Source organism: Ptychodera flava, chromosome 5 (assembly GCF_041260155.1).
Source record: "Ptychodera flava strain L36383 chromosome 5, AS_Pfla_20210202, whole genome shotgun sequence".
Taxonomy (NCBI): Eukaryota; Metazoa; Hemichordata; class Enteropneusta; family Ptychoderidae; genus Ptychodera; species Ptychodera flava.
Window position 1 is genome coordinate 3725049 of NC_091932.1, and position 72089 is coordinate 3797137.

The window sequence follows — 72089 nt, forward strand, 5'->3', positions numbered from 1 at the left end:
GTAGTCTGATCCAAGATGATCGATGAAGTTTCAAGTGCCTCGATACCGTAGTCACGGAGTTCATTGTCAATCTCTGGGTATTTACTTGCATTTATGACTTTGTCAAGACACAATAGGATATTAGTACATGTAGTACAGTTGGCAGGAAATCGCTCCTCCGTTCGCTGTATCAAATGTTCGGCGCGATGAAGCGTCGACGCGAGTTTGCACAGGCAAAGCGGATGACGCAGCTCTCATTAGCATATATCAGGTCGTGTGGTTGGCTTCGATTTCTTCTCTGAACTCGCGTTCATGATTCCTTTACATCTAACACTGTCCGTAATTCTGCGATGGTCGACTGTATCATTGGTTGTATTATCGAAAGGTTGCGTTCATGATTCCTTTACATCTAACACTGTCCGTAATTCTGCGATGGTCGACTGTATCATTGGTTGTATTATCGAAAGGTTGCGTTCATGATTCCTTTACATCTAACACTGTCCGTAATTCTGCGATGGTCGACTGTATCATTGGTTGTATTATCGAAAGGTTTGCATCCTGACTATGAAAGACAAAATTACATTGGTCAATGATCGGCATCATCAACATGCATGTCATGGCTATACGAACGAATATTGTTTGCTTCAGCAAGCCGTCTGCAACGTTGTTATTTGCGGCATTCATCACCAAACTCCAAAAACAGCGCGGGCCTTCGCACCGTTACGCTCCACCAAGGGATAGCCATCGGGCAGAGCATGGCTCCTTCAGACTTTGAAAGTCGACGTTCTTTCTCGAGTATTTTATTTCGATCCCGTACTAGCCGTTCTTTCAACTTCCGAGTAGCGAAAAAAGTTGAATATTAATGACGGTTTTTCGGTACTGCATTACTTTGCGGACGGCATCACTCGTGGCCAATGCAGTCGACGTCGAACGCCGCCTTCATTTTTTCGTCCCGTCATGACTTTGTCAAACAGCCACATTTCACAGCACGTGTTCACTGTGACGCGTGATCGACGGATTAGTATATCGGTTCTTGCTGCTGACACAATATTGTTACATTTTATCAGAAGCTGGTCGCGTAGTTTAGAGTGATTCAGTCTTATTCAAAATACACGGAGAACAGAAGGTGCCTATCAGTGCCCCTTTTGAAGCGGGCTTTTGTATATTTTTGCAAGATAAAGCAGCCAATTTAGTAACGTATGCCGTACGCAATGACCGGCTCAATATGCATTCAAAATTATTTCGTTGCGTGTAATTACGCAAGTACGCAAAATTTTCCGCAAACGGAAACTGCATCGAGTAGTACATGACACGTATGCTGACAAATCACGGGATGAAATACTGGTAAATATCTCTGCATGTGTACTGATCCAATTTCATCAAACAATCACAAATTTCAATCAATCAAAACCAACAGTCATTGACATGTCAAGCACGCTGTTTCTCACGCAGAGTCAGCCTAAAACGTTCCCATCCACGGCACACTACGTGCCTACTACGGGCAGGAGACATACCAAACCAGACAATTAAACTTGAACGAAACTCCTGCTGCTACCACCATGAAATGACTCACAATTCGTAAAGGAATATCGGGAAAAGGCGATTACATTACAAAAAATAGTGCACTCTAGAAAATAAATCATACCGATAAAATCTTCGTATGAGCAAACTTGGTCTCGTTTATACCTCCATGTGAAAACAATGCCATGGATTTGTTTCCGAGTCGAGTATGCATTAAACGTCAAATTGATTGTTTTGTTTGCTCGTTTCTTTTTTTTTGCACGTTAACAAATGAATTAGATCAGGAAATTTGAAGACGACATAACACTAAACGAAATGGTTTTCGGAACATGTAGTTACACTCTAGAGGTAGCTACCTCCATGCACTCACCCATCACACGCGTTTGTGGAGGGACCGTGGTTGGGCACAATCAATAGTAGGGCGACATAAAGCTGATCAGCTGTGAGGCATGTGATCACCAGCGATTCAAATCGTCTGAACATACCATTATTTTACGGGAGCCCGCATAAACAACCGTAGTGCTTGTCAACGATGACGTTTAAAACTGACGAGATGACATTTTTTGCAAATTACTAAAGCTTTCTGTGGCTCTCGTTCATCACGACAGACAACGCTTGACGCCTAAAACTCCTAAAACTGACCAACCGAAACCGTCACCAGTCCTGCGAAATACCTTTTGGAATCGACTACAACCTTTGCTAGCGTCTCCCCCATAAATAATCGTACAGTCCGGTGATTTACGTCATCAGTGTATTTACATGATCCAAACATTGGCTTCAGATTCGGATTCAGAGAAAAAAAGTCTGAATAAAAGACATCAAGAGTAATTTTGGTGACTAAATTGAATTATTTTGAGATAATAAGGACTGTGCATCAAGAGACCATATGGTACTACATTTATGCCCAGTTACAAAACGATCGCTTCACAGATGCCACAGAAATCGTTGATGACAGGTGCACGGACGGAAGGACGCCGGACGGACATGACCTAACCCATTGAGTCCCCGCTTGCGGGGACTTAAAAAACAGGTACATAATAACTAAAAAAGATTGAGATACAGAGTTTGTCAAAATCACACATTTTCATGAATCTTTCACCGTCACTGTCGACAATTGTTTTCCATAGAATGTGCAGTCCCACTCTACCATCAGACAATGGAACGTTCCAATTGCTTTCAAAAGGATGTGTGACCCTAATGTTCATGTAGGCAGGGAACATGATTTAAAAGGGAGCTTACTTGACTAAGCACGTAAAATGTTTTTCATGAATCTCAAAGATTAACCCCAGATTCTAGCGGTACAATCTGATGACAAAATTCTGCTTCAGGTGCCAGTAGTAGCCACATAACCTATGACAACTGACGTGCTTTCACGAGCACTGCCCCCTCACATGAAATTATGTCCCATTAGAAGTGCACCAGTCATCAACTCTTGACACTTTTAGAAGACCATCAAAACTTTTCCTGAAAAACTTCAAAGCACTATTCAACATGACTGCGTTTTGGAGTTTGGCGCTATAGAAATCCACATGTTGGGAACATTATCTCAGATGACACAGGATCTTTATAACATGAAAAAGGAACACTAGAGTCTGATCAGACAAATTAAAAAAGAACATTCATTTATGACTTTTCATTTATGTTAATTTTCATGAACTTTAAGGATGAAAAAAGGATGAAAATAACAATTTGCTAATGATTATCTCAGTGAATTATGGTTGGACAGCTGGTCTACAATGTCTATCGGTATATGGTGAACCTGAATTCTTCCACATCAAATCACTTCACAGTAACGTCATGAGCTGTAATGTTCCAAGTTTGATTTTGGGAGAAGCTTGGGGTTCTGATTGTTAATATTCAAGTTTTTATGTACGAGTTACAAATTTGGACTGAAAAATCAATTTCATAAATGCAACCCTCTTTGTGAAGAAAAGGAAGAAGGGTGATTTTATAACTGCACCTACAATACTTGTTGCACATACCGGTACAACGCCTGGCAAATTGAGACATATGAATTGTTAAAAATCTGACAAGACTGTGTAGGGAACATGAATTTTCAATTATACCCAGTCATGACATGCCACATACCAAAGCAAAGTTTTTGGTTCAAATGCACCGGTGGAGATATAGAGTTGAAATAGTTTGACTGAAAGTTTCCAAAAATACATATTTGTCAGAGTGCACACTGATGTGTTGAAGCAAAAATGAACCAGTTGAAACAAAACTTACCAAACTAACTCTTCTTTTCAAGAAATAATCGTCAGACCTGCATCTTCTGTGGTTCTTAATCTAAAACTGTATGTTACAATTTTTGTTGATGTTGACAGGATTCAGTGCTATATAGCTATCTTTTCCCTGCCCTGTCAGTGTTCTGACCAAAGTGAAAAATTAAATCAATTAAAATGTTATATTATACAGTGTTTCCACATGAATATTTGCTTAAAGTGGTGGAACATAATCAAATACAAAGCATCACCAGTTCTTCTAGCCTGTTCTATGGATAGAAGTCCCTAAATAAAACAATTGAAGTTCGTGCCTTCTTTTTTGTGATACATTGCACAGAAAGACATAAATTTGTGAATACTCTGGCAATTAATTTGTCGTATAATAAGCAAGGTGATATCTGAGATCAGTGATGTGCCATTGCAGATGCTGTCAATGAGGCACTGTTACAGATTTCTGACATATTTTCCTCCAAAATGACTCCAAATTTGTATAAAACACAAATTGTGTACTCCTGAAACCGTAAGGTACAGAACAACGTCTCATCAAGAAGTGTTAGATGAATGGGGAAACATTAAATTGAAATCAAAAATCAAGCAAAACAGTCGAACGGTATCTTTACATTTATGCAAAAAGCAAGACAACAGAGCCTTACAAAATCTTTGCAGTCTGTATAAAGTCCCATGGAACCACTGTTTTCATTCAAGTTGTCTTTGAAAACAAGTCCAAGCTGAAGACCCCTGAAACAACCTCTGTATGACTTGGAATTCACAGAACTGCAACAGAGTTAACACAAACTCATTAATAAATGCAAAGAACAACAAAAAGGAACATGCAACCTAACCTACAAAACACATATTCTCAGACAATTGCCTTTCATATAAATAGGGGTGAGCAAATCCATTTTGAATCCAGTGGTCCCCGGACCAGTAGCAAAATCAATTCAGTAGTCCTGCAAGTTGGTCTGGTGGTCCTGCTTTCCCCCCCTCCCCCCCCCCCCATTTTTTTGCAAATTGTAATAAATTAAATCATGACCATAATCAACATTCCTTTGCAGTGTTTTAATTTTCATAAAATTCGAACATAGTGATATCTGGGTGATCACAAAAGGGGCTCACAAAACGTCTCTGTTTCAGCATCATATTCTAATCATGGCCATGTGACTTTCTAGTATTCTAGAAATGTCCTTTGTCATCTAATTCTGTTATATTTCTGATCTTTAGTTAGATTTCTAGAGAAAAATGCATCACCAGATTTTTTACATTTTGTACATAGGCCTTTGGCAGTACTTACTGTACAATACTTTGCCACTTGCTTTTGCACACTGACTGTCTGTCACTCTCTCACAGACGGGTGATTGAGTTTTATCAGCGCCTTTACTTTCCACATTGTCGCTGGACTCTTTTGCCAGCTGTTTTCTGGCAAACTCATACCTCATATGATTAGCCATAATCATTCAAATTTATGCAGAACAAAGTTTACTCAATGCAGCAGCAATCGACCACTGCTGTGTGAGCTCTATTCAATTACTGCACTGTCTATAAAACAGCATGATCAGCAATTACAAGTTAATTGTAATGAGTAATACCAGGTACCCCTATAGACTCTTTAGTGTGCATGATGACGTATTAAAGGTATACTGTCAACTGTTCCAATTTTGCCACAATTACCATGGAAAGAGAAAATCTAACCAATCACAGATTTTACGCGGGTGGTTGCTTTTTAATAACAGTGCCCTCACATGGGCATTCATTTTGAATACCAACGAAGGCTCCCTTTGACCATATATGGGCATATTTAGATTACAGGTGACTGTATACCTTTAAGTGGCAGTGGCAGTGGCAGTCACCTGATACCAAATATGACCCGAGAATGAGGGTAGTGTATGCTTGGCAATGTTGTGTACAGGTACATGCTAGTGAGTATCTATTTGCATACTTCGTTATTCTTTTGTTTCTGTTATTTTTTGATTATCTACTGGTCCATTGGACCAGACAATTGAAAAGCTAATGGTCCGCGGCAAATAATCTATGGTCCTGGACCTTGGATCACTGGATTTGCTCACCCCTGACCATCCCCATGTGATTCATGTCAAAACCAGCGATCTGAAAGTATTACTACTCTTAAATTCAATGGGTCTCAAAATTTATCAAGATTATTCATCTAAAGTCTGAGAATATGGTGATAATAAAATCACATGTTGCACTAAGATAGAGAGTCTAGTGTCTTTGCATGTGTAAGAAAGAAATGTTGGTCTCAATCAATTGGGTAGGGCTTACTTTTCTGTTGTTGTTTCAATGTTTGTTGGTGTAGAATTGCAATAAATCATTGTGGAAAACAATAATCAGCATCACTGGCTTTTCTTTGATCCACATCTTTTCCTTAGAAATATAATTCCAATAATATACACAATCTTTTCCTTAAACTCTCCTAACTTTGAACAATTCTCTTCAAAATTCATTGAACAAATCTGTGATCACCATGCCAATATTATACCAAGGAAACAAATTGTCTAAAAGGTATTGATAAATTGGCTGCTATCATTATTTACCTCCATGGGGTAGATTTTTCATTTTTCACCGAAAACAAGACAGTAAAAAATTCTTTACTCCATGAGCTTCAAAATGAGCCCATTCAAGCAAGAGAGTGTTGTAAAAATTTGGTAATCAAAACATATAAGTCCCATAGGAACATTCTACCTGAATTCATATCAAATGATATGTGCAATCTAGCTGTAGCCAACCACTTGATTTTCAATGATGCACCTTCACAAATATGATGATTTTTTGAGATGCATTTTGCTTGTAGCTATAGCTGGTCAATTTGCATATATTCATTGTCAATGTTTATGGAGGAAATCCACAATACTTCTCTATCTACTGAATACTCTATTTAGTTAAGGCTGTATGCCATGCAACATCCAATTCTTCTCGAAGACTTTGCATGCCAAGAAATACCAAATATAGATTCTATACTGGCATTTCTAACAAATGACAGATAGGCATTCACTGAATATAAGTATTCTATTTGCATAACTTTACAGAGTGTAAGAACATAGTGATGCCGCTAAGTTGTTCTCATATCCAAGCATACTACAAATGTCACACAAAGGACCAAGGAAACTAAAAACTATATTGTATACAGGTATGGAGATGACTTAAAGCTTCTGTAGACGGTGGGTGTGACATTTATTTTGGAGAAGGTTGTGTGCTACGTGGTGAATTTAGGAAATGATAATAGTAATCACTCAGTTCAATATCATAAATCTTTTGAAAATCATGATGCTTTAAGTTAATTTCTGAAAGAATTGTGATGCAGATAAAAAATCAGAGTCAAAATAGACTCATTTCTTGCTTTCCAGACTAAGAATTTTTTTGACAGAAGTCACTCAAAGTCAGAAATGTTCACCATTATAAACAGGTTTTGTGTTACATAGGAGCAATTAGATATGTCAGAAATGAGACAATATGAGAGAGATGACTGTTCTGAAGAGGGCCTTTAATTTGTAAACTATTTAGGGACTGCTACAAGGTGCCCACTACACAGAGGTGACCATTCTGAATAGGTGACTTTTAATACAGGTTTGACTGAGTATGCCCTCCTAACAGGAAAGCTTTTCATGTTACTCACCTTGGGATATTTTCAGCCCTATAGTGACACCATCAATGTACATTTTTTCACCAGCATCAAGATACCGGTACTTATGGGAGGGCAGGCTTTCTTCTTCTTTTGAGTTCTTCAGAATCACCTCTGCCAAAATAAAAGAAAGCACATTATGTAAGAATTGTGCATACCAGTATAAACACCTCATTCAGTAAAACTATTTACACTTTATGACAAAGTGTGAAACAATCAGACTTGTCTGTTGTACAATACTAGATATGTACATTATTTTTATGATGTATTTTAACGAATCCAATAAAAATCTGCCATTTAATGAAAAAAATAAAAGACAGAATATGCACTGCAGTTGTTGAGTCATATTGATATAACGGTAGTATGATTAATTCTATTCTATCTATACTGTAGAGATTTATCCTGAATCAAGTCAGTCACTCTCTTTTGTTGAAATATCTATGAAAATGGTATTAAAATGTCATGATCTAACGGACTTGACCTACTGTACAATGTCCAGTAACCCCTTATTATCTTGTCTCCTTGATATAACTTTCACCCAATCTCCATCGTTGTATTTGTCATCTGAGAGGATCTGAGATGGTCCACCACAAAGCTCAAAATGGTAAAGCACTTGTCTGTTGCTCAGCTTAGTAGCCAATAGTTCCCCTACAATATAATGTATCAGAGAGCAAATAATTCATCAATAGTGATCATGAATAACTCAAGTAAATAGGTGTAGATAAACTTTGATAGCAATGCAGCCCACTCTTACTGACAGTGACATACATCTTTGATAATGTTTGTGTGTGATGCGTGATAGTGAGTGTACGAGCTTGAGTGTGAGTGCTTCTGACCTCTCCAATGTGTGGAGGGGTCGCAGTCAGGAAAATGTTAACAGTTGGGATTTGGCTGAGCAGCTCGGTCTGTTGCTTCTCCCCTAGGTGACTGGATACCGTAGGTTTCTGTGAGTTCAACACCCATTGAAAACACCGTATTTTCTACCCTGGATTGATAGCTCTGTTGGTGGGCAGAATTGTCCCTGAGGCTGTCTTTCTCCCAGTTTAAGTGATGTCCTGGTATTCGCTGCTTTAACAAAGTTTGTATGCAATGTGTGATAGTAAGCGTATGAGCATGAGTGCTTCTGAACTCTACAACGTGTGGAGGGGTCAAAGTTAGAAAAATGTAACACTTTAGCTCGCTCATTGAACCACTCTTTTTGAGATTGGGATTTGCCTGAGTGGTTCTGTCTATTTCTTCTCAACTAGGTGACTGGATACCACAGGTTGTGAGTTTGAACCAGACTGAAAACACTGTATTATCACAACGTATGGTGTATCTGCATTCTCACAATAGTTGTGCAAATGTCCAGATGTCCAGGTTAACTGTACTGATATCACCTAAACACACATTTGACATCTTTATCTAATGGATCACAAATCGTTGACCATTTCCCTTTTTTATACACTCTATCATTATGTCTAAAATGTACATTATTACAAATGTACCACAGTTTACTTGCATCGAAGCGCGCGCGTACTACCGGTCTTTGCACTGCAGTGCAATACCAAAAACATTATTCCATACCTGCATGCAAATGAATACAAGAGCGCGTGATCCTTGTCTTTCAATGTGTGTCGCGTAAACTATTTAAAATGTGTTCGCTTGTGTTTTTAGTTCCTTTGTTTTCTCGATAAAATAAACAGGGGGAAACATATGTAATAACAACAGAACCCCATGGCGAGCGAGCAAGCTTGCCGTACCTGGGGTATTTGCACTCATGTTTGCGTTGAATCCAGCTGTCCTTTCACTCGCTGCGCTCGTGAAAGCACGACCGCTGGATCCCCCACAAACACTCGTGCAAATACCGCTGGTACGGCACGCTTGCACTCTCTCGCCATGGGGTTCTGTCATAGTATTTAACTTCCGATTACTATTCCAGTGCAAACATTTTAGATAGCAATCTCCACTCTGAATAACAGTCAGAAAGTTTACTCATCAAGCTCTGGAAACATTGCTTTGTGCAACAAATAAAATCTCAAAATCTCTGAGTGCATGCATGTATACTTACATTGCTTAAATCTATTATTCTTTTCCAAAATGATATAACTTTTATCTCCCAGTAGCACTCTGAAGATATTTTCTGTTGCAGTCTCCCTGTATGAACTCTGAAGGAAAAATATTTGTTTTCAAAATGTTTACTGACTTAAATAACAAAATCCTTCAACTGAGTCCATGCCATATTTAAAGAGTGTTAAAACCATCGCAGAATTTGAGGACAGGGATTGGTGCTCAAGCAAACAATAAATAAACAACAATAAACAGGTCGAATTTTTCTACTATGCAGTCAAAGGTAGACATTTTACCATGTACTGGAGAAATGAGCATTACAACCAGTTGTAGCAGTGTTGGGAAAACATTGGTTAACTTGTTGTGCAGGATATGCCTGGTGATTTTGACTTCTTTTAGGTTTTCAAAATGTTGTGTATATAGTTAAATTAGTAAAGCTCAAACTGAAAAGATTCTGAAGATTTAAATATCTTCAATCTTCTAACCTTAATTTGTATTAAAAAGCACAGAACTTGGCCCTCATCAAAGCACAATCAATTTCAAAACTTCATGGGTACGGTGTAATATAATCAACTATCCAGTCGTTACTGTTGAAAATCATAATATGTTCATAGGTGTGATACAATCAGGTCATGCTATCTGATTCACACTGAAAGTGACATTAGAAGTGTACAGAAAATCAAGGAAAAAACTTGAAAAGTTAAGTGAAAGAAATCACTGCTCTTTGTTGAGACAGCCAGTGGCTTTTAGATTCTTTTGTACATTGCTACTTAATGTGCATATATTTCAATCCAGAACACACGATGTTCTGGAAGTGCTTTATAAAAAGCAATTTAATCTATATTCAACATATTTCAAATACAGATTTCCTTTTATTGTAGAAGGAAACAATTGACTCTCTAATAGCTTCTTGTTTGCCATACAGCTGCAACTAAATTACCTACACAAAGTGCCCTCACACGTCCAGTCAGACAGCCAAGCCCTCATTTTCATAGACATTATCAACTGAGCCACATCCGTTAACTTTGAATACACTGTAAACCAGGTGATTCGGAGTACTTTTGTCATCAAGAAATAATGTACAAGATGAGCTCAAAAATGAATGGAAATTACCACATACATAAATTACATGTTGAACTATGCCATTCGATGATTTTATTCCACAATCTTTCGTTAGTTATTTTGCAAAATGATGTTAACTGAGCCCTTGCTGTGACACAAATCAACAGGCCACTTCTGAGCAATTTACTGCAAAACCAGAAAGATATAGTAAACTCAGAATTGACAGGAGGTAGTTCCATATAAGTTCTATCAAAATGGGTACTTTCTAAATTATTAAATGCTTGCATTACGGTTGGTGCCGATTTCGCTACAAACTGAGAGGCTGAGCTGGTTGCCATGCTGATCTGACCCAACTGGCGACCTTGGCAGGAAGGCCATGACCTCTGCTGATTGTTATTATAATGTCAAACATGTTGCACCCACTGTGCACGCTGAATTTCTTACGCCGAGCTCAAGAATTAGTTATGTGAAATTTGTTGACACGAGTATGCTTTTTTTTAATTTTTACACCACAAAGAACTTGTGATCACAAAATAAAAGTGCGAAAGTTCACTAATTGAATGGACATCAAACCCCTCCCCCCATAAATGAATGAATTTTGCTTTTTGGACTTATGCGACAATCTCAGACTGTCCCTAAGGTACCGAGAATTAAAGTTTACATGAAAACAATTCACAACTGATACAAATGAAATTCCTATGTACTTCTGAGTTCACTGACCTCGTTTTTGCAAAGCTGCATGAGGCCTAAAAGTTGATGACTCATTGCAAAGGGTACCATTGCAGACTGTCACTTGTACAAAACTCCAAAATTTAAAACAGTAAAGAATTCTACTTTTGTACATTTTTGAAGCTGGCTATGAAACTTACACCTTTTCAAAGTCCACCCTGTACTGAGGAAGGAAGAGATTTCTCTGCGTAGTGTTGAAGAATACAGACACAGTAGCGTACGTGGAGTTCTCCCGGGTGTAATGAAAAGACCACAAACAAAATAGTGGTGGGTCTGATGTCATTGCAACTTCAATCTGGAATCAAATGTGAAAAATTCTTCAACATATATGCATAGACGTATTGTGTACCCTGTCCTATATTAGTATATATCTTTAAAACCCCATAAGCTGTAGCTTATGATGTTTTTTTTTTCTGATATTTCTAATGTTTGTGAACAATTTCTTGTTCAACTCAAAAAATCATTTTGAAATGCTCTGAGTTAAACTTTTCAAGTAGCCTGTACAGTTGTGTGTGTGAAGTATTCAATGATATCACTGCCTGCTGAATTTGAACTCTGGCCTAGAGTTCACTTGTAAATGATAGTATGGTAACTTACACGGAGAAAAATAATCAAATATATCCAAAACTGCTAGCTTTGTTGCTAAATGTAATCTCAAACATGGTAAAATGGCTACTGCTGACAGAGTTTCAAACAAACTTCATTTTGTGTCAGTGCTTATTGCTGCAGCTTATGGCAACTAACTGTTGACATACGAATTTTAATGGTTGGAATCAAAACATTCATACAATGTAATTACTGTATGTACATATACCAGTATATAATCTTTTAAAAGTTTTGCCAAAAGCTGCCCATAAAAAATTTATTTTTGCTTATGAATGCAACATCTCTGATATCATTTGGAATTAATACCCGCTTTGTTACCATGTAAGTATCATTTCATATAGCACATCTGTTACACAAATGATATCACTATAACATAAATCTTTTGACTTAAAATCCTATCATTCACAATGCCAATGAACCTGTCCATAGATGATAAATACATACCAAGTTATCATACTTAAACTGTTGACTTGATTACAAGCTCTATCGTTCATGTCTTTCAGTTCTGTTAAATTTCCCATTGCTGTCATTCCTGTGTCCACGATCCTTCTTTCCGTCCACTCATGACATGACATCAACCTCTGACAATTTGGTAATGTTTCCTTCAATTTGTTCACTGTAAAGACAGCATGGCAAGGTCAAGGTAGTCATAGGATAATATAATTATCATGATAATTCTCACTCTTCCTGTCTTTGTGACAGTAAAAGTACAAATGAAAAGTTAATTGCTTGTTTTTTTACTCAAATGATCATACCTGTAGTATTATATGTGAAGATTGCATGTCATTTGCACATGTGCAAACAGATTTACCCACAGGTTTTACACTGGACATTGGCTTGCTAGCAGTTTCATCACCAAGAGAGATGGCAAAGTCTTCATTTTTTGCAAAACTGAAACACCCTACTTACATTTGATGAAAATATTGGACAGGCTACGATAGCTTTTGAAGAGTAGCGGAGTTGTGTGCAAATTAAAACAAAGACAGGATTCACATCAATGTGATGTGTAAGTAGTATTCTCTTGCTCTGACTGATCAGTTACATACACCCATGGTTGAGTTATTTGTTGTTAATAGGTGAATCAAATGAAAATACCTAAAAAGCAGTTTACTCGATGTTAGCCATTATATAAACATATAGTAAATTAGAATAATATACTAAGTATTGCTATGCAAAAGGTTGGAACATACATCTCACACATACTCCAATGATAACATATGAAATTCCAATACATGGATCGGCTCATGAGTCACATAAATATTTGGCTTCATGTGTTTTTGTATATTTGTCAGAAAACAGTGTAAAGTGTAGTATATAATTACAGACAAGTGTTTAAAATTACTGCTGCCTGTACATCCATGATGGGTACCTTTGGTACCAGGCTTGGAAAAATTCAATCCAACCGGACCATTTGCAGAAGCTTTAATACTTGAAAATGAACTCATAATATGAAACAGTTCAAGCATCAGTATTTCTGGATGTCAGTAATTTCAGATGGATGGATAAAGCAGCAGGAAATTCATATGAAATACTAAATTAGAATTCTGCCCTGTAGATGAGGAAAAACTACAGTGTGCAGATGAGTAATTCCATGGAGCACAAACAGCTGCAAGTGACTCAGACTGGGATTGTATTGTGGTTGATGCTGTTGAACCTAATTGTTGAAATTATCAGTGTCAAATGATGTCAATTATACTGAAATCACTATATCACATCCACCTTGCAATGTGATAGAATATAATCCTTAGTGTCAAACTTTCAAAGTACTTTTGTAGTTTAGGAGGGGTCTGACTTGAGAATAGTTGTAAAAAATCATCATGACTAGCAACTTTCTTGAAGAGGAGCTACCATTTTGGATTACTAGTGCCTGTGTCTGGTGCATGATTAAGGTAAAATTTCAAACAATGTTCAGACAAGAAATGGTATGACTTGAGAAAGTAACTTTTTTAATTTCATAGCTATGTGTATGTAATACCATTTTAAAACCTTTAAGGTTTTATACAACCAAGATTTTAAATTCACTGAGACAGTTGTCTTTTTAACAGACAAGAGACTCAGTTTTCTGGTTGGAATAAGTTTCTGATAGAAAACATATCTATAAGCACCAAAGAGGTCAATAAGGTCAAAAAAGATAAACTTAATTTTACCTCACCAATGACCATATGGTTATGGTATACATAAATACTGCCACACTCATAATATTTTTGAAACAATAGCCCAACAGCAAAAATTATATTAAGCAACTTTGTGTCCTTACTCTCCATAGCTCTGACATTAGCATCGATAATGTCCAGTATTTGTGCTACTTGGGTCTTCTTATCAGGCAGTTCATCTCTAATATTGCTGATCTCATCTTATAGGCTGACTGAACATTGTCTTTGGTATTCTCTGCATCTTTCATGGCTTTTCCGGGCATAGCAGCCAAATCATCTGTCAAAATACAACACAGTACATTAAATCTATGGACTGGTATCATTACACTGTTCAACTTTAGTTTCCAGTAAACAGGTCCACAATCACCATTGATAACAACACATTTGAGCCAAGCCATAGCATAGGGAATTCAGGCTCCGATGATGATGATCAGATGGTGACGATGATGATGATTAAACATTAAAAATGAAGGAAAATAAAAATATAATCGAAGTCAGTAAAGTTGTTGTTGTTGTTGTTATTGTTGTTGTTGTTGATAGTATTTGATGAAAAGAACAAAGTGTGGGTTGCAAATTCAATACAGCCAAACTATACACATGCACTGCAAAAATCAATACAGCCTTTATAGTATACTATACACATGCGCTGCAAAATTCAATACAGCCTAACTATACTATGCGTTGCAAATTCAATACAGCCTAACTATACATGTGCGTTGTAGCCTAACTATACATGTGCGTTGCAAATTCAATACAGCCTAACGTTAGGCTGTATTGAATTTGCAACGCACATGTATAGTTAGGCTACAACGCACATGTATAGTTAGGCTGTATTGAATTTGCAACGCATAGTATAGTTAGGCTGCAACGCACATGTGGGGATATGTATAGTTAGGCTGTATTGAATTTTGCAGCGCATAGTATAGTAAAGCTGTATTGAATTTCGCAGCGCATACTTTGTTCTTTTCTGCAAATACTATCAACAACAACAACAATAATAATAACAACAATAACAAGGCAGTACAGGGCTCGACGCAAGGTCAAATCATCCACTAGCCCAAAGGACTAGTAGCAGTTCATTTTTAGTAGTCCTAAATGAAATCTACTAGTCCTGCTCAAGCAAAGCCAAATGTTGCTCTCATGTTGTAAAGGTGTATATGACCATTCTCATACTTTTTGTCGCAAAGGTTTTTAAACCCAATATCTAACTTTCATGCAAGACTAGCACATTTGCTTACTGCAAAATGTTTAACTTTGAATCATATATAACCACAAATATAACCTGAATGAAATGTCCTGTGTAGGAGGAGAGGTCATGAAAATAGCCTATTGCCGTCAAGAATAAAATCAGACGTAGGAATGAATTTGTTGGAAAATTCTTCATAGCTCAGGTAGTGCACCATTAATTTGCAAAGAACATGTTTGTTCATAATGGGGACAGATTTGTTTCTCCAGAACTGAAATTCATACAACCATTCACAAATGTTCCTGTGGAGTGCCTTCATATTTTTGACATACGGTATATCACATTTTAAAATTGACCAGCTTGTGGGGAGAACCTCTCATTTGTAATAAAGGTTTGTGAAAAATTTAGTTTTTAATAGTAAAAATGTTGCATTTTACCATTTCATGTGCTTGTGTCTTTTATGAGTTTTTGCCAGTAATACTGGTAACAAAATGTGATTAGCACAAAAAATAACCAATGACTCAAAGAAGTGATTGGATACAACAGTCTGATACACCCATTTCATACGTTGTTTTTTCACTACTGTTTTAAGGTTCACTTCACTATTATTGCCCCAATAATTTAAACTTTTCCGCTAAAATGGCAAAACAATAAGTTGCTAGCACCAAGTTATTATCTGTGAGGAATTTCCTCACCTGTGCAAGCAGTAGCAACTTGCCATAGCACTGTTTTGGCAAGCTAGATGGCTCTTTTTAAGATCAGCTTCAATCAAGCTAGGGGGCCTTGACTATATATGGAGGTCAGCATGTGGAGGCATTCTAAAGCAGGGTCAAGCTGGCTACGAACGATCGGAGGTGTTGTTCGGGAATGCCCCTGAAGAAATCTTGAGAAAAATCTTCTTTGAAAGGCAAGGATACAGTGTTTGAACGAAATTGTGGGGGTTGCTCATGTTTTTAGGCGAAGTGATGAGCTTCAAGCAAACCAAAATACACGACGTGCAGACAATTCTGTTTGATGCTCAGCGTTGAGCCAATCCCGGGCCATGTTTAATACTGGCATGTACAGTACAATTTGATTCTCCGTAGCAGGTAAACTGTTTCATTTTAAGTTGGTGATCAATAAAGTTTGCTTCACTGTTTCACTGTCCAATTTGTTTGGGTAAAAGTTAGTTTATTTTTATATAAAATGATCGAGGCTTGGTTCATTCTTATCGAATGAGTGGCCGGTGTCCCATTAGTTTTGTAGCGATAAACTTTCCTGGACAACTACGGAACTTGAAAATTGCACTAGTCCGCAGGACTACCTCCGAAGACATTTTAACTAGTCCTCTTGAAAATTTACTAGCCTCGGCTAGTGGGCTAGCGCTTATGTCGAGCCCTGCAGTATTGCTGAAGGCAATGAGTACTTGGGCCGTGATAGAGTAATTTTGAGGACAATATATACTACTATTCAAATATGTCTTGAATTTCCTCCTGTCAATTAGGCATTTGATTGACTGGTTATTAAACGAAGCAATGGCATGACAACGGCAAAATATGTCTAGCAACTTTTGTGGAGTTTGAGGCAGGGGTTCTTTATTTATAGTGGAAATTGCTTAAACTCCTTAAATATTCAAATTACAGCAAATTTCTTTTGTTCTCGATGGTAGATGTCTAATATTTAGATGGGCATATTTAGATTTCTACCCTATAGTTATCCCTATACACCAAAAATCGGACATCCAGCTCTATTGGCTTGCTCAGAATGAGATATGCGCATAATTAATGAGGTACAATATGTGGTGTCATAAGGTGTCTTATCATACCAAATATGGAGGATGTAGCACTTGTGGTTACTGAGTTGTGGACAAATATATATATTTGAGGTCAAAGGTCATTGAGGTCACGTCACATTTTGTCATAATAATTGTATTGCTAAGTTATTCCTATATACCAAAAATCAGACCTCTAGCTCTATTGGCTCGCTCAAAATAAGATATGCGCATAATTAATGAGGTACAATATGTGGCGTCATAAGGTGTCCCATCATACCAAATATGAAAGGTTTAGCACTTGTGGTTACTGAGTTATGGACAATAATGTATATTTTAGGTCAAAGGTCACCAAGGTCACATGATATTTTGTCAAAATGTCTGAGATATCTGCGTGAACCGATGGACTCACTGATGGACTCACGGACGGATATGACCCAATCTATAAGCCCCCTGGACTTTATCCGTGGGGACAAAAAACTGTGTCACTGCATCCTTTAGGCAATATGAATACGATGAGAAACTAAATTTTTATTTTTCTTGGCCTTATACATGGGAGTCTATGGAGAACTGCCTTATACATGGGAGTCTATGGAGGTGTAAACTAAAAAGTCCTCTAACACGGCCAAATTCGATCGCATTATGAAACAAATCGACGTGCATCTGTATGGGGTTGGGTACTATTCTTGTGCAAAGTTTGAAAGAAATTGACCAGGGCATGTCTGAGATATCTGCGTGAACGGACGGACGGACGGACTGACATGACCAAACCTATAACTCCCCCAGGACTTCGTCCGTGGGCACTAAAAACACGCAACAGTTATTACAGCTACACCGGCGGTGGTTCATATCCAGAGCCCCGTACGGTCTGCCGCCGTCGCTTGAAAACCTTACTAGATGAAATTTTGTCTATAGGCTGAAATTTCGCCGAAGTTTGACAAAATTGCATCGATTTTTCAGGTTCATATCCGACACTTTTGAGTTTTGAGTGCAGACAGAAATAAGTTTTGAGGCAACATGGCTGCGACCCCATGTTGACCCCTAGCCCTGCGTACGATGCTATGTGCTACAGCTAACACACAGCATCGTACGCAGGGCTAAAGTAGCGCGAGTTGCCGACATCGACGGTTATTTACGAGAAGTGAATAAAAGACTGTCATTTTTGGAAGCGATCGAGTAGCTGAGGTAGGCTGGGATGCGACTTGGGCCCAAGAACGCTGAATTTCGGCAGTAATTTGGCTTTTTACGTCAAGTCCCAAAATGGATTTGAAGTCACCGAACCTACGTACGGGTCTTTGCAGGGCTGTGGTGAGCGGGGCGATTAGCTGTAGCGGAACACACAGCATCGTACGCAGGGCTAGTTGACCCCAAGTGAAAATGTGTTCGCGATCAAATCTTCCTATATTTTTTCAGAATTTTCGACAAAATCATTGCTTCTTAAATCTTTTGTAAAATATAAAATACTAAAAAAAAATGCGATGTGCCATGTCTCCAGATTTCTAAAATATCGTTCGTTGACCGTTCGACGGAATACTCATTTCACAAACTTGTGACGCAGTTGAAATTCAATACTGACCGCCAAATAATCTTAATGAGACGAGATCATTCTATACATCCTCCAAATTATCCAACCATTCGCGTTAGAGTTCAGCTCGCTTAGAGTATCATAACATTCTTCGGCCTTCGTTTAGATCGACCCTAATCTCTCCCATTCAGGAAATAAATACACAAGCTACCTTGACAAAACTTCGTGCACCATCGAGGACCAAACGCACTACAAATCTGTCTTGACGTCATCATCTCCTTACATGGTAATCGGCATACCGTATTTTTTAGCAAAGGGGACACAGAATACGTCGGAGTATCAGTTTCAAAACGTATTACATTGTGTGATGTTGTCAAAAAAGGTAATGTTACTGCAGTGGTATAAATTACAAAACACAAAAGTTCAAATCAGTTTATATTGACTGGCTTTACCCAACATTTCATATTGTTTCTTATGCCAGATTTGACCACGTGCTTACTGGCGACCCTTTACATGCAAATTTGTGTCAAATGGTGTGTTCTGCTGGAAAAACAAACGTACGATTTCTATATGAAGGAGGCGAAATTTGCCCTCAAAACTCGAAACCACCCCTTTACGGGGTGTACCTAGCTATTTTGAACGAGCTTCTCGAATCTGCAGCTCTATTTCGAAATGATGGTGTGGTTTTCTCAGCTCAAGGATAAGTGTTCTCCATCGCTGTGGGCATTACTATTCTCAACTGGGGGTACAGTTTCCAGTCGTAATGTTTTTCATTGTGTCCGGGATATAAAACCTTTCTTTTTCACACTTAATACTTTGATTAACACTAGTCCACATCTTGTCAGCGATTAAACATGTTTCAAGTTTAAATGTTAAATTCTGGTCTCGAGCCCTCTTGTTCGACCAAACTGAAATTACCCCTCCCACTTTGGCTCGTCCAGTGGGTGTAGCAAGGGTCGTGCCATCGCCTAGGAAACGGAGGGTGCATTAATTGTTGCATTTCGATGCACATTTTGATTATATTCAGAAGATTTTGTGGCAAAAACTCAGATAGAGAAGCATTAATATTCACATCTCACTTATTCAAGACTGGCTGAGAGCAGCACTTCCATTCAGTTAACATCATTACGCCATTTATTATGCCAAGAAAGATGAAGCCAAGACATTTTGCCCTCCCTGGTCTCAGCCAGAAATGGTTATACCTTACAGAGTTTTTTCCCACGGAATGAAACAAATGTACTTGGGCTGAGCCCAAGTACAACAACAAATTTACAGAGTCCTATATTTTATATTTTTCTCTCATTTTCAAATATTTAATTATCATCATCATCATCAATATCGCTGTATTGAATTTTGCAGCGCATGTGTATAGCATGGAGGTAGCTTACCTCCATGTGTACAGTGAGGCTGTATTGAATTTTGCAGCGCATAATTTGTCCTTTTCTGCAAATACTATCAACTACAACAACAACAACAATAACAACAACACAAACAACTTTACTGAGTCCAAATATATTTTTATTTTTCTTCATTTTTAAATGTTTAATCATCATCATCATCGGAGCTCGAGGACCCTATGGCCATAGTGGGGAAAGCCCTCAGCCCTTTCATCATTTTCTGTGTCAAAGTTGGATTTCTTTATACGTAAATGGGAATGAAAGCTTTGAAACCAACTGGTTATCTTGCAAACATATGTCAACCTGTTGAAGACATTTAGAACAACCAAGGCTTGAAAAGTTGTTTATAAATAAATATCCATCTTTCAGAATTAGACAGATTTTGCTAACTAATCATTGATCTTCACAATTATATGCTCATCTTCCAGGATTTCTTTCATTATAATTACTGAATTATGTTTCATGCAAAACACTCCCTATTGTCATGCAAGATACTGCCTATTGTCATGCAAAACACTACCTATTGTCATGCAAAATACTGCCTATTATCATGCCATATGATAGCATTGTAAAGAACCAACATAAATAACTGTTAGTCTTTGACTATGTATCAGTGTACCAATGAGACATACATTCAACTTTATAATCTGTATAAAAAAATAAAATCAATTCATCAGACAGCCCGTAATATATGTTACAAACATCTACGAAATGATGTTACTGCACATAAAAAAACAACAGAAAATTTACATGTCCTTTAAAGTAGATCATTAGTATCTGAAAATACTGCAAGGTAAACTTTAACTTCAATAATGTTGACTCACCTGAGGGTACAGTTCCAGTGCCATCTTTTACCCCTCATTATTATCTGTTTTTGGTCTATCAACTTCTCCCACACTGGCTTTCACATTTCCAGTCCATTGGTCAGCTCTGCAATGAACATACAGTCATTATTTGTATTTGGTACTTTAGATAGGATTAATTGCAAGGAAAATATAACAGTTATCCGTATCAGCAATTTTAGACAGCAGGATAAATTAATTCAACAATATTTAAATGTTGTTAATTGATACCAAAGACTAATTCCACACATCTGTGATTTTCCAAGTAAAATTTTGTACACATTTTGTGATGCCTTCCATAAATTGTGGTATCAGTGACTCTCCAAGTAAATTTCTGTACACAACCTGTAATGGAATTTCTATAAATTGCTGTCTCGTGATTTGCCCTTTAACAAGCTGTGTAATGCCATTCATGGATTGTGGTATCTGTGACTCTCCCAGTAAATTTCTGTACACAAGCTTTAATGGCATTTATAATTATAATTGTGGTGTCTGTGACTTACCCTTCAAAATTCTGTACACAAGCTGTATACCATTGACGATTTGCGGTATCTGTATTTTCCTGGTAAAGTTCTGTACACAAGGTGCAACACCATTCATAAAATGTTGGTATCTATGATACCGCCTTTCATAAACTGCGGATACATTGCATTGCATGGCAACTGGAAAACAACTCACACGTACACTGCGGAGATGCAAACTTTAACGATGTCATCTACGTTCGATTTCGCTGTGGGTTTTACTCTGGTTGTCTGCGATGAAACTGCTAGGAAAGCGTTGTGATTCCATCCCAGGTCGTGGCAGACGCTAGACGACAGATCCATCCGAGTCCACGAAGCTGCAAACTGGTATTGAACTTGTAGCCTTCTGTGAGGCGGCCCCACAGGCGCTCCTTACCTGGGTAGTCTGCTAGGTAGATCGATTTTCGGCTCGATTTATCGATCCCGTAGTCGATATGCCCGCCACTGCAACCTAAGTATCGACTACGGGATCGATAAATCGAGCCGAAAATCGATCTACCTAGCAGACTACCCAGGTAAGGAGCCCTTCTGTGAGGCGGTCCATGTATTTGAGACCTCTCTCACCACCATGGACCGCCTCACCGTAAGGCTACAAGTTTGCAGCTACGGACAAACCATATCATTACCGGTTCATTTGTTTTACACAACCAGACGGCTACCTTTGAACTACGAAGTACGATAATGGTCCACTTCAAGTACTCATTCAGTACAGTGTTACTGCAGCTACAACTTCGTTTGCACGATTCCACGATTCTTGCCCATGGCCCTCTACAGTGATAGCTGGCTCGTCCGATAGAAAGACTTGGAAGGCATCCGTAACGTAACTATATGCGTATATTGCCAGATTCCTTGTACCTCAGGTATATAAGAATTCATTTCGGACTCTCTATGTCTGAAAGCCTTTTGATCATATTTACATATGAACGACTGCGAAAAAAACTTCATTCCAATCGGATCGTTCATCTCAATCACGTGATCGCTGTCAATATGGCGGATGTGAGTACGTGATTGAGTACGTGTATCGTGATTATCGATGCAGCTACTCTGAACAGAGAAGTCAGAGCCTCGGATCAGATTGAGGATACTGATGCGCAGTGATCGGGTGATGAGAATCAATATAGCCATGGATACTTGTAGTATGGTGGTAGGCTGTTTTGAGATATAGCATAGATTGCTTTTCTCTTCGCTTGCCTCCGTACCTCCGTCTTCACTACAGTAGTAGTAGTGAAGACGGAGGTACGGAGGCAAGCGAAGGGAAAAGCAATCTAGGCTATTTGAGATATGACCGTCCTGCAATGCAGCACGGCTACCGTTACCCCACCGGTTATAGTGTAAAGTAACCATGGACACAGCAACTATGCCGGACCGGACTCGGATGACCATAGGCCAGCAAGCTTGGGCGTGACAGTTGGCAACACTGGAGGTGCTGCGAATCCGTAGCCTCTGCCACTCGGGTAGCTTGGTCATTGGAGTTGCTGCGAATCCGTAGCCTCTGCCACTCGGGTAGCTTGGTCATTGGAGTGGCAGGGCTCGTTTTCGCAGCAACACTGGAGGTGCGTGTATTCTCAGCCAGGCAAAGAAAATCGGCAAGCAGGTCAAGCGCTTTCAGATAACTTTAATTACTAGTTCTCTACTGAGATGTTAGTGTTAGAGTGGGGATCGAGTAAAAGCTAGCCAATGACTCCAAGGGAACCTCTTTTAGTTCGTATCCACATTTTGTGTCCAATATCTTGACACTAGCTGCCGTTCCAAAAATGATTTGTTTCTTTTAATAATATCCTCTTCAAAAATAGAATCGGTAGAATCGGTGGGTCGGATCTTTTTTCAGCTCTTATTTTTTTATTTTAACAAGACCAAAAGAAATTTTGGCAATATGCATTACTACAATGTCAAGAAAATGCGTAAGCTTACCTTTTTCATTTCATGGTCAAAAGTTCCTGAAAATGAAAGATTCTGCAAACATTGTAAGTTTTTAGTTTAGGATGAATTTCACCTCGTTATAGAATGTCCAAAATACAGCACTTATCCAGGCATTCTACTTTCATCCACTAGTTTGTATAATCCTACAGCCTTTGATTTGAATGACAGAGAAAAGTTCATGCCTCTTGCAAAATTTATATCTTGTACTTTATTTCCTCCCCAGCAGCAGCTTCATCCAGTGTTTGTTGAAGTTTGAATCTTTCAGTTTCATAATTTTTGCCTTATCACACTCCCTGAGTGTGTTGTTGTGCAATAAAGTAAAGTATTATCATTACCCAACACAGAACTTACTGGTTGAATGTCAATGTTGTAAACAGCTTTGTTTACATGTAAAATATATTGATTTCAGGTGCAAGCTCAACCACACACACACTGTCACATATTTTAGATGGTTAAGTTATCCAAATAAGTCACATCACAGTATCTGTATAGTGGACAACATGACTTGGAATGTCTACCAGTTCTACACATTTGCTCCAAAAATAAGTTATTTTATGCAATCATGTGAATTTAAATCAGTTGGAACTGTTGACTCATTCTGGAAATTCAACCACCCTGGAAACTTTCAAACCAAAAATTAAATCCTATCTGTTCCCAGAGCTGACAGTGTGGCCTTACCATAAATTATTGACTCACAGAGCAAAACACTTTTTTTGATTTTGACGCTGTATAACTTTTTACTGATTAATGGATTGATTGACTAATTTATCCTTTTGGCTATATCAATACGTGGGGTATTTTGGGCGATGATGACAAATTATATTCTGTGACAGGATCAATGAAAATATCAAAATGTTGTTAAGGAAATCAAATGAATTTTTAAAAAGGTTCCATTTAGAATTGAATAACATGACATAAATGACATCAATTGTTTTATCTTTCTATGATTTTCTATTATCATTATATGCCACTTTATATGAACATCAATACAATGATGGAAGAAAGTGCAAAAAAAATTATGAATTAGTTTTTGGATACCAGATGTTCCATGTATGTGATTAATGAGCTTACTAATGTATAAGGCAGTAAAGTGATGTGACCTCATTACACATGGAATGGTACAGAATATAATATATTCTATAACTGAAAATGTTAATGTGAGTCTGTTTGCACTTTATATAGGAAAAAAAAAAACCAAAGTCTGATCACACTATCGAGTCCAGTAACTGTCTGGCTATGACTGATTGTGAGCTGGTGTTAAGACTTTGCCATCATAAATCCCTAAAATTGCTACTTTTGGTCTGTTAATGTCCCAAGGTAACCAAATGCTTACTGATTGATGAATATACCTTCAAGCTGGCATTTCCAACCGTCATGAAGACTACACCAGTGACAATTTATTTGTGCTGTATGTACTATGTACCAATGGTATGTGATGGAAATGAACTACCAGTAGTCAACTGAAGGTAAGTTGATAGCTGACTCAATTTATTGGAATATTTTTTCATTCCTAAGGTAGAGTACTCATGTGAGTGATAGCGTCAACAGGCTCCATTAGTTTACATGTAGAAATGCAAGAAAACGTCTACGTAATGGTGTCATTTTCTTGTAACTATCACAAGAGACTTGGAAAGAAAAGTCATTTTGACAAATGTATTATAGTATATGGTGACATTATGTTAGGCCATGAGATAAAATTTCCATTCTAGAGATCTATATGAATCTACAAAAAAGTGCTGACTCCGCAGTTTTTCCCAGTATTTCTCATTAATATATCTTAATTTAATTCTTTAATTCTTAACAAACGCACTACACATACGCCTCAGTGCATTGTACATACCATAAAGGACAAAAATAAACAAAGTTATCAAATAGTAAAACAACTCGGAATTGACTTAAAAATTGAAATGATGAATTAAAAATTAAAAAATGAGATAAAATACAGTGTCCAGTTAAAACCGATTCCAATAGAATAAAATATAGAATTGAGTAGTCCCTGTAAAAACATAAATGGACCTATGAATAGTACTTAGTAAAAAGGTGTGTCTTTAAACCACGTTTAAAACAGTCAATAGTTTGAGCAGTACGAATTTCAAGCAGCAAAGAATTCCATAAATATATCATAATGTACAGTACATCCAAGGTCAGCAACACACACTTTTTGATACAATCTAAAAGTCACATGAATAGGAATGTTTTAAAACTTTATACTGAAGGAACTTAGAGCAATGCCTCTGTTTGTGAGCTCTTTACATGTTTGAAGGCTTAAAGTTATCATCAAGTACCGTAGTGTGAACAGTACTTAAACTCAAAAGGTATGCTCATTTCCATACTATGTACATGAAAGTAAGACAGCGACATTACTTTTTCTTATCATAATTCCCATTGACTCACCGATCCTACAACCAGTGTTAATTCTACAGTGTGCCATTGTGCAATTTGTGCAATAAAATCATGATTGGCCCTCATTTCACCCACTGAAGGGGCGACATTTCTTGAATGGTTCACGCACAGTTCACTCATTTCATGCATTTACGCAGTGAATTTGGGGTCCAAAGGTCATCACCCTCAGTCATAATGTGACATCCAAAATGATTCAGGTACCCATAGACCTTTGTAATTTCAGTACCCAGTACAGCATATAGGGTTGCATGAAGGAAACTTGGTATAATGGATTGACAGGGCCAACGGTGCATTGGAGCTATGTGCGTAACTGTGTGGTCAATGACTGTAAACAATGGCACTAGCCGTCGTAATGGCAAAACAACGCCATCAGCTAATATCGGATTTTTAATGCCAGTTATTAGTGAAACCCCTGTTGTAGATGAGGATGATGGGGTAGGCCATTCAATTGAAACGTCTCTAACATCATCTGCGGATACAAACGTTGAACAAAGCAAGGAAAGCATCCATGCTGGACAAGATGATCATTTATAAGAGCAACATTTTAGACCGGAAACACAAGTAAATCAGATCAATGCCGTACCCGGCCTTGCTATGTACAGGAGTAGCCAACCAAATGCATAAAACACAGCTGGGCAAAACTCATTGGTCACAACTGATCATAAATTTCCTTCCATACATGTATAAGTTATGTTTAAAAGTTTATGTATTGGTCACTACTTTTAGGTCACAATAGCTGATGGAGGTAAAACTCTTTCTTTGACCTCCGTAGTTACACAAACAACTCTCATTGTGCTCTATGTATAATTGTCCATTCAAATTGGGGCTTTTGTTGAGAAAGCCTGGCAGTGCGCTAAGTGCAGATTGTCTTTACAGCCAACATCATAGTCCTCAGCAAACTACGGTATACCAGACTGAGTACACAGTGTTCTCACCAGGCCACGATTCCGCAACATTCTCATGTATTTCAGTTTTGTCATGGATTTTGGGCCGTGTGTGCCAAAAGTAGCACGTATTTGAAATCATAAACTTCCATGGAGATAGCTGTATGGGTGGCCGTCCCTATATTCAGTCAGTACTTCTCATGTATGACAATTTGATTTTGACTCGTGGTGACATGGTCACTACGTCACTCGTATTTTCCTTCGCCGAATGAAGAAAAATATTACGAAATGATATACTTATCACATGCACAAGCCAAGTATTGATTTTTTTGCAAAATAACAGGAGTTTTCCTCAGTAATTCTGCATTCAAACTTCTGAACTACTTTTGGCATAATAAACAGTAGGCAAGTTGTCAATCATTCCTAGTTGTCAACCACATTAGCGAGGAACAATGCACTGTTTGTCTATGGAACAAATGCCTAATGATCTCACACAAAATGTATGAATTACGTTTAACACAATTTCAAACATAGTAAAGACCTTGAAATTTATCTCAGACAAAGTTACGTTTGTTTTGACACAGTCCCTCTATCATAGAGCAACCGTACGTGTTTTTGAGAACAAAAATTGACTGAATCTGCACAGTGCGAACACAGTAACATCGCGCCTGACCATACATACCCTGGTTGCAATGCTTACGGTATGGAACCCACAGTATAATGCGACCAGCTTCGAGTTTGTTGTTTCTGAAAATTATTCAAGTAATTCGTTAAGGATATACAAGCGTTACATTCTTGTGTTTCATAGTTCGGATTATTATTGTCTAGTCTATGAAAACATTGATCGTGCCCATGACGCTTCCAGCCGGCTTCCATGGATATGTGCAACACGAACACGTCCGATGGGTCAGTACCACAGTCACTTGTGGTTAATACACAACGATCACTGTGTGGTATACATAATGCATACCACACAGTGGCCATCATGTATGGAACCACTAGTGACTGTGGTTAGTATGCCCTCTGATGGGAATTTCAGATACCTCTGTTTCAACCAGGAAGTGCTACTTGCTTCGATCAATTGGCAAAACTTGTGGCCACACCAAAATTTCACATTAAAATTGGGGTCTATTATTTACACACATCACAGGGAAATGTTTCCCAACCTAAGATAGCTGCCATAGCACGGACTTTGCCAGTTCATTCTGCTGACTGTGAAAGGGGACTCAGTGTGCAAAACAACATCAACTGAAAGGCACTGATATGCAATATCAGTGTATGTTCACCGAGTGTTAATAAAACAGTTGCTAAGATGGATGATTTTTTTATGTTTTTAGCTACTATAGACTATAGTTTATAGAAGCTATTGGGATGGGTATCCGTCCGGCGTCCGTCGTCAGTCTGTATGTATGTATGTATGTATGTATGTATGTATGTATGTATGTATGTATGTATGTATGTATGTCCGTTTGTGAGGCGTCCGTCCACTCAAATATCTTGAGAACCGCAGTACTTACTGATTTGATATTTGTTGTGTAGATGAAAAATATGATTTTGAGAAACTGTTTTTTTTTAATTTTTTGATATTGTTGAAAATATGCAAATTAATGCCAAAAAAGGTGTTTTTGGTAAAAAATCTTCTCCTTCATAACCGCTGGTCAGACAGCTTTGTTATTTGGTATACAGGTCCCTAGGGATAACCCAACTTAGATTTGTTCAAATTGTGATGAAATATGCAAATGTGTAATTTTAAGGAATTTTTTTGTCATTTTTGGTCAAAATTTGACTTACATTGTATGTAATTCTAGTACTGTATAAACCCTATCAATTCACCCAGAAAAAAATAATTAATATGATTTTAAATAATTGAATTTATTAGGAAATCATCAAAGCCAAAATAATTTTAGTGTAGAATTATCAGAAAGTTCAACTTTTTTTGACAGTTCATAGTGAATGCTTACCATCTTGGAGGATTAAAACATGTAAAGGCAACTTTCCTGAATCCCAACTTTGACATATTCTGAACCGTCATTTATTGTGCCCTGTATTTATCTAAAAGAAATTGCTCAAAATAGTCAATAGAGATAAAGATAGAGATAGAGAAAGTTCTAATTTCCATTTATGGTTGACTTGGTAAGGATAAAATAAAATTACTTTTTGAGGAAAAAAATAGAGTGGTCAAGTAAATGATGTGGTCAAAGTGATAGGGTTTTTACGGTAAAGCTGGGCTGAAGATTCCTCATGTGCTATTTATAGCAATTATGCAATCTGTGTAAACAGTGCAATGAAAGTTACATGATCCTTATAATGCTTTTGATGACCTTGAACTTCTTAAGTTTCAAACATTTGTCTCTCAGTGTGCTTTCTCTGAGTATGTACAGTCTCAACTTATTCAACAGAACTCACTTACAATGTTAATCAAAGATATCCACCTTCTTCATCAATACATGTGTCACAAAAGGTTATTCTCTACAAAACACAGCAGAGCTCTGTCAACTGTTGAGTTGCTTGTTTTTTCAAACCGCTGGTCAGACAGCTTTAAATTTGGTTTACACGTCCCAAGGGAGGACTTAGGGATGGACCAATTAGACCTTGGGAGGGGGGGGTGGTCACAATGAAATTGTGAAAATTTTTTTTTACTATTGTAAATTTCTGAATTTTTTTTTTCCAATGAGATTAGCTGTGCAAATTTTTTTTTTCAGAGTAAATTTTCAGATTTATAATTTTTTTTTAGTTCGTCGCTGTCTGAAGATAAAGAGGGCAAAGATGTGGTGCCAAGCACCACAAGCGGCCACGAAGCGGTCACGGGGGGGGGGGGGGGGGGGGGGGGGGGGTCAGGAGAGGGGTGTCCCCCTGCTGCTGTTGGAGCTTTTGAAAAATAGAGATTAAAATGGTGTTATTTGTGGCACTTGGGGAGTATTTTGCGGGGGGGGAGGTCAGGAGGGGGTGTCCCCCTCCTGCCGTTGGAGCTTTTGAAAAATAGAGATTAAAATGGTGTTATTTGGTGGCACTTGGGGAGTATTTTTGCGGGGGGTGGTCAGGAGGGGGTTCCCCCTCCTGCCGTTGGAGCTTTGAAAAATAGAGATTAAAATGGTGTTATTTGGTGGCACTTGGGGAGTATTTTTGCGGGGGGTGGTCAGGAGGGGGTGTCCCCCTCCTGCCGTGGAGCTTTTGAAAAATAGAGATTAAAATGGTGTTATTTGGTGGCACTGGTGTTATTTGGTGGCACTTGGGGAGTATTTTTGCGGGGGGGAGGTCAGGAGGGGGGTGTCCCCCTCCTGCTGTTGGAGCTTTTGAAAAATAGAGATAAAAATGGTGTTATTTGGTGGCACTTTGGGAGCATTTTTTCGGATTACACATCTTCCTCTGAAACATGGTCTTCTTGCTCCTCAGTAGCTTCCTATAGTTTGAAAATTGACTATTTGGTTTCCTGGCTTCCCTTTCTACTGCGTGGTGAAATGCCTACATTCACCCCACCAAACATCATGATATCTCATGATTTACAATTGATTTTGACAAGCTGAGAAGCTAAAATAAGCTAAATAATATAGTTAAATTTGCATATTTGTGTTTTTAGAGCAATTGTTGCCCTTTTTTGATCAAAACATCTATTTCTCTGTAGCAGCATGTCCAAATTGATTGGATGTGTATAGATGTGTTGAAATTTCAATATTTGTCTTTTTAGGGCAATTTATGCCATTCATGGTAAAAAATCTGTATTCTCTGAAAGGGCTTGTCCAATTTCTTTGAAATTTGCTACACAAAAAACGATTATTCATGCAGATTTATTCAGTATTTGCTATCGAGAAACTTTCAAAGTTCAACCCTTTTGTGTGTTTTGTGTTGGGATTTGTTGGATAGATGGCATTCTACGTAGTGTATTGTTGAATGTTAAAACATGTGTTGCTGTTGTTTTTTGAGGCTGTTTTTTGAGAAAAAAGAATTGAAAATGCCTTTTAAAAGCAAAATAATACATAATGACTTGATATGTTGTTTTATCATTATTGACGTGTTTCTACTTGTTCACCCATTCTTGCATTCATCATTGCAATAAAATGCTGTGAAAAAAATGAAACTGATGTGCCTGCATCTGTTTACCTGATCTTAAAAGGCAAATACAACTTTCTGTCTTGACAACCATACCATAGTTTCAATGTTTTACCTAGTGTACCTGCTTGGTTTGTACGCAGGAAACAAGTAGAAAACAGGCTCTATAATTTCATAATTTTCAAGTGATCAGAATACAAAAGTCCTGAAAAGATAAGATAATCACAACTTCCAGTATAAGGGATACAGTCACTCTAAATGTATAAATTAAATTAAAAATGTGCCTGGAGGATGTACTAAAAATACAGAAAGTTGCTTTCTGTCGGTAAAATCTAAAAAAATTCAAAATTTTAAAGACTTTTGCAGATTTTTTTTTTACGCCTTTGTCTTCTTATTTATTTTTTTTTATTTTGCAAACTAGTTTGAAGATTTTTTTTTCCTAACTTTCTGCTCTGAAAATTTTTTTTTTCTGTTTTCGACCACCCCCCCCTCCCAAGATCTAATGCGTCCGTTCCTTAGTGAGATAATTTCATACAGACATGAGAATACTTAATTTTGTATCCATGTCTATAGTAGCTTCAGGGACTTTGGCCCTATGTTTAGTCCTTTATTTTCCCATGCGTAGAATAAGCTTGTATTTGCAGTTTGATTGTTTTAACATATTTATCTTATCTCACAAAAATTATGTTTTCCCACTTTTTGGGGGTCAGCACGGCAATATGTTCCACAATATTTTATTTAGGTGAGAGGACTGTATATTGTTCAAGTCTGAAATATGTATCATCAATTCATCAGAAAAATTTACATGAACAACAGAATTAAACCAAAAAGGTTAGTTTGCTGCTGGGCCCGGTGTGTATAGGGAACGGCTTTGCAGTGGGGCCGGGATCTCTTGTAGTCTCCTTTTGTTGACTTGACAGAGTGCTTTCCACAAAAATTCAAGAGTTTTGCATTTGTGCTGATGGTGGCCCATTTTCCTAAAATGGTCCTTTTTGACAGGAGTAGGGGTCCACAGTGGCCCCCTGTTTTGATACCCAGATTGAACACTGTACAACATATGCAATCACTGTATAACACAACTGAGAATGCTTTCATTTTTGCGTAGTAACCCACTTTAAATATAGAAATAACGGGCGACGCATTGACCATTAACGTTTATTATGGGCAAGGGCAAGAGGAAAGCCAAAAATTAACGGACGTGGCTTGCCGAGCCTGTTAATTTGGCTTTCCTTGAGCCCGCGCCCATAAATAAAAGTTAATGGTCAGCGCGGAGTCTGTTATTTCCATTATATTATCAACCAATCCAAAAAAATGTCAAAACTTACGAACATTTCCTATGCAAATGACAATTGGACCCCAGAACCTGTCAGTGAGTAGTACGCGCTGTAAAATTTTTGCAAATTCGGAGATTTTTTCAAACAAGTGTCTAAACTTTTTGCCCAAAAGTCTTCCATTTTATTTCGTGACTGATTATCTTTGTACAAATTAAAATTTACGTTATAGCTGAAAAGTTATGATGTTTACGATATTATCCATATTCACGGGCACATAAACAAACCATTATTGAGTATTTGTGGCCGGTCACATGGTTCAGCTCGACCAATAAAAATGCAAGGGACAGGGCATGGTGATATAATATGTTTTATTACTCAGTTGAGTTTGCAAAGCTACAGACACTTTCAACCTCTTTCACGAATTTATAGTGTCCTTTAGTGGTAACAATCAGTTTATTTGGTGATTGCAAACTTTCATTCAAATGCAAGATAGGGTGAATTTATTACAACAATGATATGTTTATATAAATTAGATTTACCAGATTGAAGTTTCATAACTTTTTATGGAGATGTTGATTGCAGATGTTTTCATAATTTATTTTCATAGAAGACAGATCACCCCTAATGCTGAGCATTTCATCCATCCATTTGCAGTTACTGTGTGGCTTGGGAATACTGTCCTTGTACCAACACTGTATGACTCTGGATGGTGCTTTGTGACTGACACACTGCTGGCACTGCTGAATACGGCCAAGGTAAGTTTGAATTCACATACAAAGCTATCTCCATGGGAGTGCCAAGCTTCTAACAGGGATGGTTACATTGCCCACAGTGATAAGTGTTAGCTGCAAGGGTCTTTAGTATCTTCCATCTCAAAATGATAAATTTAAGCAGATTAGCCCAGACTGTCAGGGTTTGAATATTAGAGTTTGGACAAAACTTTGAAGTTTTAGTGTCTATTTTACAAATGTAAAATGAAAGAAACCAGTGGATAAAGAAACATAGTTTGTTTCCGTTTCTAAAACTTTTTCTTTCAGCAAGGACTCTCAGAAGACATGCCAACAAATATAATCAATCCTAGCATTTCCATCAAGCATTGTTGGTCTACATAAATGATAGATATTTACATCCACTGTGAACACAACCTGTATCATATTTTAAGTCATATCTAAAGTTTAATATCTAGAAGGAAAGCCGAAACATATTCCTGTCTGTTCACAGGATACAGTCAGTCTGTAAATCATCTGAGTGAACTTCAAATATTCCTTTCAAACTTCATCCATTCTGATAATATAATTTAAATGTACAGTTTGATCATCTGCTACCAATCAACAAACAGTGTTATCACCAATAAAATATACCCTGTTGAATCAAATATCATCCCTTGCATGTATTTTCTGTTGTCAATATTGCATGGCACAGCTTATATGTGTTGACAGACATAAAAAAATCTCCGTAGCCCCATAAAATAGCCATTCACATGTTGATTGAAACCCACTTTAAAGAGTTTTCACACTCCTTTAACATCAAGAGAAATTTGATATTTTTCTGTGAAAATCAAGTAACAGTAAGCATAGTATATTACATTACTCTCATTACTTTCAATAGGTTAGTAGTGTCCCAACAGTGCTGATATTGTCAACAGCTGGTAAACATTGCTTCCAGGGTAGTGCCACACCACAGGACTCTCTGCATGGGACATGTTCTAACTGAGTAATTACATTGTCATTAAGCAATAATTTACATGAAGATAGCTTTGTATTTGTATTGAATGCTTGTGTTTATTGGATAGGCCAAAGTAGTTTCAGTTGACAATTACATGTCATGACAGTTTGGTGGTAGATAGACTGAAACATGGACTGTTGGTAAGGGACAAGCTTCAGCCGTTCAGGTGGTGACTCCTCTATGATCTAGATACTGTAGCGGCTATTGGAGGTAATGCCCACCTTCACAATGGTTTGATCCAACCCTAGTCAATGATTCTATTGACTATTTTCCTTTTGATTACTCCTTCTATAACATCATCATACTTTCAAATCCTCAGAAATTCCCAAATATTAGGTTGTTTGTAAACGTGACAATATTCTGTGAAAATTGTAATCTCACATTAATAATGGTACGGGGAGAACAGTCAATGACATACCAGGAAAATGTAACCTGTATGACTCCGAATTGGTACGGTGAAATAAATAAATCTTGCTACAAATATTTTCATATATGCAAAATGTTGAAATTTATGTAGGGTTGATTCAGGTATGTTCTGCTTTTATATCAAATACAGTGTTTAAATGCTACAAGTAATCATGTAAAAATGTGTCCTGATAATATTACCAGCTGCAGAACACATGAAATATATCCCTAGCTGTGTCATTGCTAATTTGAATGAAGCACTCACGACAGCAGGTGTTGATGAAAACAAACATGATTTCCAGAAATTTTGCATCAATGTGAGCTATGATACTTTACAGCAAACCTTGATATGTTAGAGTGCAATGTAGTTCTCTGCTGAACTACCCCCTACTAGCAAACATAATTGATAAAAGTCACGCTAGACATTTCATAACAATTATCAGTTAGTGCATAATTTGCTTTCCTGACTACTGATTATTGTTTACTCTCTTTTATTCCACAGGAAGTGTTATATTTAAATGCGATATCCTTACGTCATTTCCCAAGATGATGTAAAGTGACAACAACACAACACTTGAAGGATATGGCCTTGTTCCAAATGCCATGTTACATCGTATAGTTGGATGCTTTGAATTTATGACAAATTTACTTTCTATTTTGGTTTGTTTGAAAACAAAGAGATATCATGGTGGATGAACACTTCACTTGTTAACAAATTTAAAAAACTTACCACATGTGCACTGAGAGAAGCACAGTATAGATTTTAGTTTTCAATACAAGTCATCCAAGTGCAAAGATGTAAACTGTATAGTATATATTTTACTCACATTAGCAAATTATGACAAGATTTTGATTCAGAATGGCAAAGAGTTTGTTGCAGCTTTCAAAGGCAGTTGATGAAAAAAACTATCTGTTAGCCTTTTGTGATTCATTTGATCTTCAAATACCATTTAATTCCGAATAGATTGAAATGTTAGTAACTTGATTTTATCTGATTTTTTACAAACACAACTTTTCTCCTACACTGTGTGTTCACAATGTCAACACCAATTTCCACATTTGACTCTTTTCAAAGAACTTGGTCATCCATGTTATGAAGGTCAAGAGGGACTGCTATTGTTGTAATTTAGGCTCTGCAACAGGTTGCTATTGAAGTGTGGATTTTGTATTGAATTTGATGGCAAGTACAAGACAGCTTGTCAGACATTTTGCAGGTGATCATGAGTTTTTCCGGCGTGGTCTCTCATTAGTAACTTTGTTTCCGTAGTGAACATGATGGTTGAAAAGACAACATTCTTCTGAATGGCTTTTCACACTCTGGTTGGATTTTCACATCACGTTAACATTCACTGCAGTGCCCCTGTGCTATCAGTTAATGTAAAAACTACAAGAGTTTACAAGCCATCATTTATGAGATGACTGTGCAGATACAGAGTCCAATTCAAGCAAAGCTATTCCCTTAGTCTCAACATCAACTACATTTGCGGTAGGATCAGTGTAAAGATTCAGATGATCTGGATCTATGCATTCCATATATTAATTGTTTGCAGTCAGATAAATGTGTAGTGCAATTCAGTGCCAGTTATCTGAGATTCTACTGTGATTTTTTACAATGAGATTTTTTACATTCCTCATGTATCCTGATGCTTGTCAATATCAGGACAGCAATTTCATGAAATGCAAGATGTAAAGTTTGTATTGTAAGTTCAAGCCACACTTCAATAAAGATTGGCAAGCATGTTGAAAATATGTAGACTTGTCAAGTAGCGTGTTTTCATCAAAAACAAACTTTCTGCTGCTATGGAAAAGTTATCTCACTCCAGAGTACAAGTATTTGTTTCTGTAACTACTTTTTTATGTCAGTGAATTTCCTTACCCTACTCCTCAAAGCATGTTGAAACACCAGCTATTTAGCTTGTCAATACAGCATCTACACATGTTGAAACACCAGCTATTTAGCTTGTCAATACAGCATCTACATATGTTGAAACACCAGCTATTTAGCTTGTCAATACAGCATCTACACATGTTGAAACACCAGCTATTTAGCTTGTCAATACAGCATCTACACATGTTGAAACACCAGCTATTTAGCTTGTCAATACAGCATCTACATATGTTGAAACACCAGCTATTTAGCTTGTCAATACAGCATCTACACATGTTGAAACACCAGCTATTTAGCTTGTCAATACAGCATCTACACATGTTGAAACACCAGCTATTTAGCTTGTCAATACAGCATCTACACATGTTGAAACACCAGCTATTTAGCTTGTCAATACAGCATCTACATATGTTGAAACACCAGCTATTTAGCTTGTCAATACAGCATCTACACATGTTGAAACACCAGCTATTTAGCTTGTCAATACAGCACTGCACGTTTTGAAACACCAGCTATTTAGCTTGTCAATACAGCATCTACATATGTTGAAACACCAGCTATTTAGCTTGTCAATACAGCATCTGCACGTATTGAAACACCAGCTATTTAGCTTGTCAATACAGCATCTGCACGTATTGAAACACCAGCTATTTAGCTTGTCAATACAGCATCTACACATGTTGAATGCACTGCTTTAATAATTGTTTATATTTGAAGAATAAACTGTTGTTGACATTAAAAATAACAAAGCGGGAAAAAATCTTCAAACATGACAGCTAATGGCTCATTAAAATGACAAACATAATAATTATAGGGTACAAATATAAGTCTACACTGTGGATTGATTCATGCACTAGGAGGAATTACAAAAATGCAGAAATAGTTATATCTGCATATCTATATTTATACATTGCCAAATCTTGAAAAGTGTTTTGTGGCATGGATTCCAACCAGAAAACGTTTCAGCAGCAAAATTGAATGTACTTACAGCAAATGTTCAATGGAAAAATACTCAAACATTGTGTTCCAGCCTTTCACTTCTTTCCATCAGACAACAGATACTAGAATCTTGATTTGCTGATAAATATAGCCATAATTTGATCGACTTCTTCCTAATATTACAATGAATTAGGCTTTGGTGTAGTATGAGATGTGTCATAGCTAATGATTTTAACTTATGTTGGAACTGAAAAAGCCCCCAATTCAAACATCCATCTGATGATATTTGTGATATTTCTAATAAGGGGTGGACCATTTGATATCACGGTGGGGAGTCTGGAAGATTGATGAGGTGGCATTATTTTTCTTCACCTGGTCCATTGTACATAATTTTTTTCACTCTCTGATTTCTGGCAAGTGTTTTTGCACTCCTTATTTTGGTAGTTTTTTTCCAACAACAAAGGAACAGAGCCTTTAAACTGCACTTGGATTAAAATGTTGCACATTAGATAATCATAATCAGTTGGGACATAATACTTAGTACATATGTTCAAATCAAATTTGTATGCCTTTGAAACTAAATGCACATGATCTGAGGAAAGTGACATATTTTGGGTTTAAGTTATTAACCTTCAGTCAATCGTTAAGTTAAGTTCATTCAGTTCAAATTAAATATTTGCAATCATCTGTTGCTGTAAACTATACATTTGAGCAACGATATGACAAACAATCACTTTTTCTTTGTCATGCATGCATGCTAGCTGAGTATTCCCATTTTACGTACCAATGCAAACTACCTAAATTATAGAATTCTTTATTATTCATAATGTGAAGGACTACAATATAGTTGTCAACAATCACAGATGTGATATGCTTATATTGTCTTACCTTTACATCCCAAATTACTTTGAAATGTCAAACTTCAGAAACAAGGTAACAAACTGAACAAAAAATTGTAACAGCAAAACGTTACCACATTTACTGGCTACAATTATACCCTTCAGATCCAGCTATATAGGAAGGACACATTGTACTCTAAATATTATCTCCTCCCCCATTTGGCCAAAGAACCATAGCATATCTGATGCAGCCTAAAATTTTCACGCAAAGAAAATGAAAAATGTGTTCCAGAAAGTAACTCATGATGGATTTTTTCCTTTAACCTAAAGTGCATCTTACTTTGGTCATGCCTTCACTGGGTGATTTTTTTTGACATTTGCCGGGAACTTTTTTCCGTAAAATCCTCCAGACTCCCAGGATATTAAATGGTCCACCCCTAAAGAACTATTTTCTGTGACCATTCTTGTCTCATGACGGCCCTGATCACTTGACCACACAATGCTGTATCATTGTTACCCCACCCCACTGTGCTGTAGGTAACACTCCCTAATAGCATACCATGCATCAATTAGAATTATTAATTTGCGCTACTGTGCTGCTCTCATCAGGGGATTGTTTTAAGTCAGCCAATCAACTTGATATACATCAGTAGTATATCACACAGGAGTAACAAAAAGCGGACACCTGAGGGACCAAGTGCAGGGCTAGAAGACTAATCACAGGGGGCCAGGAAACAAATAAATAAATACACAAACAAACAAACAAAAATAAACATACAGACAAGCATATAAATACATAAATAAATAATAAACAGACAAAGAAATAGAGAAACAAAAAATAGAACGTTGAATAAATAACAGACATACAAACAAATATATATATATATATATATATATATATATATATATATATATATATATATATATATATATATATATATATATATATAAAGTAATATATTTGTGTGTGTGAGTGTAAGAGACAACAGCATATTGAAAAAAGATTGAAATGATTGACTGAACAGCTCATGTAACATATTCAACATGCAACGGCAGTACTACTACACCCTATACTTGCCAAAGGGGCGTGACTTAATGGCATGTTGAATGACAAGGTGTTACTGCCCTGGCAGGTTGAATATGTTACCTGAGCTGTTCAGTCAATCATTTCAATCTTTTTTTCAATATGCTGTTGTCTCACACACACACACACACACACATATATATATATACATATATATATATATATATATATATATATATATATATATATATATATATATATATATATATATATATATGCATGTATGTATACATTTATGTTTGTATGTTTTTATTCAATGTTCTATGATATTGTTTTTTTGTTTATATATTTGTTTATGTTTTTCCGTGTGTTTATTATTTATTTATGTATTTGTATGCTTGTTTATGTTTTTTTAATATTTTTGTTTGTTTGTTTGTGTATTTGTTTGTTTGTTTTCTGAAATACTGGTATTAATGGGAAGAGCACAAAATCATATTTGACTTTGAGTACGATCGGTCGTCAGGGGTCAGGCTAATAACAAATTTATACAAATTACTGGTGTTGATCACTGCAATTATAGGCACTGAGTAAAAATTGATCGAAAGTTGTTGTGAACGGTACTTAAAGAGAAGTAGCGCGTTTTTTTCGACTTGAACGGACAGTTTTATTTGCAGGTCGGATAGGCCCCCTACGTCTATTTCATACCTTTGAGGATAGCCTGCGTATGGGTACTTCGGAACGTAGAGTAAACTACTAACAGCATAAACTCTACGCTATTAAAACTACCCAGCTCACAGCACGCCTGTGGCACAGTTGCTCAAACAGCGTTTCCAGATTGAGCCTGTTGTGCTGATGTATAGTGCTGTGGTACAACTAAATTCTTTATTCTGTATAATATTTTTATTGCCCCGACTCATAAATTTTGGCCGTAATCGAGTCTATGACATGAACTAGTCACACTAGAAGACGGTGGCTGATGAATAACAATTCTAGTGTGAGCATTGCTCGTATTGATCATGCAAGTACTGAGAAAACAGACTAGACACAAAATCCCATTTCCTATCCCTTACTTTGATTTCAATGCACAGTAGTAAACACATCGCTCAGATTCCGGGAAATTAAGTAATTCAAAATGCAATATGCCCCTTCTACTTTCTCATAAATTAAAAAACAACAGATATTTACTTTACCGTCATGGGTCAATAGTTGCATGCAAAAGATAGGCATAATTTCGATTTCGGCCAACGATATCTGTATATGATACGGCCAAAGCTTTAAGCCGACTTAACATATAGAGCAACATCCTCCACAACTCAGTAAAACATCGCAGTGTTTGTAGAGCACAAACATCTGTCGTGTACGTTTATTACTTGACCGCTTGATTTAACACCATTGACCAATTGTTTTAACTTGCGCAACCGTGCTATTCAATAATAGTGATAAATCCCCTAAATCCCACCCTGCAAATGTGCATGCTGTTACGGCCATCCGATTTTGTCCCTACAACTTGCTTCTACAACCGTCAATTGATTCTTTCTGGCGAGACTTCATGCCAAGTAGTACTTTTTTAAAAGGGGAATTCCTCAATCCCTGGTTCTCGCATTAGTTGCGGTGGACGTAGAGGATTTACATGGTGGTAATTGCTCTTTCTCTTCTATTGAAATTATTATCAAGTTGGCTAATTTGCTTCAAGATAAAATTGATAAACAGCCTGCTCCATTAAAAATGTGCCCATTTTTACTGCCACAAACGTATGATTGGTAGTACAGGCTTGAACAGAGTCGGACACAGCAGGTTAGATCTACATGCGAAGGGCTGGAATACCGTCGAGTAAAACTTGAAACTTTTTTGTTGTTTTAACGACTGACAGGCAAAACATATGCGAGGTATATCTCGAGAGCGGAAATTCGGTTGGTACTGCAAGGTATAGGTAGTTGCGTACCGTTTACCTGGTGAACCAGTTTTGCCCCTTTTGTTTTGACTTACATTGTAATACTGTGCCAGTGAATTGTTCCGACTGTTTAAATCTCACTTGCCACCAAGTCACTATGTTCTTCTATCATTTCTGTCATCAGCGGGAGTCCACGTTACTTTACTGTCGGACGTGAAGTCCACGTTACTTTACTGTCGGACGTGAAGTAATATGCTTCAAGTTCAGTGTATCGGTTCTACATACGGTCGCTCGGAACATACACCTGTGGCCACTTTGTCAAGCCCATTTGATTCAGTCAGAAAGTTTATTTGTACATAGGCAAAACCAGCTCCATCTGGAGTTGTAGTTTGGGGACTGTGGTTACAGTTTGTGTATTATTACTGTGGATTTTAGTGGACGCTCAAAAAAGTTCCGATCAGGTGAGCTTGTAACCACGAGCTAAAAGTCCTATTTGCAAGAAGCAGCGTGCCCTTATGCTACGAGAACAATTAGCTGTCAGAACTTGTATGTTGGTGTCTATTATTGGTGGACCGTCGGAAGTCGCACGTCGGTTGAAGTCGACCATATCCAAGGTTAAAAGACACTGAACACTTTATTTTGCCATTATATTGGTGTCAGTCACCTGGTCACTTTTATTGTAACGTTTTGTTAATAGACAATTATTAGAATACTTGGAGCACTGTCTTTTGTTTTGATCAGTTTTTTGCCAGTTAAAATAAATGCGATTAGCTCAGGGTCGTATCAGTACGGAACACAGTTCCGTACACATGCATGAGATACCCACAAAATTGACCCACTAAGTGACTGTTACGGCAACCTTTGACTAAAATTATTTATACCCAAAAAGTACAAATTTCTGTAAAGATTCTCTTCGCTGATATCACGATTGACCAGAAAAAAATAGCGCCAATGGCACTTGATCACAACTGGCACATTGTGAAACTACTCGATCTCTGGGTACACCTGTACATGAAATACTGAATGGGTAGGTGCTGCGGGTTTGGAGTTTGTCAGTAAATGCACACACAAAACAAAGTCCCGAAGTAGCGAATTCCAGCCATTTTCAAACCACACTGTTTGTCAGTGGGGTAAGCAATATTCGCAAAAATCACATTTCCAGGCTAATAGACTATGTTTTACGAAATCACACGTCCTTATCACAAAATAAAACGATCTTTGTCTTTAAATCAATGCGCCAGTAAACAGGTCCAGCAGCTAGTTATGTCATCAAGTCTGTAATGTTAAGGGTCCTAACAAATGTGAGAAATCTGAAACATTAAATTTGTTGTTTTTTATCAATTTTATTACCAAAAGCGCATGACATCTCTGATACTTTGAATCAGCCATCCTGCATATTTCTAACATTCATCAAAACCTCATTTCTGTTCCACAACTCATTAAATAGTCCATAATGCAGGATTGGTGTACATTCCAAAACTACATATATGAAAGACTCCTAAAATCAATTAGTTAAAAAGGGGGTTAGAAATTTCCCAAAACTATCTAAACGCTGCTCCGTTTGGCTCCATTTTTCAGAATCGGAACCTTGGAACCAGTCTGAATATCTGTACCAAATATCAATGCAGTCTGTTCAGCGGTTTTTGACTTTTTGTCGTTTACGGAAAATGGACACTGTCCACCACCGGTTGAAGCTAACCCTATATCACAACTTCAAGATGTGATAGTGACCTATGGTCATTATGTTAAAAAATACTGCCAATGGCGCTTGGACATAATGACCGCCTAGTATTATCGGCATTTATCAACAACCACACTCACTGTGAATTAGACAGACCACGAAGTCAATGAGCAACATATAGCTGAAAGACTATTTTTCACATTGCGATTTTAAGCTCATTTTTATGAGAAAAGAGACATGTATATGTATATGGAGAAAAAGCAGAAGACATATTTGTAAATTGTTTGTTAAGTGACAATCATATATGCATCTCATTTGTGGTTATAAGGTATAACACTAGTGTAAGAATAATGAGGTAAGAATAAGTTAGTAAAGCTAAGTTGACAGTAATTAAGATTACAAAATTATACACTAAACTGGGGAAATCTGATTGAAATAAATGTTGAAAAGTAGCAAAGTCATGGTCATCTTTTGTCTAATACCTTGTGTAAGTTCATGAACTTTACATAAATCTTGCTGTAGATTTGTTGCTAATGGGCAATAACTGTGTTTCAGATCATTTGAGAGCAATCCATCCATGACAGGTTTAAATTGTAATATACTTCTATTTAAAGGAGAGAAACTTCTCAAATAATTTTTTCCCTGTAATTTGCTGTGAGAACACATGGACAGATGCTCAGGACTCTATGCTGGTGCTACCTTGATAACTAACCTACAACTTGTAACGTCATTGTCTAACCTGTTCACCCCAATTTCCTGTAGACAGGTCCACCCTCTCCATTGATAACAATGGGTTTGGGCCATACCATTGTAGTGAAAGACTGTAACATGTGAGGTTGTGGATACTTAATCTCTGGAATGTCAAAGTCTGCATATTGACTCAAGGATGTTTACTTAACAAATGCCTAGGGTCATCTCAAAAGTGAGAATCTAAACTATGAAATATGTTTTTTTTAATGCTTTTGATGCCCAAAAGAGCATAGAAATCTCTTATACTTCGAATCAGTCATCCTGCATATTTCTAACATTCATCAAAACCTCATTTCTGTTCCACAACTCATAAAACAGTCCACAATGCAGGATTGGTGTACATTCCAAAACTACATATATGAAAGACCCCTAAAATCAATTAGTTAAAAAGGGGGGTTAGAAATTTCCCAAAACTATCTAACCGCCGCTCCGTTTGGTTCAATTTTTCCGAATTGGAACCTTGGAACCAGTCTATGTATCAGTATCAAATATCAACGCAGTCTGTTCAGCGGTTTTTGACTTTTTGTCGTTTACGGAAATGGACGACATCAAACACCGGTTGAAACCACCTCTATATCACAACTTCCAGTTGTGATAACAAAAAAATCGGGACGGTATAGTAAAAGGGGGCCATACTACGTCTCTAACAAGTACGTTCACGAGATTGAGCTGGCCTCGAATGGGTTACATTTTAGGTACGGTTGGTCGTTCACAGTTGAAATGACGAATTGGTGGACAGTGTTGAAATGAATATGAAAGGAATACAGAAATATTTCAGCGAAATGCATAGTAAATGAAGTAAAAATAGCATACGGACAGATAATCTCCGAAAATTGACCATTATAGTTTACTGAACATATAAATGCATGTACGGGAAGTGCCGTCTTGAAACCACGTGCCGCTATCAAGAGAAACATAAAGATGCAACGAATCTAGGGGGTGTTTTCATGGTCAGGCTATACATGTAGGTTTTTATTCGTGTACTACATGCCGATAATGATGGATGTGTAGCCCTAATTTACGTGGAAATATTTTACCAAAACTTGTACTTTCGACCATTGCCCGACTACCAGCATAGGCACCGCCGTGGTTGACAGCGCCTGTAGTGTAGTGTAGTACTAGTTACTGTAGTAAGTACTTCACTAAAAGCGCTGTCAACTACGGCTGTGCCTGTGACTGTCAGTTGTTCGCACGATACCCTCGGACCGATCGATGCGGCAAATTGTCAATTTTATCACTTAAAAAATTTTTGCTCTACCTGTAGGGGAGACTCGGAAATTTTTTGGTTGCGTTTAATGTTACCAATTCCAAGTTTTTGTTGGTAATTCAATGAAAAATGAATACCATTCTTTGTCATCCATTTGTTGTAATGTTAACAATAATTTAATTTCATCTAGAAAAAATTTAAACGTGTGGTTCGTTGTAAAAAAACAAACTTGAGCCTAGTAACAGGGCAGAAGCTGCAACTGTTGATAATTTTTGCAATATTTCTTTGCAATAAGCTTATATCAACTACCTGCTGTCTCCTTACAACAAGCTCAAACACACAAGATTCAGTTTGTCGACAAAGCGTATATATAAATATGTTAGGTGATAATTTAATTAGAGTCCAGACTGACAATCAGTTATCAGTGATACAAATGCAAACTGGATACTACATGCTGTAGGGAGTAGAACAAGAACGCAGTTGTATAAAGTGAACAAAAATATTGTCAAAATTATCAAAGTTAATATACAGCTACTGCCTACGGGCAGTGTCACTGTCAGATACTGCCCTGCTACTGTAGTGTCACTGTCACTGCATACCTGAGCAGTGATAGAGATAGCTCTGACTCTGATGTACATGGTAGTTGAAGAAGAGTTTGGGTCAAATGACAATCATGACAGTGAAACATACTGTACACAAGATAAGGCCAGCGAGTAACACATGGAAGACCAGGAGACTTGAAAAGTTATCGAAAATTTTTGAATTCTGGCATATGAGAATAATCAAATATTATAATAATCAAATTATTATGTTTGATTTTCTAAATTTTCACATTCTTGTCATAAAATAATAAAAAAGTGAAACTTTAAACAGTAAAGACTAAATGAAAAAATGTGTGACTAAATGGAATTATTTATTTTTTAACCAAAGTTGCCATTATTACACCCAACATTTCAGAGATTAAAACATTTATTTGATGGAATATTTTAACCTTCCAGTATTGTCAATTTTGAGTAGCATCTAATTCATATATGTCTACTTTTGAAACAAATTTTTGGTAGGTCACTGTGCTTAGTTTTTCACAATATAGCAATTAGCCAGAATTCACAATTTGCCTACTCTCTCATGATCGTTATTTGGTGTACTCTTCGGCATGAGCAATTGACCTGGCCAGGGTTGGATTAACTCACGTTGATTCAGATCCATAAATCCACAAGGTCCATTGATGCGTTTAAAAATGAATCAATTTAAGAACTTGCCGTAGGAATAGGACTTCACAAAGTGCTAATAACAGGTAGTGTTGAACTCCTGCGAGCGGAACGGCACAAAACGTGTATATTTTTTCCGTGCGCATGTCCTTTACAAATATATCCGTTACAAATATGCGGGTTTGTGATAGTGGGGGGGGGGGGGGGGGCTTGAAAAATTTTGATCGTATGGGGAGGCATTTGAAAATTTTTTAGGGTATTACGGGGAATCTGAAAAAAATAAGATTTCAATCGCTATTCCTCCACCCCCCCCCCCCCCCCACGATTCATTATTTGTGAACGCAGCCTAAACATCGACAGTAGAGAAACTGTCCATTGTCTAACCCGCCTGAGTATGCCGTGAATAAATTACTTCATTAAGATCCATTTGCTATGCAGCCGGTAATTCTGAGTACAACTGGTATAATGCGTAGAAATCGATGTTATGACGTAATCGTTCCCATACATACTCGTATATCTCGCTTTACAGACCTCTCTCACTTCTCTGACGCAATTTACACAATCAAAGTAAAGTGTGCCGCCAGCGGTACAAACAAGCAAGTCGAGCACCCGCTCTCGTCGCTTCGCGATTCCATTGCCGACGTGATTGCGACCACAGGCGCTCCTTGGCTGGGTAGTCTGCTAAGTAGATCGATTTTCGGATCGATCTATTGATCCCGTAGTAGATATGCCCGCCACTGCAACCGTTGTAGTGGCGGGCATATCGATCACGGGATCAATAGATCGATCCGAAAATCGATCTACTTAGCAGACTACCCAGCCAAGGAGCGCCTGTGATTACGACACACACTTTTCCGTGATTTTTTTGCTAGATTTAGAGAGCGATCGCGAACGAAGAGACCGTGAACTGAAAGAAGAGACTGTGTTACCTTTGGGCATCAAAAAGCTTTGTTTGCCATTTTTTTCCTATAAACCACCGAAACATTCTAACATCTCGGTATAGGCCTACAACCGCTCACGGTCAGACCGTGAGCTACTCTATAAGCTTAACAATAACCAGCAGTGTAAGCCTAACTAAATTGGCTATAATTCTGCCTGATGCGAATCGATCCTTTCGTATTACAAGTACGTGATCTCAATTTTACCCTGGGGCATTCGAGGAATTGGTAGTCTGGTCGATAAATCGATCGCCTGCTCAGAGCTCTGCCCAGACTAGCCCTGTGTACGATGCTGTGAGTTTCCTGCGTTTTATGGCCTTCCACAGCAGGTGGAAGGTCGACAGGTAGTAAAACGCCGAGAACACACATCTTTAATACGCAGGGCTATGCCCCGGGGCTATGCCCAGACCACTGAGCTGGTGATCGAATGATCGAGCTGACTAGCTAGCCAGCCCAGAATGCCTGTGCTTTTACCCTGCGGTGACACTCCGTCTACTCACTGGGAGAATGGATAGACCCAACTTAATTACGTCACGGCGTGTTTCCCAAATCACGGAAAAGGACACAGTTGTTCGTGGTTCGATACACGACGAAAAGTCGCTGTATACATTATAAAGATATTTTCAATAATACCAGTTAGTACATGATAAGTAACCAGACACTTGCAATAACTTATAAGTGTTCTCACTACTCCGTAACATAGAGAAAACGTGTCACTGCACGTTTTATCCTTTTATTGTTCGGGAAGTCATGATCGTCGTATTGATCGATTATTGACAACGTCCGTCAACGCATGTAAGTAATTTCAGGTAACCAAGTGTATCAAATGTATGACTTCTGGTTTCCTTCACGAATAGTCTCGTCGTTATCTACAACGCGAGGTAAGGAGTTAAGGTCAATTCTACACCAATACCATTCTAATGATGTAGGGCGACTGCCAACATAGCAACTAGAACTTTATATTTCGGGAGCTGACTTCATTACCGAACCTGCAATGTCACAACGAGAGACTGAAATCGATGATATTATGTTACGAATGTAGGAATAAGCCAGAGATTGATAAGTCAGTGTTCTAAAATGGAAAAGCCACCATCATTTGATCATTGTTTTGACTTTCAATATTGTATGGAAACACCAAATGGTTTGAACATAAATACCGGAGTTATTCTTCTGCCAAAAGTAATATTTTAATGGTCGGCAGTCACGGTATGATCATCAGCATTATTGTGTGACCTAGAATGTTGTATGTTTGCGTATACGGACTCTCAAATATCATCCCATGACAGACATAGAAAACTCATCATTCATGAGAGTGCAGATGAAATATTTATGTTTGCTAGGCTCTCTAATGCTACATTATGGTCAAACAAGTGGTACTGATAAGGACATAGAACAGAAAGCCAAGTATAAGTATAATGTTACAAGAACTTTTGGTATGACGAAGACAAATGTGTTCTGATGCAGTCTTCTGTCTCACGACTATTTTTATGCACTTTAAAATATCAACATCTATTTTTTAATACGCCTTATCATATTTTAACGGTCTTATCATCTTAGGCCAGAACGAAAAATTACATTGTTCATCGGAATCGCCGCTTCTACTTTGCCCGATTTCGATTTTTTCTTATTTCGGCAAATTCACACTTTTGCATTATTTTATATGTAATTCCGATGTTATTGTTGAGAAATATAGTTATAAAAACTATAAGCTTATATAAGGCCAACGTAATTAAATTATTTGTTTTACGTCCCAACCCGCCTAGGTTTTTAAGGTTTTCATGAAAAACACACACAGTGTTTTTGAATAGGAAATTTTACGACAAACTCAAGCAAGTTAATGCATGGGTGTTTGTACCCATCAAGCCCAAAAGTAAGAAAATGATCAATTATCTTTAAAAACCACCAGATTTGATTGATATTTGGCCTAATTATTGGAATTATTAAATCTTTAAAAAAATGTCTGCCTAAATCTTGACGAGTTGAGTCACGTGACCAAATCTGATATTTTCCCGCCAAAATTTACTTTTTTATTAATTTTAATATTCCAACCGTAAGCCGTTAAATTTTCTTGATTTTCTTTGCACTTTTGGAAACAGCATCTATCATATTCTTTCAAAAATACATGGCACTCATGAAACTCTATCTATACTTCTTCTGATATTCAAAATATTCATGTAAAACGTCAAAAATATTGTATTTGTTGTTTTTTGTGAAGAAATGTTATTCAAAATTCAATAATTTTGCATCTGCCACTAGTTCTAACACAAGTTTCCATCCCATTTTACATTAATTGGTCATAATATTTTAAATATTTTGATGTTTAGCGGTTGGAATATTCAGTTATTTGCAATATACAATTTTGGCGGGAAAATAACAGATTATGGTCACGTGACCTGACTTAGGTAATATATTATGATAAATTTCAACTTATTCAAATGCGAAACATATTTTTGGCAATTTTCACAATTTTCTGACCAGGTCTGATTAAAAAGTATGTTCAAACTGATTTTACATGTATGTAAGCCTATGCCCATGCATTACGACATAACCGCTTAGCTTTTCTGAACTAAAATAATTATCAGACTGTTGTAACGGCATCGTCTTGGTGACTTTTAACCCTATAAAAGGTTGATCGTTACCATGGTTGTTTGCGCCAAAGCGGGTGGTAGCACGTCTTTAAGACCGCTAAGAGACTGAATGCAGAGGTTGATTAATCAAAGCCAGCGGTGAACTTCAAGATCGAAGGTCAAGGCATGCATAGAAATACATTGTGGCATTTTCCACCAACCAACATGATCGGCAGAAAGACCTTTCTGGAGATATGTTTAAAATTGCAATAGCGCTTCCAATAGCAGTTCACTAATTGGCTAATTATTATTATTATATCTTTATTTCGGACTTGAGCGTCCATATAAAAGTCAAATAAGGCAATAGTATGAAAATTCAGTTACAAAATTAAATTATGGTTGAAAAGATAGAAAAATTGATTATATCTACATACATAATCCAATGGGTTTCTTTTTAAACAGACATTTAAACAAAGAGTAACTTATTCCAGTGTTTTACTATCTCTGAGTTGAAATACAATGATTTACATACATTTCGTACAATGGTATTGCTACTTTTTAAAAGTCTTTGTCTCAGGCTGTTAATCTGATTTCTCAGAAGAGCATCAAAGTTGCTTATTCTGTTAGATACAAACATTAGACTCGCGCTGCTCCGTTTCTCATAACCCAATAACAGTCGTGCAGCATTATTGTAAGCAACTTTCAATTTTTCAAGACATTTGCAGAATAGTTATTCCATATTGGTCCCCCATACAACTGATAACAATAGGCTTTAAATAGAATGCATTTAACATGAAAAGTACACATGTGGAATTTTCTCATTAGCATATTCGCTACTACGTAAAAATATCTCGTCTGCCGCTCAATGTCATCATCATCTCTGAAATGGTCAGTTAACACGAACCCTACATGTTTTTTCTTAACAACAAATGTTAATTTAACCCCGTTCAGATACACACGTGGAATGCGCCGAATCCTACTGTGATTCGCAAAAACGCACATACAGTTAGTCTTTTTACTGTTGAAAATGATGTCGTGAATATCACTATAATGAGCACAGAGATCTATTAATAATAAGTAATAATGACTTCTTTTTATGGCGTTATCGTAGACTGATAAATAAACAGGTTTCTGACTGGCTATGTTGATCACTGCGTGACTCAGTGTTAGATAAATTGTATTTTTGAGAAAATAAAATTGTGAATGGCTTTTTTTTCCCATTGTTTGATACAGAAACCGTTGCAAGGCCAGTATTTAATACACAAAATTTCAGAGGTCAAAGTTCGAATATCACCCCCTAACAGAACTAATATTATTGTCCTCGCCCCCTTACAGACGCAGATGTTTGTAATTAATGTAGTTTGCCGTATAGGACCCACAAAAGTCCTGTCATATTGCTCCTCACCAATCAATGTAGGTATTTATTTTAAAAATCCCCCAAGATGCGCATTCTATTATCGAGTAAGAATGACAATATATATCTCTCCAGTGGCTTTAATTTGCAGAGACCGGCGAAGAGACATACCATTCAGATTCTCCTTCATCATGTGACGAGATTCGCGCCAAAAGTCCGTTCTGTGATTGGCGTTGCTGTAATACCACCTTTAATAGTTATTATTCATGGCATTATTATTCATGGCATAGTGCTGCCTTCTGACAGCATGAACAGTAACTTGTCTTTCTAACCGAGGAACACCGTATCTAAGTATTGTGCCGTGTTTTATTGACAGTTTTCCGAGAAACCATGGCGTGTGGATTGCTTGGTCTGCTTTCTGGAAATTAACGACCGAAGGACGACGGTTGATGGAGGATACAGGGTCTCTGCACGTATCTGACCGAAGGTGATGTACATCTATGCTGGAGTTGGGATATCTGCTGTCACGATCTGTTGCTGAATCTCTACAAGTTTCCGGGCTACCGACGGTGTTCTACGCTGGAATTCGATGTCTGCTTGTCACGGATAAGTTATTGCAAGTTTCTGATGATGGACGCACCTGTTCCCCTCGAACTGTTCCTGGAACTGAAGCCTGTGCTGGAGTCCGATGTCTGTTACTCGCGCACCTGTACCGGTATGGCCTGGAGTGTGGATGTCGTACGAGAAGGGTAAGTCGAACTCGTCATTTTGCACGTACATTTCCAAAGTTGAGAGATAGTGACGTTCCCGTTCGATATTGTCAGCACACAGGGAAAAATAAGCGTTAGGAGGTCATCATTAGTTTGCCTATATCTGTCATATCTGTTTCTCTCAATGTCAACCAAATATCGAAATCAACCTTTTCGTTTGAACTAGCTGGGCAAATAACTTGGAGACGAAATTCTTGACTTGCAAAGATTCGCTTCTTGGTAAATCAACTGGACAGAAAGATAAAGTGAAGAGTATAAAATGGAGTAGGTGGAACGACACAAAAAAATTTATAGCACTTTTGTATTTGATAACTCCCGATGCTGCTAAATCAAACGACTTCACACTATCTTTAATGTACAGGTAAGTTTTAATTAAGGTAGCTTTCCACATTTACTGGGGTATTTTATGTCGAAAACACGGAAATTTATTTTTTTCCCTTAAAAGTATTTCTGTAATATTGATCTTCATGTGTGAAGAACATCTTGGTCAGAAAGTTTCTGTTTCTGGCTGAAATTTTGTGATAAAAATTTACAAGAGGAACAGATGCACGTTTTTGCGTTTTGAGACTACCGCTAAGTCTTGATTGGCAAGGGATTAAGCTAAACGGCAGCGCCACTGTATTGTCACATGCACTTGGACAACATCTGCTGTGAAAATCCCAATGACAGCTACCGTAACTGCGTGTGTGTGCGTAGCTATCAGGCACAGAACGGTGGATCGTATGTTTTCCTCATAGCAGGGCTCCCGCTACCCGATTGCCAATTAGCCAAATGCGAAAGAAAGTTAAAAATGGCTACAAAAATTCCAGTTTGGCGAACATAGTGGCTAATGAATTTTTCCTGCCCTGGCCCTGGAGTCACCTCAACAAAAAACTACAGCTAACAATAAAAAAGTTTTAAGATGTTGAAACAGTTTACCCTCCTTCATACAAAGTTGCAACGTATTGAAACACTTCACTCGCCTTTCCACAAAGTTACAAATTCCCTGGTACGTAAAACAAACATTGTTGCTGTACCGTCTGCAGTACACAGAGGCTTTGCTTTGCCTCCGTGAGTCCCGTTCGTCCTTCAATCTATCAGAAGTTTTACCTACTTTGCTAGAATCAAAATTTGGCCTGCAACTACTCAGTTTGATAGTAAAAATCATAATTTAAAAGGGAAATTTCACAAACAGAGTTTCATCATTAAAATTGTTAATTCGGTCTATTTCAAACTGCCATAACTTATACAATTATGTGATTCCAAATGATTTTAATATTTTTGCAGATTCCACCAGTTTAATGATGTAGAAGTGAACATCACTCGACATTTCTTGATGATATCAAAATATCAAATGAAAATATATCTGTGCTAAAATGTTATCATAATCATTAAAACAATGTATACTCTCACAAAAGTGAGCATTGTGTCTTGTTGTACAAGAGTTGTGTTTGGCCAAACCCTTTGGTCTCAAGAAAAATACTCATACTCAAAATGCTATTCAGCCTGCTTGATTACAACTATGACATACAAGTAACACCAGGGCCAATTGTATCTACACTGCCAGTGTGCTACTAAATGCTTTCTTTTGCACCATTTTTTTATTCTTGTGGCTAAAATATTTTGGTTATGGAAGACTGCATAAGGCCTGTAGCTTATGACAAGCTTTCATACTGTTAACACTAAATGAATGCTGCAGAAATGTTCTGTACCTGTTGTAATACACACTTCACTTTGCTACCAGATTTTTAGAATTCAATTGATACCTTATTTTATTTCTGGTGCTAAAAGTTTACCATCTGAAATGAAAAAGTATTTCTATTCTGGAAATGTCATAAAAACACAGATTATTCAATAAACTGAACAAATATTTCTTTAATGTAAAAACCATCAGGAACATCATACAAAACATCTTGATTTGTAAAATTAGGAACTCCTGAATGCCGAGAAAGCTGTAATTGCCACGCTTGAGATCATAAACTGGCTAAAAGTTGCTCAAAGTGGCTACAAAATTTTTGATTTGGCTAATCAGTTGGCTAATCATTTTGGTGACTTAGGGGGAGCCCTGCATAGGGGTGGCCGCTCCCAAAAGATGGCAAATTCTGAGTATTAGCGACACAACGAGGCCAGACATGACATTTTGACGATTTTATTTCAGGTTAGTACGGATCACTCATGTCAAGAAGGATGTTATGATTAATTCACTCAATAGGGGAAGCTGGCATGTTCTTTTAATTCTTTAAAGTTTTGGGGAAGTTTATAATAATATCAGATAGTACCTGGTGTCACGGCAGAGGTAAAGATTAGAAATTTTATTTCTATGTGATGATGCACAGTTGATGCTTACACAGTCAGTAATAGTGTTGATTCATGATTATAAATTGGAGAGAATAAAATACAATTAATTGTTACCTGCTATAAATATTAGTAGGACCACTGCGCATTGTGTAAACAGAAAATTCAAACACCAAGTTTACCCTCTGGTGAAAACAATTAACTCTTGCTATGTCAGAATATGGCAGGTAGAGATTTTCTGTTTAATCTGTCAAAAAATTGACATTTCTTAACATAACAACCCATTTAGTGGCAGCATATCCAAAATTTTGATAACAATTGTGCATTAAGTGATAAAGCATGAAATTTGGTATGAATGTAGTTTACCATCATATAAATCAATTTGGATACTGAGCCACCACAAGTTGAGCCTCGTTCTGGTGTGGCGGCCATTTTTAAACATGGCGACCATCGATCATTATAAAATCCCATAGTTGCTACTCTACGGATGATTCTGTGGAGGAAAGTGGACGTATTTCCATCATAAATGCCCCCAGACATTGCCCAATAGGGACAATGTCTAGCTAATCCATACATCGACTTCCCAGGTAAATTAATTAAATATTGAAGCACAGTCATCAGGGGTTTCATTAAGTTTTGAAGTAGGGGGCCATGATGGAAAAGTAGGCTGCTTGCAGCGGCCAGACCACAAAGCGGTCGTCGTTGGGGAAGGGTCCAGGAGGGAGTGTTCCCCCCTCCCAACCGAAGGCTGGTAACCCTGAAAAATGAGCTAAAATTCACTTTTTACAGCTCACAGTCACTTGAATTTCTAGTTTTTTCAGGAGAATTATCAGCAGTGTTCCAGGACAATTTGTGTTCATACTATAAAAGCCATTTTACCTGGGAGATTAGGCCTGAATACGATAATGCGTAATTAAAATGATAAAGTGTGGTAATGTTGACGATATTTTGAACAAAGAAAACTGACGTTTTTAGAGCCTCTATGCTTTTGGGAGGTAAACTATAATAATTCATAATTATTAATGATATAAATTTGATATGTAGATGATATTATACAGTGTTACATCTAGACAAGGGGGATAGGGGATTCCCCCTCTAGCTCTGTTGAAATGTTGACACCCCCAATTTATTTGTCAAGGGGGACCACTCCCCCAATGAAATGGTGCCAGTCACACCTTAGAGGTACAAGTAGAACACATGAACTGGTGAAATGCCCCCAAAATTTTCTGGTAAAGGGGGAAAATCCCCCTTGTTGATGCCATCTTGGATGAAAAACTCATGAGAAACTTTTCATTAATGTATAATGTTATGCTTAAAATTAAGAACCTTGATGTTTGGTATGGAAATCTGCAGATAAAAAACTTTTATACAACTTGGGAGGTAAAAAGGATAATTTAAAGAACAATAATGATAAAAATGACAATCATTACCATATTTCGCAAATAGAATCAAAGAATCTCAAGGTTATTTTACTATATGGGTATGCAAAGTAAGAACCTTGATATAGGATATGAAAATTTGTACGTTCGGAAACTCACATTTGGATTTAACCTGACGACCGTTTTTGAAGTGAATTTAGAGGTCTGATGTGTTTTGTTACCACTCTGGGCGACATTGTTATTGGCGTCGATAGACCTAAAAAGCAGTACATATCATACGTCCAGCTGGTTATATACCTTCACATCTAAGCCTACCGCAGTGCAACGCACGTCGGCTTACTAAAATAAGAACTGTAATCGGGAAGTTTTTTTGTGAGAAAAAAATCAGGTCATTGCCTTCGAAAACAGTTTAAATCCACGTAATTATCCTTCTCTTGTTTCTTGGTCCACTTCAAAACCAAGGATCGTACAGCGAAGCCTGACCTTGCGATCGCTTCCGTCTTCATTTGTTCATCAACCATTTTGAGTTGAGCTAAAATCGGCCGACAGGTGTAGTATGCCCGTTTTCATTGGCGTAAAGGTCACCACATAGGAATCAGCAATTCAGGTAGCCAATAGAATCGTCCGTTGCAATTCTGATTTTTATTGAGGCAGTATACGCAAGACCGTGCTGCATCGTAGTCCAAGGCAATCATAGTAGTCGCTCTTCTTCTAAATTTTGTTTCACATAAAAGCCATTAAAAAGTTTGATTACACATCTAGTGAAACTTGTCCGTATCATTTCAGAAGGTAAAAAATATTTTAGCTATGAAAGAGTTCAAATTTCCGAAAAAGTAGCCGGCGAAATCGTGAGAGTAACCGGTCAATTTCGCCAGCTGCCGGCTCTTAATGAAACCCCTGGTCATACTGCCCAAGCAGAGAAGTGCCTATGAATGTCTTTATTTGAGTTGTGTACCATAAAAATCCATTTCTATCAAAGCACTCGCACTGTAATGGATTTATGAATATTCAATTACTGTTCAACTACTTGCATATTTTATTGTTTTAAATCAATTTGGATATCAAGTCCTTACACGTAGAGCCTCGTTCTGGTGTGGCGGCCATTTTTAAACATAGCGACCGATCAGTTACTGTAAAATTCCATAGTTGCTGTTCTACGGATGATTCTGTGGTGAATAGTGGATGTATTACCATCATAAATGCATATTAAGATCACTATTTGCATTTTTTATTGTTTCATCATTTCACTTTCTCAGAAAAGTGGGTTCTCTTAATAATATTATTGACAATATGGCTGCATCAAGGCCAAAATGCAAGATTCAAATTTGCCAAATTTAATACTTGAGCTGTTCTTTGTAAGTAGACTAGCAGAAGGTGCTGTTTAGAGTTTTTTATTTTATTCTTATTTGTTATCGTTGATGCACCAGTTTTAGCCATTTTTAGGGTTGTAGCTAGTACATGTGCATCACATGTGCGACATACTCACTAGGTTTTGCAAACTATTGGCTAAGATCGACCCTTGGCTGTGGTGGGGAGGGTAAGAAACATCCGAGTGTAATAACAGCCTGTCGCATGTTCTGTCAATGAATGGGATGTTCTTGAGGACAACATTGAATATGTGCAATATTTTGACATACTAATTATCGTTTCTAAACTTTAATTAGCCATTGACGAGTTTTGCGGGGTGTTCTTGAGCATAAGCAGAGCTCGAAATTAGCGAGTCCCGTGTCCTCAGACTACCAACTTTTCCCTAGGGCTACCAAAATCCATAAAATGGTAGCCCACATGGACTATCAAAGCCTGGGACATGAAGTTCAGTCAGTACTTGGTGTGCCATATCTGGTCTGTCACTTTTGGACGAGCAAAATGCAGTTAAACCCAGCTGGAAGTAGAAAGACCAGACTATGACTTTGTTATGCAAATTAAAAACATGAGGTGGAACTTCGCATTAATGTTTTGAGGTTTGAACTGATGTACTTGGATGACAGGCACAGGAAATTGATAGCCAATGAAAACGCATTTTCACTGCATTTTGATCATAATGTATCTATCACAATTACACAGATATTATGCCTTCTCCCTAGTCCATGGTCAATTTTTAGCTATGCCACAGTATGTTTCATGCATGTGCTGAGAAGGTCACGGTCGTGGTCATGACAACTATTAAAATTTGCATACAAACTCTGAGAATGAAACTAAGAGTTCACAAAACATTTGAGGATCACTGTTGTCCATTACACATGTTTCCTTTAGGTATTAAGGGTGTGCAAGTGTTCACACCAAATGACTAGAAATTCACTTCATGGATAGAATTCTTGAGTATTAAGGGTGTGCAAGTGTTCACACCAAATGACTAGAAATTCACTTCATGGACAGAATCTTGAAAAATAGCTTTTTCTTGTCTTATTAATGAACAAAATGTCGCCAAAATAAAATATGCATGGGCTACCAACTTCAGGAAATTGTAGCCCAAATGGACTACCAGGGAAAAAAGATAATTTTGAGCCCTGATAAGGCCTAACATGGAAAATTAACCCAATCTCTCACTCATGTTCATCTATATTCATACTAAGGCCTACATACAAAAAACATAATACCGTAATCACTCCATCAATTCAACTGCTCCATTAATTGGACTACCCACTATTTTTCGGATAATTAATTATTTTACAACCTCAAATTGTTCGACCAGTGTTTAACTACATGAATTTTTTCCCTCTATAATTCGACCACAAGTGTGTTGGCATGGTATCAAAGTTACAGTAACATTGTAACAGCATACACGGCCCGATTCTGAGGTACTTTCTTACCTTAATGTCAAAGTCTGCTGAAATCCAACAATTGAAACAGTTTGTCTTCCGAATTTAGTATGGCCAAAAACAGTAACATAAGGCCCGATTCTGACATATGAATCCGACAATTGAAAGTTTCTCTTCTGAATTAAATATGGCCGAAAACAGTAAAATAGGGCCCGATTTCACATACTTTTACGTTTTAATATGTCAAAGCCAAATGAAATCAGAAGATTGGAACAGTTTTTCTTCCGAATTTAGTACGACCGGAATATATATATACAAAATGAAATTCTGAAATAATCAAGTTTTGATAAACTTTTATAGTATTTTAAATATCATCATGATAAATGCACCTTAAAAAAGAGATATAAAAATGATAGCTTTGTCCATAAACAATAAAAATGTCATTTCTGTAAAGTTTGGTTGATCATGCTTAACCAGGGGACACCTCAAGTCATAGACCTGCCAGTAGACTAACCAAACGAAATTCTTAATTACTAAATACTGATAGTTTTCAAAAACTTTTATAGCATTTTTAAATATTATGATTATAAATGCCCCTTAAAAAAAAGATAAGGAAAACAATAGCTGTGTCTGTAAACAATAAAAGTGTCCATTTCTGTAAGGTTTGGTGGTGGGTGCATAATACATTCTGCCAAGGGAGACACCCATTTATAGACTGCCACTAGACTAACAAAACGAAATTCTGAAAGAATTAAAGTTTTGATAAACTTTAATAGCATTTTAAATATCATCATAGCAAATGCAATGTGGAAATGAGATAAAATACAATAGCTGTGTCTGTAAACCGTAAAAATTTCATTGTGGTAAAGTTTTGTGACCAATGCTTAATTTTGCCAGAGACACCCGATAGTCATAGATCTGCCACTTAATAACTATCATGCAACCCCAAGTTTAATGCAAGTAAAACAGAAAAGACAATTATATTTTTCATAAATTTGTTTTATTTTTCTGTTACCATCTTCCTCCATCGCCATCTTCTCCTGATATTAAGAAAGTTCCCATTTGCTTCGAGTTCCAGCTTCGAGTTCTAAAACTAGAGAGGTTCATTTTCTGTATATCGAGCGCCCTCTATGATATGAATATGCAAGTAAACATGGCGGCCTGCATAAATGATGCTGTCATGTCTTTCATGTACAAGTGTGTTTCTATCTCCATCGTGTATTTCTAAAGATAAAATCTACAACCTGGACCTTCTGAGGTATTGTGAACTCACTTATTTTATTCTATTTACCTTAAACAGTCAAATTTTATCATAAATGTCACCTAAACTACATGATGAATGTACATACAGTCCTTGCCATGCAAATTTATGACCGTCGAAAAAATATTCTATCAGTTCAACTGGCTGGTTTTCATAATTTTATTTTTCTTCTATCTGTTCGTCTTTTCATAAATCATATTTTTTTCTGGTCGAATTGATGGAGTGATTACAGTAATATTTGCTATATAACAAATCTGAAAGTTTTAGGCTGAAAGCAATATCATTAGGGGGAAAAATCTCTTATACCCTGTGTAACCCCATAACTGTCAATGTTAGAGATTGATCATGTTTTAATAAGATGATAGTTATGTGACTGCGGACGATGATTGTGTGTGACACAGTGCGGGCTTGCAGATGTGTCTGTGTTATATACTAATATGACCAGATTTGGAAATGGCGATCGCTCAAATAGAGTCTTCTTTATTGAATACCACCTTGTGCATGCTCAGTATTTGTGAAATCAGCACGGGCAACTCACAATATCAATGTCGATTAGTTCTGTGTTTTTCGTTGTAAAAGATGGCCATAGGCTGTTGCATGGGCTACGTAAACTTCGCCACCTTGACATGAAACTGAAAACAAAGAAGTGAACAAATCAGTTAATCATTGAAAGTTTGTCAACTTAACCCATATGTTCGGGTCAAAAAATATTTTTCTGCTGGTAATATTGGAGTTTTAACAGTAAAATAACAAAACTTTATTGCGAGTGCAACTTTCACTTTGGACCTGTGATTCTGACATCAGCTAAAACTAGTATGATTCAGATTCAGTGTGATTTTTGCATAATCCTCCCACCTGTACAGTGGTTGTGCACTGAAAGCATCAGCTTCAGAGTGAGGTATGACTTGATACTGTACTAAGTCTGAAGCGAGCTTTACTTTAAGCAACACTCAATGGCCATTTTGAGATCGTGATCGTTCGTAGTGCAAAATGTAATTATGCATTTTGGTTGGTAATATTCGAATTTTAAAAGTAAAATAGCAAAAATATTTATAGTGAGTGTAACTTTTCACTTTGGATGTGTGATTCTGATGTCAGCTAAAACTAGTTCATGATTCAGATTCAGTATGATTTTTGCATAATCCTCCCACGTGTACTGTGGTTATGCACTGCCAGCATCAGCTTCAGAGTGAAGTATGACCCGATTCTGAGTCTGAAGCTAACTTTACTATGCGCAACACTCAACGGCCATTTTGAGATTGCGATCGTTGGTAGTGCAAAATGCAATTATGCATGTAGTTAATGATGAGGTGGAGCTGAAAGATAGAAGAATTTAGTAGATCAAAGGAACGTGGTGATGATTTTATTTCCGGTTTAGATCCTTATGTGGCATTTTGAATGTTCAAGGGCAACTCGGTATGCTTGACACAGTAGTTTAGCCTGCATGTTGAGTTGGCCACAGTCAGCATCTGTAGCTGCTTGTGCTGAACTTCAGATCAACATAGCAGCATCAGAATTACTGAAAGGGAGCATAATGTATATGCGCTTTGTATGACAACTTTAAAAACTATTTTGTTTTGTTGTTGTGCATGTTAGTGCTATTTCAGATACCTCTTCTGAGATAATGTGCACTGGCACTGATTTTATGTTACAAGCAGTTTTTAATGACAAATGTGGGTTTTTACTGCAGTGTGCTCCTTTTTCATGTTTTCCCATTCATGTTTCCAATAAAACATTGTTCATATTTGTTAAACATTTATTTGCATTTCTATATTTATTGTCCAGCTTACTTCAATGCCCCTGAGGTTAAATAATGGTTACTTACTGCAGAATGTTTGTAAACCTGTCCCAAAATGTACAATAGTTCTTCCCAGCATTACCAGTTGCTGACCTGTTGGCAACATTTAATCCTCTTGGCAACTAATATGGTAAATTTAGGAACAAGTTTACAAACTTATGGTACTAACAAAGCAATATGCTAACTATTCTTTTGCTGGAATCATGGTAAATATGTCACTTGTCATTACTTTTGACTTTCCCCATTCTATAAACACTATCAGCGAAAATGGATGAAACAAACAAAATTGTCTGTAACACTGGCCTTTTCCAACTATTAATGGTTACTGTTTGGATTTTTCCATCTTTAACTCATTTCCTCCTTTAATCACCATCTATATTTGTCCAAACGACTTCGGTTCCCCCTTGGCTCCCATGTTTTATAAATGAAATTGCCTGCAATCATGTGACCTTGGCCACCATACAGGACTTTTGAAAAGATTCAATTTAATCTTTAAAAATCTTCTTCTCCAAAACTGAAACCCAGACAGAGTTGAAATTTGACTTGTGTCATCCTTAGTATGAGCACTTTCAAGTTTGCAAATAACACTTGGATCCCTTGCACAGTTTTGCTGTCACAGTTGATTTTGCAAAATTCCAAATTTATCATTTAAAAATCTTCTTCAGAAGCAACATACAAATTGAAGTGAAATTTTACCCCTGTTATCCTTTGTTTAAGCACTTTTAATGTTGCGAAAGGCAGTTGGATCGGTCACATGGTTTGGCCGCAATATTGGATTTTGTAAAACCGCAACTTAATCTTTAAAAATGTTCTTCTCCAGTACCAAAACTTCAATTGAGAGCATATATTTATTGGTCACATGGCTTAGCCGCCATACTGAATTTCGCCACAAATCACAATTCAGTCTTATTTTAAATCTTCTTTTCCAGAACCAACAGACCAATTGAACTGAAACTTTACTCATATCTTTCTTAGTGTGAGCACTTTAAAGTTTGTGACAAGAATTTGATCGGTCAAGTTGTTTGGCCGCCAAGTTGAATTTAGCATAAAACATAAGATTTCCAGGGAAACAGTGTGCCCGCTAAGCCAATTTGACGCATCATGACACACAGCAAATCCACCTGACGCACTGAAATTACAAGTAATCTGACGCGTCACTGACGCAGCTGTAAAAAGCCTGCCAATTACTAGAAATGCTAAGCAGATTCATAATTTTCACAGATAACATGTTTCCTTGTAGTTTTTGGGCGAAAAAGTAGCTGAATATGTCATTTCTATAAGTCTCTGCAGTGATACTACGTGCCGATTGTACACTTGTCTTGCCGATCGATCGATGGGGAAGGAGGCAGCCATTGTTGTTTTCATTGTCTTCTCACTGACTCACACGAGAATACCAGGAATCGAGAAAGACACACTACCATAGAGGGCGCTACACTTACAAGTACTGACTTTTATTTATAACCATTTTCATGCATGAGGTGACGCACACCAAGTCAAGTTTTCTTCAGTTTGACTCAAAATTTTTTTTTCACCTCCCCTTAGAGGGCACACTGCAGGGAAACCTACAGTAACTATTAGATGATGTTCAAATTCCTTCTTTACAAGAACCAATATACATTTTCAAACTCAAATTTTGCACGTAATATCATCAGTGCAAACTTGAAACCATGGCAACCCCTTGTCAGGGCCAACACTGCTTGCAGCTTTTAATGTTTGCACCCCAAGGCCCAGAGGTGGAGTTGACATTTGGAAGTACTGTGTAGCATGACGTCCGACTTAAGAGATTATCAAAGACAGTCCCCCATACATAAAATACATGTCCTAAAAATTTGCAAATTATGGTCATGTGACTTAATAAATATTCAAAATGGCTGCCAATATATAAAAACTTGTATTTTTTCAACATACTACTTTATTTTTAGAGGAATTCCTTATTAATTCATCATTTTTCATCACGAAACCATTGCTTTTTGTCACATCAGCATGGACTGATATGAAATTGTGACAAAAAGTGTGAAGAAACGCTGATATTTTGTATTGTTCTGACCTGCTTAGTGTAATGTAAACAAAGGTCTGTCAAAGCATAGTGTTACATTACATCTCAAATTATGAAATATTTCCCACAATAAGTATATACATTTGGAATGACAGAGGAACACTTGTCCCAAAAATATGCAAATGCTTGTCATGTTACCTAATTACTTATTCAAAATGTCCGCCAACATTAGAAATTTATCATTATTTTTCCATTTTCCAGTAAAAGATAATACTGTATCATATACCAATGCTAAATTACATTTTGCAGGCCCATGACCATGATCTTTGATGTAAAGTTTATATATTATGATAAACTTTACACGGATTTGATAAAGTTTACAAAGATTTTCTTGTCCTCACTCTAAGTGAAAAATTATACACAGGGTCCTTGATTAGGGGTCAGACTGGTCAAGGTATCCTATTTTATAACATCTGATATTTGAATTTATCAAAATTTGTCGATAATAATTAGGTATTTTTGGAATTGTAGTATAACTATTTCCCCATAAATATTCAAATACTGGTCACATGATCATTAAATATTCAAAATGGCCACCAGTGTTCCAAATTTACAATGATTTTCACATATTTGCTTCTCTTTCTGACGACATTCTAAAAAATTTATCACTTCCCATCACTCAATTATGTCTCAATGTATATTAGATTCTTTAGTCTACAACTGACGATTCCAAGAAAATGTTTTTAGTCCCCACGGACGAAGTCCAGGGGGACTTATAGATTGGGTCATGTCCGTCTGTGCGTCCGTGCATCCGTCCGTGCGTCCGTCCGTTCATGCAGATATCTCAGACATGCCCTGGTCAATTTCTTTCAAACTTTGCACAAGGATAGTACCCTACCCTATACAGATGCACGTCGATTTGTTTCACAATGCGATCAAATTTGGCCGTGTTAGAGAACTTTTTTATTTACAACTCCATGGACTCCCATGTATAAGGCAGCTCTCCATAGACTCCCATGTATAAGGCAGTTCTACATAGACTCCCATGTATAAGGCCAAGAAAAATAAAAATTTAGTTTCTCATCGTATTCATATTGTAAAAAGGATGCAGTGACACAGATTTTAGTCCCCCCTATATGAAGTCCAGGGGGCTTATAGATTGGGTCATGTCCGTCCGTTTGTCCATCTGTTCGTCCATCCTTTTATGCAGATATCTCAGATATTCTGACAAAATGAGCAAGCCAATAGAGCTAGAGGTCTGATTTTTGGTATATAGGGATAACTTAGCAATACAATTTTTTTGACAAAATGTCACGTGACCTTGGTAACCTTTGACCTGAAATATACATATTTGTCCATAACTCAGTAACCACAAGTGCTACACCCTTCATGTATGGTATGATGGGACACCTTATGAAGCCACATATTGTACCTCATTAATTATGTGCATATCTAATTTTGGGCGAGCCAGTAGAGCTAGAGGTCTGACTTTTTGGTATATAGGGATAACTTAGCAATACAATTTTTTTTTGACAAAATGTCACGTGACCTCGATGACCTTTGACCTCATATATACATATTTGTCCATAACTCAGTACCCACAAGTGCTACACCCTTCATATTTGGTATGATGGGAGACCTTATGAAGCTACATCCTGTTCCTCATTAATTATGCACATATCTAATTTTTGGCAAGCCAATAGAGCCAGAGGTCTGATTTTTGGTATATTGCAATAACTATTGGATAAAATTTTTTTGACAAAACGTCACATGACCCCAATGATCTTTGACCTCAATTTCACAATCATGTTTTATTTCAGCCTGGATTATGAAGAAACCGATGGGAAAAAAGAAGATACCCGAGAAGACCATTTGATGAAAGAAGTGCATGACAAGACCATTGGAGGAAAGAAGATGCCAGACAAGACCATTGGAGGAAAGAAAGATGCAACAGAAGATATGTGGCCCCACCGTGGGATTTACGATTAAGAAGACAAGAGCCTTAGAGATATCCATTTCCTTTTTCCTTTACTTTGCTATTAAATGCAACTGTGTATGCAATGCATGTCTTTGTTTCAGCTTCCGTTGGCGCGAGAAGACCATTTGACGAAGATCGCGAGGCCATTTGATGAAAAAAGATGCGGCAGAAGACTATTTGATGTAAGAAAATGCGCGTGAAGACCTGGGGCGCCACAGTTGGACAAGAAGACAAGATCCTGAATTAAAAGGTGAGATATCCATTTCCTTTTTTTCATCTGCTTATTTTTTGTTATGGAATGCATGTTTTTTTCCAGCCTCCATTGGACGAAAGAAGAGCAGCCCCAACTTTAAAGAAGACCTTGCATTGGACCGTGTGGTAAAAGGTGACTCATTTTAATTTCCTTGACTATTTATTACCCATTTGTATGCAATGAATGTCTCTGTTTCAGCTTCGGTTTGCGCGAGAAGACCATTGGATGAAAGAAGATTTTTGGACAAGAAGACAAGACCCTGAATTAAAAGGTGAGATATCCATTTCCTTTTTTTCATTTGCTTATTTTTTGTTATGGAATGCATGTTTTTTTCCCAGCCTCCATTGGACGAAAGAAGAGCAGCCCCAACTTTAAAGAAGACCTTGCATTGGACCGTGTGGTAAAAGGTGACTCATTTTAATTTCCTTGATTATTTATACCCATTTGTATGCAATGAATGTCTCTGTTTCAGCTTCGGTTTGCGCGAGAAGACCATTGGATGAAAGAAGATTTTTGGACAAGAAGACAAGACCCTGAATTAAAAGGTGAGATATCCATTTCCTTTTTTTCATTTGCTTATTTTTTGTTATGGAATGCATGTTTTTTCCCAGCCTCCATTGGACGAAAGAAGAGCAGCCCCAACTTTAAAGAAGACCTTGCATTGGACCGTGTGGTAAAAGGTGACTCATTTTAATTTCCTTGATTATTTATTACCCATTTGTATGCAATGAATGTCTCTGTTTCAGCTTCGGTTTGCGCGAGAAGACCATTGGATGAAAGAAGATTTTTGGACAAGAAGACAAGACCCTGAATTAAAAGGTGAGATATCCATTTCCTTTTTTTCATTTGCTTATTTTTTGTTATGGAATGCATGTTTTTTTCCCAGCCTCCATTGGATGAAAGAAGAGCAGCCCCAACTTTAAAGAAGACCTTGCATTGGACCGTGTGGTAAAAGGTGACTCATTTTAATTTCCTTGATTATTTATTACCCATTTGTATGCAATGAATGTCTCTGTTTCAGCTTCGGTTTGCGCGAGAAGACCATTGGATGAAAGAAGATTTTTGGACAAGAAGACAAGACCCTGAATTAAAAGGTGAGATATCCATTTCCTTTTTTTCATTTGCTTATTTTTTGTTATGGAATGCATGTTTTTTTCCCAGCCTCCATTGGATGAAAGAAGAGCAGCCCCAACTTTAAAGAAGACCTTGCATCGGACCGTGTGGTAAAAGGTGACTCATTTTAATTTCCTTGATTATTTATTTACCCATTTGTATGCATCGAATGTCTCTGTTTCAGCTTCGGTTTGCGCGAGAAAACCATCGGATGAAAGAAGATTTTTGGACAAGAAGACAAGACCCTGAAGACTTCGCATTGGACCGTGTGGTAAAAGGTGACTCATGTAAATTTCCTTGATTATTCATTACCAATTTGTATGCAATGAATGTCTCTGTTTCAGCTTCGGTTTGCGCGAGAAGACCTTGGACAAAAGAACTTGCCTGTGGCCCCTCCGTTTGACAAAGGCACTTGGACAAAAGATGTGAAAGAAGAAATGAACACGTAGGAATCAACAGGATGAAGACACTGATACGAATTCTGCTGGAATCACAACAAAATAAACGATGGATTAACAGGAAGACAAGACAATGGATGGCACATAACATTGACAATGTCACAAGACGCGACATCCTCGGAGTGGCTTGAATATCGATGCCTTGGATATGGATGATTCCAAACGGACTACACAACGTGACCTCTGATGATGAATGACACCTGCACACGTGAATGACGATGTCACAAGACGCGACATCCTCGGAGTGGCTTGAATATCGATGCCTTGGATATGGATGATTCCAAACGGACTACACAACGTGAACTCTGATAATATATGACACCTGGACACATTAATAAATAGGGTGGGCCGTGGTTGGGGTTGGTCCCTGGGTAATAATACGATCAGGTGTTACCTTTTGGTCCAACACCTGGTTATCTCTTAATTTAGAGTAGGGCTATTATTAAGCAAGCTACTCGGACATATCTTCGAAACCGCGTCGAGAGGCAGGTTAGCGGGGTAGGGCCATCCTTGATAGCTAGTTAGACAGGTGCTGATCACGTGGTATGCCTTCGCGCTGGCGATCAGTGAACTCCGACTGGATATAAACTCATAGCTGTCATAAAAAATGTTCTATAGAGTTCTATAGAGTTCTATGGAATTGTGTTTTTCTATTGAGTTTTACAGAAGTATGGTTAAAAGTTCATGGAAGTCTATTGACTGAGTAACCACTTCTTCAGGAAAACACATTCCCATAAAACTCTATAAAACTCTGTAAAACATTTTTCAAAAGGGAAATGAGTATCCAGCCAGAGACTAAATACCACATTCCCTTCACCGCCCTGTGAAAAAAATCCTAAGATGGTTGGGTTGACAAATACAGATGGAAATTGAGTTAAATAAAAGAAGTAAAAACTTTAAGAATCAGAAGATTCTGTCAGATGGGAGTAATTAGTGCCATAAAACTGGGATGTTGTTTGTTCAAGTTAAAATAGGTAAGTTTACAATTGTTTTATTTGCATATTATTTATTACGATAACTGAAATATACTGTTGCAGTCTATTTGATCTGATGATGTGTACATATGCATTCTAATCAGTATGCGTCTCGTAAGTTGTACAAACCAAATACCTGTCATGCTGTTGTAATTTATACCAATGTTGGGTGAATATCAACAATGAAAATTCCAGTAAGTTTGAAAAAATAACTCAGAAAGGAGGTGAATGGGTGGAGACTCTCCACTGTAATCGTGCAGTGAATGTTATTGATCGATATTCTTTTATCAGAAATTGATACAATGTTGTGTTCTCACTTGCATGACCTTCCCAGCTCACAATGGCGCCAAAGTGCGCCAAAATGTGCTGAAACATAAACTCATCACCAAAACTGTAAAAAGTGTCGACGATTCGATTTAAATACAGGAAACCAACAGATAAGTAGATGTTATTATGTAAGTCAATATATAAGGGTATTTGTGGACTTATTCATGATGTGACCTCAACACATGAGCCGGTACGCCAGCAGATTTCAATCGATATTCTATTGAAAATAAAGTCATACAATGTTTGCTGTCATCACTAGCAACCGGCCAAAAGCTCTCACAGGTAGAAAATGTGCTTTGCAGAATATGAAACATTCCAGCATACTTTCGTCCTGCAGTGCTCAGAATTCGATACAAACAATGTACACATGCAAAATCAGTGACCGTGTAGTGTATTTCCATCGTCAAATTTTACGTGTGGCTTGACAGTAGTTTTGTATCAGCTGGTGCAGTAGTTGCATGAGGAAAGGTAAAAGGAGGCATATTCAAAAGAAGTTTTGTGCATTTATTAACAGGTTTGTGAAAATAAAAAACGACATCACAGATCATAAAGAAATGTGGTGTTGAAGATGCTATTTTTTATAGAAGATCATGGCAATATTTTCTTGTAAGTAATGGTTAGCTAGCCTAACGAGCTTGTGAAGCAAACAGTACAGAAAATAACACTCCATGGCTTTGATGAAGATGCGCAGGTGTGCAATTTGTTAGGTCAACGAGTGAGATCAAATTTGCAGAAGAGTTTGAGTGCCGACAGGAACAGTTGAACAATGTAGGTGCTTTATTCTCTGTATAATGTGGTAATTGTCACAGTAAAACCTAATACCCTTTTCAAGAAAACAGTGATCTCTCTCTCTCTCTCTCTCTCTCTTGCACTTTCGATGTTTCCTTTTGTCGACATTACATGTAATTTACCGGTTTGCGGTAACCTCTTGATGTCGAAAGAGTTGATATTTGAATGTCCCTCATTTATCATGCCTGTCAAAGCAAAAATTTACATGGTAACTATGGAAATCTGTGGATGTGCCTGGGAAACACCTAGAATCTACTTTATCTTTTTTGCATTGGGACAACCACTGTCTTCACAAAAGAGTAATAATTCACAGTATGTTTCCTCTAGGCCGTCCCCAGTGAGTCTGAAAAGCTACCAATCACAATTTCGATCAGTCATGTGAATTTGTATATTTTGAAACATTTGTCTGTCAATCACTGCTATTGACAAAGGTTGAGACGACCCAAACTAGCCAAAATTAGCCAAACCACCATAAACCACCATAAACGACCCATATCATCAAGTAAACGACCTAAAAAAGCACAGGGATGAAATATGTCTCAGATTTCTGGAGAAACCGCCCCAAAAACGGCGAAAACCAGCCGGCATTTTCGATCATTGCAAATTCCTATACATGCCATCAACGAGTTAAGGGGTTCGGTTTGTTTCTTCAATAGAGGGCGCTGTGCAAGATTGTTACTGCTTTTACAACGTAAAGTCCGTGTAGCACAGGGAATTTCCCCGTTGTCGTGTTTAGTGGCTTACCAAGGAATGAGATCAAAGTTTTTAGTTTATTACATTTTACAGCTCATTCACATTTTTTTTGATACCAACATTAATTTATTTGAATAAATTCTACAAACCAAATATTAAGATAACATGTGCCGTGGCCCTGGTTCCATACATGTACATACACATACCTGCATATATGTGCATGCATGCATGCATGCACACAAACATATATATGCGTGCATGCAGGTTACCATGGAAAGTTGAAGATCTAGCAAATAACAGATTAAGTGGGTGGTCGCTTTAAAAAAACAGCGCCCTCACATGGCCATATTGATACAAGGGCATATTACAGGAAACATGCATGTCTACATTTATATGTGGAGACACACACACATACATACATACATACATACATACATACATACATACATACACATATACATGCATGCATGCATATACACACACATACATACATACATACATACATACATACATACATACATACATACATACATAGGCAGGCTGACAGATAATGAATGTAGACTCGGACTCTAAGCACGTGGCATTATCAACATCACGCAGGACTTTCAACTGCATAAACAGCGTTGGAAACTACGCCCGTCCTCCCGTCCGAGACGGGTAACTTTTCAGTCGGACAGGAGGAAAATTGTAATTCCACGTCCGTGTGTCGGGCTCTCGATAGTAGCCCATACTGCATACCCAGTAATCTCATCGATCATGATCAGCTCCTTCTAGATGTTGTTTTACACGAAATGTAGTATAGCAATATGTCGGACTTCGACGCGCTTATGCTACTGAAACTGTGCAACTGTGTGACGCCGGAATGCAATGCAACCGAGACATGTAAACACGGGTAAACAGGAAATCGCCCATACTGGTAAATCTCACACTAAGCGAGATTTGCGCGATATCAGCGAGTTCTATAAATATAAAGATATAAAGGAAAGATATAAAGATATAAAGGATATAAAGAAAAATGAGGACAACTCCACACATCGGCTCTACCAAGATTGTTTAGTATTACGATATGGTGAATAAAAGGATCATTGCATTTATTTTGTGTGGAATACATGGCGAGACACCGGTGAATCGATAGTGCCTTGACCCTAGTCATGTGATTTGGGTCCCCGGTAAACCGGTTTGTTGATTGAGTGATTCGTCTTAACGGTGTTTCGGAACCAAAAATGGGGTTCCTTCATCAGTCGCTCTCTTGTTTTGTATCCCATCCGTTTGGTTGTGTGATGAAGTCATCTTCGTCCTCCAGGAGGAGAAGCCAGATTCGTTATTTAGAGAGTTAGCCACTATTGACAGACTCTATAGTGAGCGATCCGGTGTGTGGTGTCATATTATAATTAACATGACCCAGCATCGACCAGAGTTTCTGGACGCTTATACGGATTTTTGTTTTAGGGCATATTTTGAGCGTTGCTAGTGCTCGTTATGTTAACAGTAAATGTTGTACTAATCTGACAACGATTACCCGGTACTTGTTTTAGGCATTTAAATCGATTAACCGAACTTTTTGTTTTGTGTCAATTTTTCATGGACTTAATAGATTTCGGGTCGATATTGGTGCCTGCTTTCCGGTGTTTGAAAAGCATGTTGTGAAGGGCTGCTTCGAGAAATAAATCTTGTTTCTCTGTGTTTAGCCATTCCCAGGTTTCATGGTTTCGTTCACAATATTTGCTGTAAACGGCCTTTGAAATCGGTATGGTCTGAGGAGAGTATTGGTTTATTTAATTCATGCCGCCAACTTTTGATTACTTATATGGCAGCTCTCTCAGTTTTTGATTTTCTTTGCCAGATGATGTTTTCTGTATTGCTCAGAAATCTTTTCAGTTTGGTTGATTGTAGTACCAATTCGATGACAGATTGCATCTTGGTTTTATACGATAAAGTGGCATAAAATGGAGACAAATTAAAAAAAAATGTTTCCCCGTTGTTAAAACCGCTATCGTGAAACCTTTTAACTGTTTGAGCGATATGGGCAAAGTGTGTTTGAATTAACTAATTAATTAATCAGAGTGTTATCAGCATTGTTATTGTAGAAATTTTGTATTCAAGTCCGGATTAGAATTCATTTCAAACGGTGGAATTCAGAACAGTTTGTTTGTAAGATCATAGTTAATACTCATGTTGAAAATAAAGTTGTTTACAGTTTGAAGTACATAATGGTTTTGTGTTTTTTGAATGAATGGATTTGTCAAAAATTCAGGACAGGCAACTTTCTGGCAGGACAGGCAAGTTTTGAAAGTTACCAGTCCTGATGTCTGGCAAATATTTTGGCCAGTTTCCAACACTGGCATAAAGGTTTTAATTTCAAAAGTTTGAAGCTTTAATTTTTTTCACAAACAAGTCATCATCAATAATACAGCTGCATCCACCTGATAGAGGTGTTTGAATTATCATGGTGACTGAATAACACATGTAGTAGACTTGTGCTTCAAAATACATGAAACAATAAAAAAAATTCTTCATTCACTTGGCTGGATGTACTCAAAGTGGATCCATTTTTCAATTACACATATTACCCACAGCAGACATGGCATTAAATGGCAAGATAGAACTGCTTTGAAAAAGCGCCCTCCTTCGGTGAGCCCAGTTACGATGCTGAAGTTATTTTCGTTTTCAGTTGTGTCATCGAAATGAGCCCCACAACTTGGTAATTGATAGTACCAACAACATGGCTGCCCGCAATTCTGTCGACGGTTTCTCCAGAAGGTGGAGTTTTATTGTATCCCTGAATACCTAGAATGTTTGTTTTAGGTCGTTTACTTGATGATATGGGTCGTTTTTGGTGGTTTATGCTGGTTTGGCTAATTTTGGCTAGTTTGGGTCGTCTCAACCTTTGTCAATAGCCGTCAATCACTACCAACAGTCCACATCACATAGAACAACAAGGGACAGCCTGTTGTACTCGTTAAACAATAGTTTCCCTGTGAAAAGTTTTGAGAGCGAATATTTGAATTATGGTCATCGGCTTCTAAATTCTTCATTTTCTTACATGGAACATTTTATCCGTGGCTTTCCCTCTGACAAACAAGAATAACATTTCTCACATATCTTTTTCAATTTTGCAGTTTCAGAAATTCTGTGCCGCCATGA

At 37.4% G+C, this 72089-nt stretch overlaps 3 long non-coding RNA genes across 7 annotated transcripts; 1 reads left to right on the top strand and 2 right to left on the bottom strand.

The window, feature by feature from the left end:
• Nucleotides 1-7354: 7354 nt before the first annotated feature.
• Nucleotides 7355-12371, bottom strand: LOC139132426 (uncharacterized). The gene is made up of 5 exons (XR_011552286.1): nt 12250-12371; nt 11340-11494; nt 9410-9506; nt 7845-8007; nt 7355-7473 (listed from the first exon to the last, which is right to left on the bottom strand). It is a non-coding gene; the product is annotated as an uncharacterized lncRNA (long non-coding RNA).
• Nucleotides 12372-14068: 1697 nt separating this feature from the next.
• On the bottom strand, nt 14069-21551 carry LOC139132427 (uncharacterized). 2 transcript variants are annotated; one of them, XR_011552287.1, is made up of 3 exons: nt 21378-21551; nt 20641-20746; nt 14069-14235 (listed from the first exon to the last, which is right to left on the bottom strand). It is a non-coding gene; the product is annotated as an uncharacterized lncRNA (long non-coding RNA). The 2 variants fall into 2 exon arrangements; XR_011552288.1 differs by lacking the exon at nt 21378-21551 and adding an exon at nt 21162-21359.
• Nucleotides 21552-24414: 2863 nt separating this feature from the next.
• LOC139132782 (uncharacterized) lies at nt 24415-35584 on the top strand. Of its 4 annotated transcripts, none has more exons than XR_011552441.1 (3): nt 24415-24565; nt 32362-33420; nt 34340-35584. It is a non-coding gene; the product is annotated as an uncharacterized lncRNA (long non-coding RNA). The 4 variants fall into 4 exon arrangements; XR_011552442.1 differs by having other exon boundaries at nt 32362-32462; nt 33316-35584; XR_011552443.1 differs by having other exon boundaries at nt 32362-32462.
• Nucleotides 35585-72089: the final 36505 nt, after the last annotated feature.